Source organism: Gymnoscopelus microlampas (genome assembly GCF_963454915.1).
Source record: "Gymnoscopelus microlampas genome assembly, chromosome: 1".
Taxonomy (NCBI): domain Eukaryota; kingdom Metazoa; phylum Chordata; class Actinopteri; order Myctophiformes; family Myctophidae; genus Gymnoscopelus; species Gymnoscopelus microlampas.
The window spans coordinates 10072387-10144475 of record NC_139962.1 but is presented as its reverse complement, the minus strand read 5'-3'; the positions used below and the strand labels follow the sequence as shown (position 1 = coordinate 10144475).

Genomic DNA, 72089 nt, shown 5'->3' with positions numbered 1-72089 from the left:
AGCCTTAATGCATGTCAAACAGGGGGTCCTTGAAATTAAAATGGTTGAGAATCACTGCTAGAGCCGTAAAAATCTTCTCTTATGGGGGTCCCTGGCATATCTTTTGAAATGGGGTCCGCGGGCTAATAAGTGTCAATTTGGGGGTCCTTGACATGAAAAAGTTTGAGAACCACTGCTATAGAGTACAGAAGTCCTGACGTCACTTTTTCATCCCCTGGTTCGTAAGGTAATTTCTCTATGCGAATGCGAATAACATTGGGTCATCATAGAATCGTCTCATATAAGAATTGTGGTCCAAAAATAAACAAACTCTCTCTACGATATTGTCAGGGAGGAGGTTCTGTATCGTTTATGATAGTCAACATAAACATATTTTGAGATAAAAAAAATACATATATTTGGTAGTCCTTGACATGAAAAAGTTTTCTGGACCCCCAGAAGCAAAGAATTTGGTTAAAAATGTAGTTTAAAGAATATATGAATTATATTCAAACATTTTCACAAATTTCCACAATAAATTGTTTAATATTTTTGAATAGCCAAAGTATTAAACAATGGTTATAGGCTATAGCAAAAAATCTAAAATAACACAGATGCGTTCCTGGATTGAATGGGTTAAATCATTTTCTTGTGCTGTGACTGTGCAGTCTCTCTCTCTCTCTCTCTCTCTGTCTCTCTCTCTCTCTCTCTCTCTCTCTCTCTCTCTCTCTCTCTCTCTCTCTCTCTCTCTCTCTCTCTCTCTCTCACTCTCTCTCTCCTCCTGAGAAACCGCAGTACTACTGCTCTATAGCTGGGAATCTCCTGCCCTTTAGTTTTAATAGCGTAACCCTCTGTGGGTCCTCTACGTTCCATACACAAACAGGAAGTTGGGGACTTATTGCTAGGAGGAGAAGGACGTCGTCAAAGTGTTTATTTTCACCCAGTTAGTTCACAGTATAACTTTTGCTTCATTCACATCACATCAACAGCGCCTCTCATGCTCAATAAAACTGATTGTACTTTTATCTTTTATTACGTCGATTCTCTTTTTGACGATTCTCTATCTCTAAATTGGCATTTTTTTTAAATCAACAAAAAATAGCATGTTGACATGAAATACTCTAATAATTAACCAATAACACCCCCCCCCACACACACACACACACACACACACACACACACACTCGCACGGCGCACGCACGCACGCACGCACGCACACGCACACACACACACACACACACACACACACACACACACACACACACACACACACACGTAACCTTTGGGCTCCCGATTCCCATAGGTTAACCGGATTCTATTTTGCCTGAGAAGTTGATTGTTTTGAAGCCGTGACTTGGGATATTTACACAGGTTATATAGAAGAAACAAGTCGCTCACTATAGGTTTGAATTGTGTTGTTGCTGCTCAGACCTTTAGTTCCCATGATGTCTCTCTCAAACATCACTGAGGGATTTGCATTTTTCTGGTATTTGGACTCTCTCTGCGTGAGAACTATTTTCAGCTGATCCCAGTGGAGAAAGAAGCTTGTTCACCATTTCCTCTCTGCTTTATAGGACTCTGCTGTATATCTCAGGGTAGTCTGAGCATTTTTTATTATAACATACAGTTGAAAAGAAGGCTGAAAGCACGCCTTAAAGTTTAACGACAGGTGTGTAGGACAAAAAGGAATAAGGTCCAAATGTACACCAAGGGATCTTTGATATCAATTATAGATAAAAAAAAGTGGTCCCACACTTGCAAAAAACTGGAACTGGACCTGTAACCTTTGCAGTTGATTCAATTGAAGTTGTTTTTGCAAGTTCCAGACACATATCTATCATTGATATCAAAGATTGGCTATTTTTGGCAAAGTGGTTTGGTGCAGAGGGAAAAGGGAGCACACCAAGTACAGAGCCAAAGGTCAAGTTTACAAAGTATTGAGGGTTTAAAGGGATAGTTCACCCCCTAAATGACTTTTTTTCCTAGCGATTAGTCACCCCATGGAGACTTGAATTCATGGATATTTTGTCGCATTCCTAAGACAATAATTTGATGACCGGCAGCGGTTCCGGTAGGAGACACAAAGAGTCTCCTTTGTACCGGAACCGCATGCCTACCGGTTCGCCGGTCATCAAATTATTGGCTTAGGAATGCGACAAAAACAAAACAATATCCATGAATTCAAGTCTCCATGGGGTGACTAGTCCATAGAAAAAAAAGTATTCCTTTTGGGTGAACTATCCCTTTAACATGAATCCAACATGAAGTGAAAAGATAATCAACAAACAATAAAACATTAATGTACACAATACTGATGATAGTGCCGTCAAACAAGAGCATGATAATGAAATGTATGAAAAAAGTTTCATCTGCAACACTATTTTAAACACTATGTAGTGGGGGGGAGGGGGGTCCCTGCTTCATCTCTCTCTCTCTCAGCTCCGGGGTCCTTAATGGCCTGAGAAACATTGAAGACCCCTGCTCTTAAAGGGGAGTTCACACAGGAGGCTAATAAGATCATTTCCTATGGCGTCATTTATACTACGTTGGTACGATGGTGTGTGTCGCATGCTATTTTTCTACTAGCGCAACACCGTTGGACAATGGACTATAATTTAGGCATTCAAAATCCGGGAAACGCATCTGTGTCGTTTTAAAGGACAACTTTGTTTTTTTACAACCAAGGTTTATATTTTAGCTTGTAATTAAAGTAAATAAATGATGAGTGTAATTTTTTTTTCATTTACTGCTTTCTATAGTTTTAGCATTTTTTGCGATATTTTTTACAGTGGGCGGGGGCATTCTGTCCGGTGGCTAAATATGCCTTTTTTACACAATAAAAAAGGTCCGGCTGTCTGAGATGGCCAGATGTGAGTTATTGGGGGCTAGAAGAGCTACTGTAAATAATAATAAAGAAAACGCCGGGTTAATGTGTTAAAAAAATGCATATTTAGCCACCGGACAGAATGCCCCCGCCCACTGTGAAAACACTGTAAAAAAGATTGTGAAAATTGCTAAAACTATAGAAAGCAGTAAATTTAAAATTTTTAACACTCATCTTTTATTTACTTTAATTACAATCTAAAACATAAACATTGGTTGTAAAAAACCAAAGTTGTCCTTTAAGATTTCTTTGGGCTATTCAAAAATAGCAGATATACAAGCTCATAGCGCGGCACCGAGTGCCGCGCTATGAGCTTGTAGATCTGCTATTTTTGAAAAATCGTGAACATGAAGGTGCAAATCTTTGAACATATAGTTTTTTAAAGCAAACATTTTGTTGTCAAATGTCTCAACTTAATGTCTTAATTTTTCAGAAACACTTGCTATATCAGTGGTGCTCAAACTTTCTCTTGTCAAGGACCACCCAAAATTATATGTTTTTGGCCGCCGATCCCCATCAAAATATGTTGTTCCAGGGACCCCCCAGAAGCAAAGATTTGAGTTAAAAAATATATATACATATTCAAAGATTTGCACAAATGTACACGATTTTTCAAAAATAGCAGATAGTGCCGCGCTATGAGATTGTAGATCTGCTATTTTTGAATAGCCCAAAGTATAAACGGATGCGTTTCCCGGAATGAACGGCTCAAAGAAGGATCACATGGGTGGGTTTTGTTACTATAGCCTAAACGTATGATATACGTATGCGTATGTATATGTTTACTGTCACTTATGTATAAACACTGACATGTTTGATATCTGCTGCTAAGTGATGTCTCGTCAAAGGGGTGTGTTTCTATATCTGATGCTATTTAACTATTGCTATTTTTTAAACATGTTGTTATATTTGACATTGCTATTATATTAGGATATTTGACATAATGACCTGTGTATCTTTCTATATTCTTTCTTTCTTTCTTGAATCTGCAAATATGGGGGACTTTCAACCACTTTCTTTTAAAGGGATAGTTCACGCCCAAAATGACTTTTTTTCCTATCGATTAGTCACCCCATGGAGACTTGAATTCATGGATAATTTTCCTAAGCCAATAATTTGACACAAATAGTCTCCGTTGTGTCTCCTACCGGAACCGCTGCCTACCGGTCCGCTGGTCATCAAATTATTGGCTTAAGGAATGCGACTAAAACAAAAAAAAATATCCATGAGTTCAAGTCTCTATGGGGTGACTAATCGATAAAAAAATAAGTATTTTTTGTGGTGAACTATCCCTTTAACACGCGTAAATCTGTGATGTGACAATAACAAAGTTATATCTGAGTAGCAGTGTATTTTTTTTGTTTGCTCATCTGGAATGTTTTTCTTTGACATTCTTTCAGTTCATAGTTTTTTTCTAGTGATAATAAATCAATAAACACACTCCTATGCTGGCACTGACGTTGTTGTCACTGGAAAATAAAGATAATAAATAACTTGTTATGGTCGACAGCCCCGCGTGTGAAAACCCATGCAGTGTCTGTGTCTCACCACTAAACCCTCTGCAATCATCTTCCAGTGGAAAATAAAAGCAAGGGCCATGTGACAATGCATACGCACGTCTGTCTGTCTGTCTGTCTGTCTGTCTGTCTGTCTGTCTGTCTGCCTGCCTGCCTGCCTGCCTGCCTGCCTGCCTGCCTGCCTGCCTGCCTGTCTGTCTGTCTGTAGAAATACTCTGTTACAAGTGAAAGTCCGGTATTCAAAATGTACTTGAGTAAAAGTACAAAAGTATTGGCATCAAAATATACATAGCCTACTTAAAGGACCAAAAGTAAAAGTACTCAATATGCAGAATGTCCAATTTCACAAGTTTTTGTCATGTCTAAAAGGTATACAAAAAATAGCAGATCTACAAGCTCACAATGCGTCGCGATGCGACGCATTGTGAGCTTGTAGATCTGCTATTTTCAAAAGGCCAAAATGTATACAGGGCTGAAGTGGGTAATGTATGTTTTGTAATAATAATCAAAATCGGAGTGGAGTACAGTACAGTACAGTACAGTACTTGAGTAAATGTACAAAGTGATGTGCAAAGTGATGCTATCACAAAGACATACTGTATTGCACTTATTAGTTTCAGCTCTTCCTTTCTGTTAGTGAAACACATATTATGTGTATATAGTACATCTATTCCTTTAATGTAAGGCACTAAGTAGGTATATCTCAAGCCTAAAGTGGCCTGCTGTACATTTCTTTGATTAGCTTTCATGTGTTCGTGAAGAGAGAGCTATTTATTGGGCAAAGTATTCATAAAGCGTCACAAAGGCATTGTGCGCCCTCCCTCTCCCACCCTCTGTGTGTGTGTGTGTGTGTGTGTGTGTGTGTGTGTGTGTGTGTGTGTGTGTGTGTGTGTGTGTGTGTGTGTGTGTGTGTGTGTGTGTGCGTGCGTGCGTGCGTGCGTGCGTGCGTGCGTGCGTGCGTGTGCGTGTGTGTGGGTGAGAGAAGGCTTCAAAGTTTCCTAGGACTTCCAAATGGATGTTTGGCGCTGCCACAGAGGGCACTGGGAACACAGGGCTAAGTGCTCTAGCAAGCGGGTGACGCTAACGCACTGGGACGGGCGCACTGTGGCGTGAAGCAGAAGAGTGCTGTGCGAGGTGACTTATGGGACAATGGGGCCGCTTTTCGCAAATAAAACATGAGGCTTATCCGCCGCAGCCTTCCGAACGATACAGTCTGCTGCTTGTGTGTGTGTGTGTGTGTGTGTGTGTGTGTGTGTGTGTGTGTCAGGTGCTTGTGGAGAGAGGAAGAGGAAACGACGCGGCTCTCTGATCAAATGATCCGCAACTTGTTTGGGTTTGTGTGTTTTTAGAGATAATCAGGGGGGTAATTCGATGGAGGTTTTCTGTAACTTTGAAAGAAGAATGTATTATTTACTGGTGAACTGTCCCTTTAAAAAAAAAAAAAATTATATTGCATGTTGGCTGGCAGGAATCATAATGGCTTCTATACGGTATTATTATATAATACCACTTGACATAGAAACAGTCATGTAGCCGAACCTGGAATTTGGGAGGTCATGGGGTCAGGCAAGTGGCAATGAGACAATGAAAGTCCAACACATAACAACAACAACAGAACACTACATGAAAGCTGTGATAAGCCTGATTTATACTTAGTTGCGGTCCGGTGTCGTGCTCAATAAATAGCAGATCTACAAGCTCGCAACGCAAGCTTGTAGATCGGCAAGCTAAAAAATAGTAGATAAAAGTAGATACAAATAAATCAACATCAGTTCTAAATAGGGGTGTGCCGATATATCGTCCCACGATATATCGCGATACGTTTTCGTGACGATATGTATCGTTTTGGGGAAAAAAAATATCGTTTTGAAAAAAAAAATTTTTTTTTTTTTTTTTTTTTTTTTTTACTTTTTTTTTTTTTTACAATCATTATAATCAGGCATGCAAACAGCCCCGAGGTGAAAAGGGTGACAACAAGTTTTTTTTTTTTGGGGTCAGGTGTCACACTATTGCCCTATTTGGATTGAAAACGGCTATTGTAGCTGAAAAGCTACAAGTTTGCATGTCTGAATAATGCAAAAACAGAATTATTTGTTTGCATTTACTTTTTTACACCCCCATATATTTTCATAATATAAAAAGTGCGTATCGTATCGTATCGAAATCGTATCGAAGTTGTGAGCCAAATATCGTATCGTATCGTTTGGTGAAATTAGTGTATCGGCACACCCCTAGTTCTAAAGTGTCAATTCAGATGAGAATGGAGTTATTAACATAATGAAAGAGCTCTGTTACTGTGATGCTCATTCCTCAAACATCATGGCAGCTTCCTGGACTGAAAAATAAATTTGAAAACCGTTACAGTCTCAAAGTTACAGTCTGGCGTGCTTACAGTCCACCTCTCGTGCGTATAAAGCACTATACCGTAGTTTATCAAGCAGTACCAGCACTTTTGCTGCCACGGAGGGCATGTGAAAACGGTCTCTCTCTTTGCCATTCCAGCACGTTGTGCACATTTCTTTTGCAGGTAAAATAGTGGCACTGTGGTGAAAACACAATCATGTGTTTTCATGTATGACTGTGAGGAGTCATACATGATCGAAGCTCATGTATGACTCTGATAGGAGTCATACATGAAGCTCAAAGCGCGGCACTCGGTGCCGGGCTATGAGCTTGTAAATGGTGCATTTATATAGCGCTTTTATCCAAAGCGCTTTACGTTGATTGTGCCATTAACCCATTCACACACACATTCATACACCGATGGCGGAGGAAACCATGCAAGGCACCAACCTGCTCATCGGGAGCAACTAGGGGTTCAGCGTCTTGCTCAAGGACACTTCAACACTAACTCTAGGGAGGCGCCCCACCCCAGGATCGAACCGGGAACCTTGCGGTTTTCCAGTTCACTCTACCCGGCCACTCTACCCCTGAGCCACTGCCGCCCCTATTCCTTATATAGCTTGTATACCTGCTACTTTTGAATAGCCAAAGAAATCTAAAGTGACACAGATGCGTTCCAGGTCTTAATGGGTTAAGTCAATTTGGGGTCCATTTTGACACTCATGAGTTAAATTAACCACTTAAGCTCAATATAACTTATTGGTAGCTTTTTGGTACCTTATTTATAATAACTGTACCGTACATTACTACCTTTTTACTCCCTCTTATTATTTATTATTAATATCATTATTTTGTTTTGTACAGTATTCTTGATGCTGAATCTGTTCCGTGTTTTCATTGCTGCTATGGCAACTGGATTTCCCTCATATAGGATCAATACGTAAGTAAGTAAAGCAAGTAGGTCGGAGATGCTTGCTGCCGAGAGGATCGATAAGGGTCTATCTATCTATATTCTATCTCGTACAACGGATCACGGAAATAGACGATCTACTGTACAAGCTCGCGCGGGGTTGTGAGCTTGTAGATTGGCTGTTTTTGCCATTGAATCCCTGTCGCTATTTTACCATGACACAAAATGTTTCTGTATTATTAAATCTGGAGAGAGATATACATGGTTCTCAAAGTGGGGTCCGGGGACCCCCAGGGGTCCTTGAAGGGATAAATGATAGATAGTTAGGAACCGAATGGACCCTTATGGGTCTGTAACTCTGAGAGTGTACAAATGGAACCAAATGGACCCTTATGGGTCTGTAACTCTGAGAGTGTACAAATGGAACCAAATGGACCCTTATGGGTCTGTAACTCTGAGAGTGTGCAAATGGAACCAAATGGACCCGCAACTGATTTTACAGAGTAGATCGGGCTCCCAGAGATAAAAATCCCATTCTGTGGTCTGTGGCCCTAAGGCCTTGAAATTAAAACGGTCTTATGGGGGTCCCTTGCATATCTTTACAAATGGGAGTTTGTGGGCTAATGTGTCTCAATTTGGGGGTCCTTGACATGAAAAGGTTTGAGAACCACTACTCTATAGAGACCATTAGATCATCACAGCCATGTCTAAAAAGTTGAGTATTTTGCAGATTTGTCTTGCTAAAGATTCAATGTTCGGTTATGTAAAGCTCTGTGGTTTAGAAAGAGCACATACTTTAATACTTTAAAGTTATGAGCTATAGAGTAGCATCAATAAGATATACATAGTTCTCAGAACATCTACTCTACGCTATCTTTGGACATAAAAATGGATGAAACATCTTTGGGGCAATCTTTCTATTGAATCTTTTATATTCAATTTCTTTTCCCACATTTTATAGTGTCCTTCTAAGCCTTGTGACAAAATAGTTTTTTATTTTTTCAATTTTTCCATTTCTACATTAAATGGATTTACAGAGTTGTTATTTACAGGCCAGTTGTCATTAAGATATTACAAAGTTGACAAAATACGGATTCAGTTTAAAAAAAAGGCATTATTATCATATGAAAACAATTGCTTGGCTTCTTTAACCACATGAACCCTACTGTATATGAGCGCCGAAAATAGCAGATCTACAAGCACATCGCAACACATTGAATTTTCTCTCGCAGGATCAATAAAGGTATCTAGTGGGCTTGTAGATTGGCTATTTTCGCCAAAGAGATTTGGTGTAAAGGGAAAAAAGGAGAGGACCAAGTACAGTATAAGACCCATTGGGGGACGTTGGTCCTAAGCGTAGCATACTGTAGCCCACACATAGAGAGGGAGAGAACTTGGTACTTTTAAACTGCCAAAGTAATGAGGCTGGAGAATGGACTGTGTGGGAGAGACATGCAGTCAGATGGAAGAACCTCACAGGAATGCTAGAAAACAAGGCTAACCCCCCTCTCTCTCTCTCTCTCTCTCTCTCTAGTTCTCTCGTTCTCTCTCTCTCTATCGCTCTTGCTTGCCCTCTCTTCCTCTCACTCTCTCTCCCTGACCCTCTACCTCGTCTTGCTCTCTCGCTTCCTCTCCCACTCTCTCTCCCTCTCTCTGCCACTCTTTCTCCCACCCTCTCTCTCTCTCTTTCTCTCTCTCTCTCCCCACTCTCTCTTGTTCTCTCACACTCTCTCTCTCTCTCTCTCCCTGACCCTCTACCTCTCTCTGTCTTGCTCTCTCTTCCTCTCCCACACTCAATCCCTCTCTCTCCCACCCTCTATTTCTCCCTCGCTCTCTCTCTCTCTCTCTCTCTCTCTCTCTCTCTCTCTCTCTCTCTCTCTCTCTCTCTCTCTCTCTCTCTCTCTCTCTCTCTCTTTCTCTCTCTCTCACTCTCTCTCCCATATCTCTCTCTATCCCTGTCTTTCTCTGTCTCTCTCTGTCTCTCTTTCTCTCTCTCCCCCACCTTCTTCCTCTCTCTCTCTCTCTCTCTCTCTCTCTCTCTCTCTCTCTCTCTCTCTCTCTCTCTGTCTCTCTCTCTCTCACTCCCCCACACCCTCTATCTCTCTCTCTCTCTCTCTCTCTCTCTCTCTCTCTCTCTCCCCCACACCCTTCCTCTCTCTCCCTCTCTCCCTCTCTCTCTCTCTCTCTCTCTCTCTCTCTCTCTCTCTCTCTCTCTCTCCCCCACACCCTCTCCCTCTCTCCTCTCTCTCTCTCTGCACAGCAGACATCAGTTGTTTAAAAGGACCTGCTGCCATTGATTTCTTTTTAGCACTATACTAACGTATGGTATGGGTCACTTGCCAGGTTATTATTATATACACTGACTGGGGTATAGGCTACAGTATGCATGTCCAAACACTGCATGGTATAGCCTGTACGTCATAAAGAAGTTTATTTTTCCATGGTAATTAAAATTCCTGAGCTTGTATTTTTAATGTTAAGTATGTAAGAAATGCCTGGATCGTCTGACCCAAGCATCATGATCCATTAATCAATGACTCATTGCCACTGAAATAAATAAACGTAGCCTGTTATCAATATTATTGTTGTCCATCATTTCTTACTTGAACCCTATAGCGTCCCTATTCTGGGGCAAAAACTATAGGCGAAAATAGCCGATCTACAAGTTCACAATGCGTCGCATTGCCATAGCCTGGCACGGCCAGACTAATCCAATAGTCTATATCACTGCGTAGATATTAGTCTGGAATCTCTGTGTGGAACCTGCATTTCCAAGGGGCGAATTCAAAAAATGCCAAAACCCGCCCCATATTTGCATACTGGGCCCTGATTGGTCCCTCACTACTTCGGAGGGAGTGAAATCCAATCACAACTGAGCGGTGCCAGACCAAATCTGCCGAGAGCACATTTTTTTTGTTTGCAATGGCAGATTCGTCTGGTTTCCAGGCTAGCATTGCGACGCATTGTGAGCTTATAGATCGGCTATTTTTCGGCAAGGGGATTTGGGGTAGAGGGGGGAAAAGGAGGGGAGTTAGTATAGACTCCTGTGGGACAACAAACTATACAGGGTTTAAGTGTTTAATGCTTTATTGTTGTCCAACTCAAACCTTGCAATCTGTTTTGCCCATCGTCCAGCTTGTGCACTCTGACTGTGGATGCCAAACATATAAATATCTCTCACCATGGGACCAATATGACTATATATATATATATATATATATATATATATATATATATATATATATATATATATATATATATATATATATATATATACTGATATATATATATATCACATAGGTCCCCGATGAACAAAAACATATTCAACCCATGATGATAGTTAAGCGACGTCACTATTTTTAGATGTTCTGTCCAAAACAGTACATGGGGGGGCTCCAGTGTAAAAGGGCTTCTTCTGTTATTGTGTTCCTGTACAAAGTCAGGAAACTGACTGAAGCTACTAGACCAGAGGCCTCTGAGATCTGAGTCCTGCTTTAAGCCATTAAGACCGGGAACGCATCTGTGTCATTTTAAGATTTCTTTGGCAATAAAAAAAATAGCAGATATACAAGCTCATAGCGTGGCACTGAGTGCAGCGCTATGAGCTTGTAGATCTGCTATTTTCTTTTTGAAAAATCGTGACAATTTGTGCCAATCTTTGAATGTATGTTTTTTTTAAAGGGGACATTTTTAACGCAAATCTTTGCTTCTGGGGGGTCCCTGGAACAAAACATTTTGAGTTGGGGGTCCGCAGCCTAATACGTATTTTTCTAAATCGTAACAGTATGTTGCTATATCAGTGGTGCTTCAACGTTTCCATGTCCCTTTGTTCCAGGGACCCCCCAAAGATTTGAGTTACAAATGTTCGCTTTAAAAATACTGTATATATTCAAAGATTTGCACAAATTGTCCAAGATTTTTTAAAAGAAAAATGCAGATCTACAAGCTCATAGCTCACAGCTTGTAGATCTGCTATTTTTAATAGCCAAAGAAATCAAAAAAATTAGACAGATGCTTTCCCGGCCTTAATGGATTAAGGAAACACATGCACTGCATTCTGGGAACTCTTCCAAGCCAAAGAAAGAATGAATACAAAAACACTTGGGGATACAGGAGATGTTTTTACTGTCCAACCCCAAGTCAATTTCTGATTTTTATTCATACGTACAGTGATTGATACTAAGTAAGGCTAAACCAGCAAGGACTTTGAAATAATAATGATTACAACTGTATTTATATACAAATTATATAATAATATTAATTATGTATTATTTATTTATTCATATATGTATTTATATTCACTGATAAATTGCAATGAAAACAACATTGAACAATTAAAGATTTTTCTTTAATATTCATATAAGCTTAAATGATCTGATTCAAGCCAATATGATCTATATATTTTTTGAGTGTGTAAATCAACATAAATGATCATTCAAAGTGAGAGTAAAGCATTTTGAAACATTTTGTCAATGTGATTTCCTTTTTCTCTGAATGCATCATATATATAAATTAATTGGCAGCACTATTCCATTTCCTATAAATGTTTAGCAGAACATGGCATAAAAATATAGGTATAGCCTATGATTTCGTTTGTTAAATTGATTATTATTAACTTATTTAGACTATATACTTACTTTATCAGATTGTTGATGTTATTAATTAAATCAACTAGAATATCCGTATTTTATGGTACACAATTAAATATGCTTGCAGGTGGCTGCCTCACATTGGAAAATAATTTTGGTATTGCAATTTATGGCAAGAGAAAATGATCTTATCTTAGAGTGGATTTTCAATATCTGAACATCAAAGGTGGGAAACTGACATTCACATTTGTATCTGGACTATAGGCCTACATATTAATAAAGCTGTTCATAAAAAATACGACCAGCTAAATCTCTGTCTTGCACAATTTAACATTTTTATTTCCCATAAAACAAATGTAAGCCTTATTTATTAATCCCACGGTTGTATGATTTAAATCAACAGTTTTAGTTGTCTGTGGTTATTCAAATTGTGACAAATACATGGGGTCACGATGCAAAGGTCATCTATCATTGAAATACATTTTTTTAAATGCAGGTTTTATGAAATGTGGTCTTTCTTGGGGGAGGAGATTCTAGAAGAAGGTGATGTGGTTCTGAAGTGGGCCGGCTGAGCAGCAGCTGAGGCGGATCTGGCCTTTGATTGCGTGTGTGTGTGTGTGTGTGTGTGTGTGTGTGTGTGTGTGTGTGTGTGTGTGTGTGTGTGTGTGTGTGTGTGTGTGTGTGTGTGTGTGTGTGTGTGTGTGTGTGTGTGTGTGTGTGTGTGTGTGTGTGTGTGTGTGCGTGCGTGCGTGTGTAAAACCATGCATGTGTGTGTGTGTGTGTGTGTGTGTGTGTCCGCGTGCGTCTCTGGACATAATTGATGACCTAATTGGGTAGCAGGGGGAGGGGGGAGGAGGAAGGAGGAGGAGGAGGGAATCACAGTAAAAAAGTTCCATGTCCTGCTCGTTTCTCCTCAGTGCATTTCATAATAACATAGATGTGAGACAGAGAGGTTGACGCACCACTTCTTCTTCTTCTTCCTCCACACACACTCACACACACACACCACTCTTTTTCACCCACTAGCACAGAGCACACACACACACAACACACACATAATATATCCACCCTCTTTTTTCCTCCTCACCTTTATTTAGTTTATACTTTATCATTCTTTCCCCAAAACTTTTATGAATGATTCTCTCTGGCAACAACGGCTTTATCTCGTCGTCCTTATTGCTGGAGTCTGTGGAGTCTAGTGCTGCGGCCGCTGACATAATACGAACTACTGCTCATACCACGACCACCAGTACTCACCTCTCTGGACCCACCGCCCTGCTCAGGTCCAAGAGACACCACGACTTCCTCTGCTCCTACAGCAACATCAAGAGACCTGCTGGGAATTATCCACCGACCAGGAGAAATAGTACTAATAATAATACTACTGGTATTATTATTAACCACCATCCCTGTTTCAGCTCGTCCTCCGCAGCCCTGGCAGAACAGAACAGCAACATGAGCCTCAAGCCCGAGACCGAGCCGAACAACAACAACCAGGTCTCCATTGAAGAGGAGGTAATTAAGGTCATTTAGCTTTTATTTCGCTTCTTAAAAAAAAAAAAAAAGTTGTCATTTTGTGTCTTTCTTTTAAAAGCGAGACACTGACCCACCGTCGTATGTGCATGGTCTCTGAACACACGCACACACACACACACACACACACACACACACACACACACACACACACATTGTTTGAAGTTTGAACAGGATACAAAGTAACCAGATTTCATGTTAAACCAACACGGTTTGAACAGATATAAAGTAACTGGTTCTAAATTTATCCTGTTCAAACTTCAAAGGCACACAAACCGATGTCAGTGTTTTTCATTCACGACCATAAATCATATAGACTTATATTTCATGCTTTTAATAAATAGTTTGTTCCGCGAAAGTGGCCGTAATTCTTCTGTAATGAAGCTTATTGGCGTTTTGTTGTTCGTCATTGACTTCAGAGGGTTTATTATAAGATTATATATATATTATAAGATTAAGCCGCACACATATCGGCTTTTTTTTCCTTGTCAGTTGTCAATTAACACGCTTGTTTGTTTTAATTTGTGTTTGTGAGATAATATCAACCTTTAGCCACTATAAATCTATATTTGGGCCTAAAAAAGGTTAGTTTTTTTACACGGGCTGTTGAGGATTAACAATTAACGCAGCTGTTCGTTGTTAGGCCGTTCCTTCTGGGGAGGAAAGCTCTCTAAACATTATACCTAACCACACAACAAGACTAACCTTTTTTAAATGTTTTTTTTTGTCGAAATTAATTAACTATATTGTTTTTATGTCAAACATTGTCTTTGTCATTAACTAAACCATGGCATGGCTGTATGTGTCGAAAGTTCTGTTAAATAGTCATAAAATGGCTGTCCCTAAAATCTATCATTTCTATCATTTGCTATATAAAGTTCCTAGTCCCAAAAATATAATATATTTTTTTAAATAAAGGCCTTATTTTTTTCTTCATGGGGTCTAGGTCAGCTAGATTTTGTCTTAAAAATGATATGCCATTTATTTCAGTATGAATAATGATCCTGAATGCCTTATCAGGCATTCCACCTTTTTGGAGATGACAGACATTATTTATTATCTGTTGACAAATATCCATAATGACTGAATTACAGGACCATACCAGTCTACATTTGGGGTGCAGTATGTTAGTCCGACAGCGCATTCCTCCGACAGCGCAGCGCTCCGACGTTTCCAATACTAAACCCGAACCAAACCCTCACCCTAACCCTAACCGCACGCGGATGCCACATAGTCGGAGAAAAGGTCTGTCGGATTAACGCATGCCTCCCCTACATTTGTGCCCTTCCTGACATTTATATACATTTGCAGAACTCTGCCTAAATTTTAATACATCATTTTCACAGCCATTCATGTTGAAAAGGCATGGGGGAAAAAACACACTAGCAAAGCTATGTATGGCTAATTCACCCCTTTTTGAAGTAATTATGCTATTTTATCTAAAATTACAGTTGGGCCTATTCTTCTAATGAGCCAGGCTAATTTATTAGACAGAAAAATATATTTCCTTTAAAAGTGCTGTATTTCAATCCCTTATTTTTATCTTTGCCAAAGAAGTGTTTTAGCGATAGTGAGTTTTAGGTTTTTTTCAAGTGCCATCTGTGACATTTATTGAATATGGACAACACGCAAACAAACCATCTAAAAAATGAAGCAATTTGTGGGGGGGGGGGGGTGGACAATGACGTAATGGCCAAGGTTCTATGGTCCTTAAGAGCGGTCTGTCTGTCCTTTTTCTGCGAGACAATTACTATACACACCACAAGCGAGATAAATCTGTGACAATGTAGCGTTATTTGGTAAAATTATTATCACAAATGATTTTAGTTTGCTAACATGGACTTTTTTTTTAAGAGCTGTCGTCTAAATTTAATTTCCCTACTTATTTTTCCTACCTTTTTTACTGTTGTGGCACTTGCAGAAACGCCCTTGGGCCATTCCTTTTTCTTCTATGTAACAATTAGTACCACACACACACAATGGCAAGAGAAGTCAGCGGAGCGATTATAGCAACTCCATTGAGTTTGTGTCAAGCCGTCTAGTCGTGTACATGCTGACTTTTAACCCATTTAGACCGGGAATGCATCTGTGTCATTTTTAGATTTCTTTGGCTATTCAAAAATGGCAGATATACAAGCTCATAGCTGTATGAGCTTGTAGATGTACTATTTTTTTTAAATCGTGAAGATTTGTGCAAATCTTTGAATATATATTTTTAAGGCAAACATTTGTAACTCAAATCTTTGCTTCTGGGGGATTCTAGCTTTTGGAAAAAGCTTATGTTGCTATAATATCGTGGTTCTCAAACTTGTTCATGTCAAGAAACCCCCAAAATGATATGTATTTGTCCACAGACCCCCCCCCCCCCCCCCCCCCATCTCAAAATGTGTTGTTCCAGGGAACAGATCGGAGTTAAAATGTTCGCTTTAAATAGAATAAAAATATATTTATACATGATTTGCACAAATTTTCCAAGATTAAAAAAAAAGGCAGATGTACAAGCTCATAGTGCGGCACTCTGTGCTGCGCTATGAGCTTGTATATCTACCATTTTTTTTGAATAGCCCAAAGTGTAAAATATGGATGGTGGTTACAGATGCATTCCCGGTTTGACTGCGTTGACCCATTAATACCTGGAACGCATCTGTGTAACTTTAGATTTCTTTGGCTATTCAAAAATAGCAGATATACAAGCTCATAGTGCGGCACGGAGTGCCGCACTATGACCATTGTATATCTGCTATTTTTGAAAAATCTTGAAACATTTTTTTTTTTTTTTTTCAAAAAACTGTTAGGATTTAGAAAACCATTTTTAAGAATAGCCTCAGGTCTTACTGGATTAAAGGACAAGAGGCTGGCTGCTGTGCAGCACCTGAAACATGCCGGGAGGAACAGCCAGCCCTGCCGGCGGGGTCGAGGCTGTGGGTCAAAGGAAGGAAATGGTGTCACGCTGTGCCCTGTTGTGTCCCGGCGCTGTTCCTCTGGCAGCCTATTGTGTTGTGGGGCCTGGCCTCCCCGCCGAGTGGGAACTAATGCCTCGTTTGTTTGTTTTACGTTTCCATCGTACCACGGTGTCGGATGCAGGCAGCGCCCGTAAAATGGCGAGATCTACAAGCTCGGGTTGTGAAGGTCTAGCTATTTTTCAGGGCTTAATAAATTAGCACTTTTTTGTTTTATTTCCACAGCACACAACCATCAGACTCTTGATAGGACAACTTAACACTCACTCACTGCTTGTGCTTGTATTTAATGCATGTCTAAAAAATTTGCTTTTATTTCCTCCCCCCATATTAGCATTTTATTTTATGATTATACCTTGTAAATTAATTCATATTCAATGTTCTTGATTGAGTCCTACAGGAAAGCTGACACCTTTTGGAGGGCCTTGTTACAGTAAATCAAAATTGTTCTTGTAATGGATAATACCAATCTTTATGTGTTATGTTGAGGGAAAAAACAGAAGAACTTTACTCATTTATACTCTTGTAATCAAAACTCCTGAATGAAAGGTATTACGAGATGTGGCTTTAGATGGTCCATTTCATGATAAGATTTGGGTTTTGTACTTTGGAATGTTGTCTCAAAGTTGTCTTTTATATATTTTTATTGCAGGTACGCACGCTGTTTGTCAGCGGCCTACCAGTAGACATCAAACCACGAGAACTCTATCTCCTCTTCAGACCATTCAAGGTAAGTGGTAGCAGGCTCCACTATTATAAATGACGCGTTTTCACGAGACGATACCGTAAATCATCGCTGACTTGGTTCCACGTGAAGTATACAAAGTGGTCTACATAATGGTGGTTTGTTTGTATACACAAGTGAAATCCTGTCAACTTTATCAATCTGCAACTCCCGAGAGTGTGCAAATGTAACCAAATGGACCCTTTTAAAGGGTCCATTTGGTTACATTTGCACACTCTCGGGAGTTAAACCAACACTCAGGGTTTGACTGTGTATGGTAATGAGGCCATGCCATTGTTCGTCCATAGCTGAGTGTTTGGGACTGGACTCATCTAATTCCATAAACACTCCCTCCTAACTGAACCAAATTGGAAGTGGTATCATCCTGCATGGATGAGCTTGTGGAATGTGTAAATGAGTAGCCCTTGCGATTGGCCAACAGTACCTCCCTGTGACCTAGCTTGCCTCTCAGGGAAAAAAGCGGTTCATCATGCCTTCCATTTGCTTTCACACGTTTATTATGGAGCTGCTGCTGCACTCGAATGCCTTGTTGTCCAAAGTAATGCCCCAAATCTATACCCCGATGCCGAGAAAAACAAGCTTTATTGACACCGTCATGTGATGGGAGCATAAATTAAGCGTTAGTTCTCAAACCATGTGTAAAGAGCCATTCACACTCTTAAAACGATACAATGGTGAACGATATAGCTATAGGGCTCAGTGTGAATGGCACTTAAAACGTTGAATCTGGTGTTCAGTTAAGTGTGACTTTTTTTAAATCCGTCTTTCAATTAATCTGGTGTCAAGTTAAAAGTCGTGGTGGTTCGCCTCTGTTAGAACTGTCAGAGAAGGCTTAGCAGTTTTCACCAGAAGGCTCTCGTTCGTCGTTTGTCCATACTTGGCAAAGCCACATTAAAGCGTTTTGTTGTGACTGTTTAAAAGAGTCTACCTCCATGTTGAAGTCTCGGAAGCAGAGTCTGGTTTGGATTGTGTTTCTGAAAGACACAGCCGGTGAAAGTTGTTTAATTTTCCATGGTTGTAAATCAGGATTAGGAGCGATCCCATCTATCATTGAAGTCTGTTGACTTGAGGCACAACTCCCCTTCTCTTTCCCAGCAAGCTGCTCGCGTTGTAACCAGTCTTTATTCTGTCTACACTTTGGTGTAAAGCAATGGCTTTATTTGGAAATGATGCATATGATTCATTGTAAACTAAATGTACACTCACACAGCGGTCTTATAAATGTTCTGTGGCATGTTTTTTAAGCAAATCAGTGAAAGCTACATTCATACACATACTAGTAGTTGTAAATTATTCTCCTCCTTTACCATACATGGTTAAGCATAAAGTCTGCTGCTCGTGCGTATATGACGAGCTAGCAGAGCGGCTCAACGTGCGCACACCATGCAGGTGCACGGCTAGCTTCATGTGACTCCATGTTGGATAATTGGCTATCTTTCCTCTCCACAGGGTTATGAAGGGTCACTGATTAAGTTAACATCAAAACAGGTGAGGCTTTACTCTTGTCAGTGCTGGGAATGACTTTAATACTATATTCAGTCCATAAATTATGCATTTAATGGAGTTAATCTAATCTTTATTATGGCTGGGCTGCGAGTTATCTGCAAGTTATTTGATTTTGTTGGTCCCTCCCCCCCTCCCCAAATAAAACTGTAAAAAATATCGTGATGCATCTGCTTGTGGATGGTGGTATTTTCAGAAGATGGAAATACAAGCTCATCATGATGCATTGTGAGCTTGTAGATTAGCTGTCTTCATTAGTTTTGAATTTCCTGAAACATTTTAAAGAAAATTGATTGTGGTCACAAAACTATTTGGTTGTCAAAATATCTATCGAGGTATTGCGTAAAGAAATGTCCTGTTTGCTCGCCCAGCCCTATAAGGAGTGTAAGCTGTTAACTTGAAGAGGGGTGCTGTCATGTCAGTGATGTGTAACCTCTTCTCTTCTTCCAGCCTGTTGGGTTTGTAACCTTTGACAGTCGATCCGGAGCCGAAGCAGCGAAAAATGCGTTAAATGTAAGCACCCATCCATCCACAACACTCTGTCAACTGTTTGATTGATTGAATACTTTATTTAGAAAAGACATGGAAACAGTACATGGAAGTACGATTCACAATACAAGGTCCTCTAAACTGGATCGCTCATAAAAGCACAATGGCTTATTTAAAATGAGATCCCCACGCACTCAAATTATGATGGCATTTAAGAAAACGGACAGATATACACTACTATGCAGAACGTCATACAATCATTTTACAGGTTACTGGTATGAAAAACAAGAAATATGTACAATTGCTGTTTTACTGTTCTTTTTTTAAAATGTTTTGTGTGTTGTAACATAGTTTGTTTTTGACATTTCTTCTTGTCCTTTTCTCAAAACTGAAAGAAACGCTGCAAAATGATTAGTGTTATTACATTTTTTAGATAACATGTTAACTCAGGATTTTGCAGTGACTATGGGAAATAAACGAAAAATATATATCACTGCATAAACCAATCCCTTACAATTTCTCAAAGCCAACCCATTTTGTCTTTTACAATTCAAGGGCAGGGCCTTTTTGGACACAGACCAGAGTCCTGTAGGCTTACGGTAGTTTAACTTTGACCTTTGACCTTGGTTCACGTCCCATCCTGAAGTCTGGTATAGCCTTCCTCATTTGCATACCACTGCTTTAACTGTAACACATGTTAACGTAATAGCCACGTTGGTAGAATTTACACCCGTCTTCTGTAGTAACCCCGTTTTTTAATTCTGTTCACCAAGTAGCCCACATTGGCAGTTATCTAACACTTCTCTCTCTGTCATAGTATCTAGCGCATCACCTCTTAGATACACCAGCAGTCTCACACCACACAAACACACAAAACACACACCAAAGTACTAGGCTACTCACCTGCATGTGGGCACAATGCTTAGGGCACAGAACACACAAAGCAGGGCCAAACCACCAGAAAAGTAAATGACACCAAAGTATTGTATGCACAGCAAAATTCTGAGCGTTCATTTAAAGTAGGGTAAGTGATATTCTTTGGTTAAATTCAAGTGTTTTGTTAAAAGGTTAAAGCTCTATATTCTGGTAGTACTCATTGCTATAGAGTGTTTGTTCAGTAACAGGAGTCGCCCGTCTCTTCAGCTCTTTAATAAACAGAAAATACATTTTCAGGTAGGGGTGGGTTGCCAATCATCAGCCAATCAGGAAATTGTACCCATTTATCAGCTTCAATTGTATAGTGTTCCAATTTTGTCTTGTCACTTCTTTGTGTCATCACTTCCAATTTCACTTGTTCAATATGTAGCCTGTGCGAGTTCTCTCTCCTGATTGAATTAGACCCCTTAACGGACAACGTCACAATGATAAGAACCAGTAATGCGCGCAGGCCGGCACCAAATGAAACCCATTCTGTCATGTCTCGCTAGGGCGCGCCTCACTAGCCAACTGAACACACAAGAGGAAGTTGAATGAACTGAAACGAGCGCACCCCGAAACAATATGTTGGGAATTGATTGCATGAAACAATCGCCTGTGCGTCCAGTCTCAATGTTGGTAAGCAAATAATTGGTCTATGCCGACCTGAAAAATGCATTTTCTCCTTACTAAAGAGCTGGACCTGTTAACTAAACAAACATTATATATCTAGCAATGAGTACTGTCAGAATTTGGAGCTATTTAACACTTGTCTTAACAGAAATATCACTTACCGTACCCTACCCTTAACTCTTGACAGTGGAAAAAAATGGCCCCTCACTCACAGGTCCATTTTTTCTTTTCACTCAAGAGTTAAAGGAGCGCTCTGGATGTTGCTGTGGCGTGAGCCCTGCTCCTCATCTCCTTTTCCTTCCTGACCGGGTGGATCATAGGGTGGATGCTTTGTACCTCCCAGTGGTGTGGAACCGCTTATCTGTTCTGGTCATGAAGCCAAAAGAGATACAAGCATGTTCAAACGCTCCTACAACGTATCCTTCAGTCCCTCTCTCTTTCCCCCTCTCTAATTTACGATCATGACTGGCCTAAACATAATTTGTTTGAAGGGCATACGGTTTGACAGAACTCACCCATAACTCGAGGGAGTGTGAAGGATGCATTGTGAGTGTTTAAACGTGGCTAAAGGAACAAGGCCATGTTAGACCTGAGTTTTTTTTTTTTTTTTTTAGATGTCACGCCCCCTGTAAACTCAGTCCACCTCCCTTTAAAAAATACTCTGTACCTCCACCCCCCCTCCGTCTCTTCCCCCCCCTCGCAGGGCGTCCGTTTTGATCCCGAAAGCCCTCAGACCCTGCGCTTAGAGTTTGCTAAAGCCAACACGAAGATGGCAAAGAGTAAGCTGATGGCTACACCGAACCCCACAAATATCCACCCTGCTCTAGGAGCTCACTTCATTGCACGGGACCCATGTAAGTTGTACGGCTGCACGGCTCCTAGTCTCTTCATCCACTCTTTCACCCAGGCAGCGCCGTTCTCCTTTCGTGGTTAAAAGGGAACTTTTGTTTTTTTTTATGCGATCTTAGTCATTCTGTTCTGAGGAAAATGGACACTTTCCAAAGCACCCTGCTCGTCAAGATACTGTAGATCTCACACCTGTAAAACCAGCCTACTGTACCACTCAGTGCCTACTATTGTTTGTTAAAGCTGAGTCCGGTTAGAGTTTGGCGAGAGCCAGACAGTATAGTTGGCCAAATGGATAATATAGTGAGAGCGGAGATAAATGTCCAGAAACCAGACAGCAGCCTACTGTACGTTTTTAAAAAAAATAACACGGTTGAGGTTTTCCTGCGCCACGCAAGGGAGCGCTCGAGATTCAGGGCGCTTTTGGAAAGTGTTGTCACATTCTCACAATGGAATGACCGGATTGGCACGGTTCCTCTTTAACACTCAAACTTGTGGGTAAATGAAAAGTGGGCGCGAAAAAAAACTAACTTCACTCTCCACGTGCATGCATCATCTCTGACTGCGGTTTGTTCCCCAGCAGACCAGTTTCACAGAGGCTAGCGAGCCGCTGTGCCTCAGCTCTTTGCTTTTGCACCTGCTTGTCCCAATAGGCTTCAGTCAGGAGGCGGCAGATGTCTGTTTTTAGGGCTATGTTTTGGGTGCAATTTCAAATTCCTCTACCTTGGCCAAATCTGCAATTGCAGGTGCAGTAATGATGTAAACTTTTCAGAGGAGGTTTGTTGTATCGTTATAAAACTGCAAAATTGTTTGTTTTGGTTTGTAAGCCTACAGTATATTATAATACGTATGTACCGAAGACGGGGAAAGCCCCATTATATACACTGAAGGATTACTTTAGTTAAGTCTTAACTGTGTGACATCCGTTTTTATATTTTTGTTGGCACCTCCGGTAGCGCCGTCGTCTGTTAGAACTGCGATTCCCAGGAATCGGTTCAAAACAGAAATGGAAGTAGCGCTCAAATGACTGCTGCAGTGTCCTAGCTACGAGGATATTTTGGAAAGCAACAGTAGCATTGTGAGAAACTATAATTATTAACTTTACATTGAATAAATACATTTCCGGTGCCTGTGTCATTTTGACACAAGTGGGGGGGTCTTCTCTAAGTGGTGTTTAGAGAAGAACACATTTACGTAGACTGGTTGTTATATAAAAAATAACATTTTCTTTACAGTCATTTGTGCCAGTAAGACCACCAGTTAATAATCTGACCAGGACTCTATAAGCTGTGAATTGTTGAAATGGGGAGGATTGAATACTTAATTGGTGAGAAATATAGCCGGCACGTGGTACAGACAGACATTAAGGCTGGAAGTCACAAAAGTCCTGGGGACTTGTGTTTTTTTTTTTTTTTATGCTACAGTATGTTGATTAATTGAATACATAGGACCACAATGGAAACGACACAATGATACATGTCATCAACGATACAAAACACTAATTGATGATCTCATCCTTCCTCTTCCACGTGATGACCCTCAGATGACCTGACGGGGGCAGCACTGATCCCAGCGTCCCCAGACGCCTGGACCCCTTACCCTCTGTACACCACGGAGCTCACCCCTGGCCTGCCCCACGCCGCCTTCAGCTACCCGGCCGCCGCAGCCGCCGCCGCAGCCCTCCACGCCCAGGTGAGGGACCAACCGGTGTGTCTCTTCTTTTCCCTTTCTTTTCTATTTCCTTTTTAACCACCTAAACGCACCCGAGTTGTACTTGGTGCACTCTCTTCTTTTCGATCTGCAACTAAAATCTTTTTGCCGAAAATGGCTGATCTACAAGCCCTGTGAACGTGTTGTGAACTTGCAGATCTGCTATTTTGGGGCCTATGTCCCCCCCTCCATCAAAATATCGTTTCTGTGGTTAAACCCTAGTGTCTGTTTTTAGGCCTTGTTCAGACTAGCAGCCCAAATCTGATTTCCTATCTGGATTGGAGTCGGGTTGGTTTTATGCAGTCTGAACAAGGCATGTGGTTCAAATCTGTTTCCATTAGTTTCTTTTTGGCTGTTGAGACTTGGATCAGACCAATCTGGATTGGTACAAATTCTGTGAATATTTGGCCGATCTACAAGCTCACAGCGTCGTGAGCCGGTCCGACCTAGTGTATATATATTCTAGGTCGGACATTGCCACCCAATTAGACCCTCGACCACACTCTGCACACAAACACCCCCTACCTACCTAAGTCCACTGCTTCCCGTGTGTGTGCACTTGAGAGCAGGTGAATCTAATGCACAACATTATGCTTGGTTCTGTGGTTGTGTCGCACGCCGAAAATGGCAGTTCCATAAGCTCACAACATGTCACAGCGTGATGTTTTGTGAGGTTATAGATAGGGTCTATTTTATGTGCCTGACACTGCCGACGTGCGACCAAATATAACTGGGCTCTAATGGAGGCCCTCCACTTGTCAATATGCAGCTTGTACATGAGGGTGAATGAGAAAATGGACGCTGTCCACCAAGGTGTTTTTTTTTTTTTTATGAGAGCGGTGGCCGTTTTTTTTTCCAAATGGAATGCCTGCTTATTTACACCATGCTGGAAACACCAGCAGAGTGACAAGGTGCTAAGTGTCTATTCTGTGCACGTCAGCCATTTTTATCTGGTTGCTGAGAGTTGAAAAATGTTCAACTTTGGGCGTATTGATGGACGTTTTTTTTTGTTTTCAGCTGGGAAAACATGGCCTAAGGGCACGGTCACACCGCACTTTCATTCTCCCTTTGAGGGCGGATTCTTCCAATGCACTTCAATGGGATTGGCGCGGTTTGCTGCCATTTGCGGATTTCTGCAAAAAAAAAGCGCCCTTGAAATGCATTGGCAGAATCCGCCCTCATAGGTAGAATCAAAGTGCGGTGTGACCGTGCCCTAAGGCATGTGTCTTTACTGGATACAAAAATAGGAGTTATGTGTTCCAAAAGATAAGTTTGAAACTTGGCTCGACTTGAAGAAGCAATAGCATCCTATCCACACCCTTTGTTATGAAATGAAGGGAGGAAAAAAAAACGATTTGACACAATGTTCTAGAAATAAAAATGTTCTAGAAATGTAACAACAGACATTCTTTTCAACCCCCAAAGTAGAATGTGTCCCTTTTCTTTTTAATTGAATGAGCACATAGAATCCTCAGCAGATGGAAAGGAAGTGGCAGGAAGTGCTTCCATTGTCAGGCTAATTGTTGTCTAGATGTAGTAATGCTAGCCAAAGCTCTCTGCAAACCCCTTTTTTCAATAAACAATAGCAATGGAAAATATTTCTCCCTGTTGGGTCAGTGGAAGTTCATTGCTGAGCTAACTTCCTCCTGCAACATATGAAACACAGCGACGGGGTGGGAGTGCCGCACTGCAGAGCAGGCGGCTATTATGTAGCCTATTTTTCCCGCGGACGGAGGGTGAAGGAATGTAAGGTATTTATTCGCTGGGAGAGTTGTGATGGCCATCTCTAGAGGTGCCAACTTACTGTCCACGACACGTCCCCCCTCTACTGGAATATAAGCTCTGTGTAGCCGTACAAAGGGCGGGGAAGGTCCGCTAATTGCAATCTGATGATGGATCCCTAAAATACCGCAAGTTTTCTTCCCACTGATACCGTCTGTTATGGATGCATGCGAAGGCTCTTGTGTCCCGCGTTGTCAGACTGTATATCGCCGCTGTCAGCCAGTAACCTTGTATCTCCATATTTCCTTTTCCTTTTCTCTGTAAATTCTTATTGGCTTATTTTATACTTCGTATGACAGTGTTGGCCAAAAGTATGACAGCGTTTGCTAAAAGTAGTGAATTCAGATGATCTGCAAGCTCACGTGTTGTGATGCGTTGAGCTTGTAGATCTGCTATTTTTGAAACCTTTAGAAAATTGTTGCCTATTAAAAGGCCCAAAATACGGATTCCATGCAGATTGAAAGTGGTTGAATCGGCCCCTGGGTTTAATGAAGAACAAGAGCTTGTGACCAAATAACTGCATTGTATTCATTGAAACATAGGTTTTTTTTTTTTTCTTCTGAAAAGTAACTGTTTTGGACATACAAGGTTTCCACCCAACAGACTTATCATACTAATATTTCTCTAACCTTTGAATCTCTACATTAGTCATTTGTCCTTGCAATTACTTTGACCTCTTTGCTTTTTTTTTTTTTGTGCTCAAGAATGTGTGGGGAAATGGCCCCCAGGTGGTAATGCAAGGTACCTCATGGTTTAGTCATGTTGTGGATGTATATAGTGGGATATGGGGACTGTCATTTTGTCACTCTGTCACCCTGTGCAAATGTTTAACACAGAGAGGTCGTTAAGACCACTCACCATTTCCATGCCTGTTAATTACTCTGGGACTAATTGTCCTCACGGAGGAACTGTGACCTACATTCTCATGGCTTAAAAAGGGACAATTTCTGCAGAGGCATTCCTGCATCTCTTTAACCTCTGAAGCCCTGTGTACTTGATCGTATGACCAGTAGCGAAAATGAACAATCTACAAGCTCACGATGTATCACAACGTTTAAGCTTGTAGATCTGCTATGTCTATATATTTTTAAATCCACCTAGAATGACATGCTCAAAGTAGCTAATCAGGATTAAAGGGGTATACTATATTCTGATGGTAATCGATAGTAAACAAACACTGTTGGTAAACAAACCCTAAAGACGCCCCCCCCCCCCCCCCACCATCTTTCCAGCACTTTCAGAAACTACATTTTAATGTCAGGATATCAACCTTTATCCAATCAGGAGAGAACTCCTACAGGATAAACAAGTGAAATGGGAATTAATGAAACAAAAAGAAATTAGCAGATTTGGAACTGGATCACCCGACCTGAATCAAAATAATTAAGGGATCAAAGTGTTCCCTACATTTCTTTGAGCAGTATATTTTCTGTATAAAGAGCTGGCGAGACGCCTGTTAACAGTGATGATTACTATCATAATATAGAGCTTTAACTTTTCACGAACACACTTTTTTAATGTGGTTAAACCTAAAGTCAATCACTATTATGTGATGTACTCACACCCTCTTATTACATGTTTAAATCATAGCACTGAAGATAAATGTTGTTCTGGTGTTCAGTACTGTACATCAGTGGTTCTCAACTTTTTCATGTCAAGGACCCCCAAAATGATATGCATTTGGCCGCGGACCCCCATCTCAAAATATTTTGTTCCAGGGACCCCCAGAAGCAAAGATTTGAGTTACAAATGTTCGCTATAAAAATATATATTCAAAGGTTTGCACACATTTTCAATATTTTTCAAAGTAGCCAGTAAGTATAAAAGGTTTAAAGTGGTTAAAATTATTGTGACTCTATATAACACATTTTAATGGGAACCCCCTCAAAGACCCCTGGGGTTCCCCGATCGCCACTTTGAGAACCAATAACTGATTGTTTTTGGGTCTGTTGTACACTATGTGACTTTGTCTCTGGATGTGTTTGTCTCTGTAGATGCGCTGGTACCCCACACCCTCTGAGACGTCCCAGCCTGGATGGAAATCCCGGCAGTTTTGTTAGAATGTGAGTAACCGTTTTATTTCTACCAACCTCATGTTACGCAAGCTGAAAACTCCCCGTTTATGAAGTTTATATTAATTATGTTATTCACACAGAAAATGACACACTTTGTTTTCATTGTCAGCATTGATGATGAATCAACAACACCAAATCAACAACACCGATTATTTGGCTATTCAACAATAGCAGATCTACAAGCTCATAGCACAGCACTCGGTGCCGCGCTATGACCTTGTAGATCTACAATTTTTTTTAAATCACTTTTTCTTCCAAATATTGTAATTGTTTGCAAATATTTGGTTTTGTTTTTTTTAAGCTGACATTTGTAACTCAAATCTTTGTTTCTGGGGGTCCCTGGAACTAAATATCTTACAAACGTTCGCTTTAACAAATATATATTCCAATATTTGCACACATTTTCACGATAAAAAACAGCAGATCTACAAGCTCATAGCGCGGCACTCAAAGGGTTAAAATCATCTGAAAATAATCCCCTCCCTTTTTTTTTCCCCCTCTTTCTTCCCAGGACTCCATGGAAATGACGCCTTCCTCCAGCTGAAGTGAGGTTTACCAAGTTCTTTGTTTAATTTAATCAGGTTTATTTAATGGACAATTGTGCATTACAAACATACAGTATTTATATGTCCTCTCTGGGCTATCCCGGAGAGGGAGCCAGCTGAAACTATCTTGGCTGTGTGGAGAGACTGAGCTTAGGATTCCTCTTTTGGCAACTATTTGCGGTACCGTCTTATATAGCACTTCAAAACAAAAACCTCGGGCAAAGGTAAACGATGGATGATAGATAATTGCTGGGGAAAGCCTGTCCTGTTGATGAAGTTGTCCATTCTTAAGCTAGTCCCTTCCATGGGCTATTGTTGTGGCTCTGTGCAGGCTTTAGGAGAGTCGAGTCATTGCATGTTGAAGTCGTTTTTTGGCATGAATTTAGAACGCAGAGTTCTGTGTGTACCCTAATTTACTTAGTGTTTGTGTTGCTTCTTTACCTTGGCCTAGAATGATGAAGTTTAGTTTTCCTGTAGAACCCGGTCGTTACCTCTGTGAAAGCTAGGCTGTTGTGTAAATGGCTTATCTTGCATGGACCCTTGTGAATGCATCCCTATGTTCAGACGACAGTCCCTTGCCCCTTAACCTGACCATATCAATATGTATTATTTGAGCAAAAGACGAGTGCAAGTACTTTTGTACTTTTTGCGTAATGTATATTTATGCATTATTTTTTTGTGTAACTAAATAATGAACTTGTATTAAGTTGGATGTTTAGTCTCATGTGTTTTTGGTGTTATTTTCGATCCTATAATCCTGTTGAAGTAGTTTAAAAAAGAAAAAAAAGTGCAATTGTATTTGTTTTAAAGGGGAAGGTGTGTCTGTCAATAAAATAAAAAAAGAGGAAGTGTTCTGAACGTGGCTTGTGCCATCCTGACTGCTAAAATGAGATTGCTGTAAAACGCTGATCTTTCAGAATGTGAAACTGGACTACAAACGTTTAAGGCTTGTTTTTTGTGTGGGGCCATTTATATGAAATGGGAAGCAGGATTTAGAATGATGGAGGAATTTAAGTTTGTGGTTTAGAAAAATATTTGTCTTTATATCTGCTGTGCATAAGATGTACAAATATTCCCATCTTATGAATAAAAGAAGCAAGTGAATGCATTCCTGTGTCATGTCTGTGTAACCAATGAACTGTGATTTGGACATATTTGTCATACAGGTATAATGTACATTTAATCATTTAGAGCTGCACTATGACCTCTACTACTCTGGATTTTAACCCAGTTTCCTGCGAAAGTTCTGACATTTTTACCATTGAGCTAATGGCCTGCCTGCTTGCTCAGGGGATAAATTGAATCTTGACCATCAGGTCAAAATTCATGTCCGATCCTGTGTCTAGGTGAGACACGACCTTTGACACGATCTAAAGTCTCAATAGAAGAGCAGGGAGACAAAATACAACCACCCCAATGGTATAAGTTATATTGTATTAACATGCAGATTGGACAACATTACTTTTATTAATTTATTTAAAGCAGCGCTATGTAAAAAAAAATTAAACATTTGATACTTAGTTAACCAGGACCCCCCAGTGGTCGAGGATGGCAGATCTACAAGTTTGCAACTTGTAGATCTGCTATTTTTGCTTAATGCTTACCTATTTGTGCCGATATGTAGGTGTACATTCTGACATGCCCAGGACACAAGGCTTTACCTAAAGGCTTTAACTTGAACCCCAGCATCCATATTCTGATGGGAACATTTATAGTATATCAGTGTCGGACAAAAAGCTAAAACATGGAGATTCGACCATGTTTTAGCTTTTTGTGTTTCGTAAGTTCATACCCTACGTGATAACGCACACTACAGCATCCACAAGCTCTAAACAAGCTCTTAGATTTGCAGCTTTTGCCTTAAAAAAAAAAATTGAATCCTGAACACAGTTTTTGACATGCAGTATGTGGTTTCTCCCCGACAGACAATATCTACAAGCTCACAATCACATTGCAAGCTTGTAGATCGTCTATTTGGTGTGTGTGTGTGGGGGGGGGGGGGGACTGTCCTAAGTACAGGGCCAACTCGGATCCAATTTACTTACTAAGTCTAGTGGTTTTAAGAGGTTACAGCCTAATTTGTGCTTTGGTTAAAGTGACATTGCTTTGCAATTATGTATTTTTAACTGAGGAAAAGAGACCGCATCATTTTTGTTGGGGTGACATGTCACACGAAGACTCATTCGCTGAAGCATAAACTAACTAGTCTGTACATTTGTGGATATCGCATGTCAATAATTCATGGCTGCTGTTCATTTGGAATGCAGCATTGCATTAGTGTCTGCTTGCATCATGAGTGGACCTGACCTCCACACTCCAGCCTCATAACGCTGGTAAGCTGTTCCGCTCAGCCAACCATGATGCTCTCTCAAGGGAGTCCTTTAAGTGGCCCTTTAAAGTGGCCCCTCTCAATCGGACCAGCTGCTTAATTACAGTGGGCGGAGAGGTGGCAGCTTTGGGGGCTGTCTATGAACTTCTGGTTCACTGAATATGTTATTGAACTTAATTCTTTGTTATCTATTTAGCTGAAAAGACCAATTACTCTTTCAAGCCCTTTATGTCTTGATGTAGAAGAGCAATCTAATAGTTTCAAGTAAATGTACAAACCTTGTTTGACTCGGCAACAAAAAAAAGAAAAAGACTTAAACATACAATGTATATAAACAGACATAAGTGGGCATGTGTTTTCCCCCCTCTGTTCTGGTTATGAAATTATAATATTAATGGCATATTTTGTACCCTTTTCATGGCTAATCCTATACTGCATGTTTTTCAGTTAAAAAGATTATTTTGCCCGGAGAACTTTAATTACAGTGGTATCTCACAAGTTACATGGCTATTAAACTACATGAATATCAAACATTCAAAACAGTACAAGTTAGCTGTACTTTAAATGGCAATTTACAGTATTATTATACTTATTATATCTGATATGTGATTCTGCATGCCTATGCAGTATTTCATACTACTGGCAGAATGGTTGACTATTCTCCATTCATGTCAGTGTTTGATTACAAAAAGAGAATTCTCCATTATTTGGATCAGACTAAATAATTATAATATACATATTTTCTGTTGCTTTAATACATTCAGTCTGTTTAAAACCCAAATGGGGACAAAAGAGTTGGGTAAAGCAAAGATTATTGGACATAATCGGTATCTCATCTTCACAAAGAAAGGGCCGCTGTACAACATCACTTTCACAAAGAAGAGTTGAATTGACAGGAAATCAATAGGGCGTGCTTGGATGAGGGTGGTATGGATTCAAAGGATGAACACTGAACACACATTTTCTTTATCTACCTCTATTCCTTTTTCAAAGAAAGTAGGCAGGCTACTCATCTTTGCATTTAAATCGATCAGAAAGGCACAAGCGGTGATCAGTCGTAGGCTATGGAATACCTAGCAGAGGTCTTCAACACTCGACCATCATGTGTTCTCTTCAAACACACCTTGTTAGTAGAACCGTTAAAATTAAAGGTGTTGTAAGTGATATTTTTGTTGTTAAAATAAGGGCATAAATAAGGGTTGTTAAAGGGCAAGACCACTTTGGTAGATGTTTGGGTTGTGTAGTTACCTTGCTATGATGTAACTCCAATATAGAACATCACCAACCCAGTACTGTGTTTTTTTTATCATAAAAATGTTAACTTCCTGTTGATTTTGTATTTTTTATTAGGAAGAAAACCCGGACTGGATCCGGATCTTTAAATAGTAAAATGAACTAATTATTTAAAAAAAAAACAGTATTGGTTTTGGTGATGTTCTATATTGTCTGAATCAACTTTGTTTGTGTTGGTTTATGTGCTAAAAGAGAACTTTGAGAGCTGTTTCAGCGTACAATGTAAGTCAATGAGGAGCATGTTTTGAATTATCAATTTCTAATCAATGGAGCAATCATTTTTGATCTATTGTCCACCTTTGGAGTTACATCATGGCAAGGTATTCTACACAACCCAAACCTCTACCAAAGTGGTCTTGCCCTTTAAATAGCTCTATATTCTGAGGTAATCATTGCTATATACTCTAGAGTGCTTGTTCAGTTTATTTGTTTATCCCCAATTAGCTGACACTGTTTATTTGTTTATCCCCATTGGCTGATGACTTAATGTCAGCTAGTCTTCCTGGGGTCCAAGATTTTAACATACCAACACATTTTTACAAAAGTCAAGTATCACATAAAGATAGATATGAACAGGGAAAAAGTAGCACTATCAATCTGGTATGTAAGACAGATGTATGTTTGTATGTTTTGAGTGTACAGTATATGAAGTCTAAGTTTCCTTTTAAAACAGGCCTTTTCTTTGGTGTTATGAATCTCACTTTGAAGACTATTCCATAATACAATTGACCTGTACAATTCAGCTAGAGGTAAAGTCATCTTTATCAGCTGTAAGTTAATTATAAAACATCTGCTTGTTAATTACTATGAAAATGTGTAAGTAAACTAGCAGAAAGTCTTTCTTTGACATTTGGTCAAGTAAGACATTCATGCATGTCTTACACACTTGTTCTATAAGAACAACCCAGAACCAGCAGCCTTATTTTGAACAACTTGTAAATGTTCAGGATCAGGGATCTGATTCTGTAGAGGTTCTCTGCTAGCTCTGAATTAAGACTCCTAATAAATGGTGAATGGTGCATTTATATAGTGCTTTTATCCAAAGCGCTTTACATAGATTGTGCATTCACACACACATTCACGGCGGAGGAAACCATGCAAGGCACCAACCTGCTCATCGGGAGCAATTAGGGGTTCAATGTTTTGCTCAAGGACACTTCAACACTAACTCTGGGGGAGGCCGGGTTCGAACTGGGAACCTTGTGGTTTCCAGTTCAGTTCACTCTACCCCTTAGCCACTGCTAATGGTTCTAAATTATATAGTAGCACCATTTGAACAAGGTGCTATGATGCGATGTGATGCACGATGCAAGAGTGCGGTCTAGCCAACACCAACTCGGGACTCCTGAATTGTTGCCCTCCACACTCTCCACACTGCAATGATGGGCCTGCCCTGCACATTTAAGAATTTCACCCACCTTATTTATGTGATGTGATGTGACAATAAAGATTGATTCTGATTTTGATTCTCCTATCTAGCATCGGGGTCTTGAGCTCTACAGTGTTGTTAGCTAAGCCGTCGCGCCGCAGTGCATCTACGTAGGTGGTGCGCTTCTTGCCTTTCCTGGCTTTGCCCTGGGTTGGTTCCCACAGTGTGAGTTTGCTTGCCACTAGTTCCGGGTGCCTGACGCAGTGCCCTGCCAGCCTATTCCTTCTCTCTCTGACTTAGTCTGTGACCCGTGGTAGGTCCCCGTAGAGGACCATGTTTCTGATGTCATCCAGCCATGTGACACCTAGTGCCATACGTAGCATTCTTGTGTAGACTCCATCCAGGGCCCTTTCCTGTTGTGCTGTGGGCGGAAGCCTCGAAATGGAAACTATGGATCATTACACCCAAAACACAAAAAGGTTCAAGGTTGTACTTTATTGTTACATCTTGTGTACAGGCGGTACAAAAGAGTAAAACGTATTTTTGTTTGGCTTCCTTCAGACTTTGCAGCAGCATAGATAATAACAAATTATTGAAAAGACGAAGACGAAGCAGCCGTATGTGGCGCCATCTTATAAGTGGCACCAAAAGAGGGTTACGAGCCAAAGAACCATTTGTTTTGCTATTTAACATTTTTAGTTTAGTGTATACAAATAGAAATGTTAAATTGCAGATGGGATTTGTGGCATGCTGTGGCTTTATGAATCATTGTCATTTTAAGATACCATCATCTTTCAAGAGCTGTATCTGCCATCTTCCATTATAACACTGGTTCTCAAAGTGGGGCCCGGGGACCCCCAAAAGTTCCTTTAAAGGGTTCCAGGGGGTCCTCAGCTAAATTAGTTAATATAACATCACAATTAGTTTAACCACTTTAACCCTATCGTATACTTCGGCTATACAATAATAATTTAGGGGTGGCATAGCTGAATGGTGAGAGAGCCTGTCCATGTGTACGATTCTAGGCCTGGCCAGCAATGTGTTGGAAGTGACTGCATGTGCAAGTGTCCTTGAGCAAGACACCTAACTGCTCCGCGCCCCTTGGGCAGCGATCAGCTGTGTTGAGCTGATATCACATTCCCCCTGTCAATAGTATTAATAATAGCCGATCTAGAGCTTGTAGATCGGCTATTTTTGAAAAAATATTGAAAAACATTTATACATTTTGGAATCATTAGAATTTGTTTTCTCTTATGGGGGTGCCTGGCAAAAAACCTTTGCAGATGTGTGTTCGTGGCAGTGTTGATTTTGACGACAAATTTTGATTTAGTTTTAGTCATAGTCTTTTGAATAAAGTTCCATTTAGTTTTAGTCGTATTTTAGTGATCTGAAATGTTTTAGTTTTTGTCAAGTTTTTGTCAATATATTTAGTCTTAGTTTTAGTTTCACATTTTTATTTAGTTTTCGTCAGTGAAAATAGCTAGTCGCTGAAAAATTTTCGTCATAATTTTAGTCGACAAAATCAACAGTGGTTCTTGGCCTCTAATACATCAATTTGACACAAGTACAGTAGGTCTGAGAGGCTTATTGTCAGTATCAGCCAGAGAACAGGACTCTATCCCCGTTTCGCACTGCGCTAGACCCCTGGGAGATGGATCGCTGAGGTGGAGCGCCACACCTACCATCAGCTCCCAGCGCTTACCGCATGACTTGCCTCACCCCAAGCCGTGCGACTCATTCGCTGAGTTGGCCGGTGCCCGGGATCGAACCCATGACCTCGTGGTCAAGAGGCGAGTGCTCGCTCTACCGACTCCGCTACCCGGACACCAGTGTTGTGATTGCATTTTGCATTTTGCATTTTGATTTAGTTTTAGTCATAGTCTTTTGAATAAAATTCCATTTAGTTTTAGTCATATTTCAGTCATCTGAAATGTTTCAGTTTTTGTCTAGTTTTAGTTGACTAAATATCATAAGATTATAGTCGACTAAATCTACAGTTAATTTAGTCGACTAAAATGTATTTTGGCTGTGCTTTGGTGGCGTCGTAATGCTGATTTTACATTTTGTTGCATGCTGAAAATAGCCGATTGACAAGCTCACGAACATTTTAGTCTAGTTTTTATTTGTTGAGGAAATTGGCAATAATATTTAGTCTTAGTTCTCGTCATCGTGGCTTAGTTTGCATTTAGTTTTTATTTAGTTTTCGACAGTGAAAAAAAGGTAGTCGACCAACATTTTTCGTAACAGTTTTAGTCGACGAAATCAACATAAACATGTTTGAGAACCACTGCTGCAACTATGATGACAGTGGCATCCAGAGTCCAGACACACCTGGAGATCATTGAAGAAGGTCCAGCTCCAGGGAGCATCCCGATGCCAAACACATCATTTCATGATGAATCGCTCTTTAATGTCTCTACTATTTCATCAGAACTGAACAGAACTGGATGACATTTATGAATTGTTATATCGTCAACGAGAGTATAGGTCTATCATGTTTCATTTCTTCTCTGCGCCATGTAAAGGTTTTATTATTAAAAAATGTAATGCAGTGGTTTTCAACCTTTTTCATATCAAGGTCCATTATTTATTCAGCATTTGAGTCACGGACCACCATTTGATGAGATTTAGACTCTCAGACCCAAAACTCTTTTGTCAGATTTTGTAAGATTTTGTCCACAATTCCATGCTGTATTGATGTTGGTACCATAGGAGAGATAACAGGCAAACGCTGATCAAAATAACAATCCTTTTAACTCTTGAGAGCGTACGGGTCCATTTGGTTTCATTTTACTCTCTCAAGAGTTAAAGATCTATAAGGGTCCATTTCATTACCAACTCTCCATCATTTAGCCGGGGACCACCTGGAACCCCCTCAAGGAGACCACCAGTGGTCCCCGGACCACTGGTTGAGAACCACTGATCTAATGAAATCTAATAAAAATAATAAAACGTTTCTGTTAAGTTGAATGTAGATCTATTTGAGCATCCTTGGTATTAAAAGGTCTTAAAACTTCCATTTCACATTAAAGGTAAACTATTACAATATGAACATACAGTAAGCTAAACTCATTTTTTAAACCACATTATCTTACAACACTAAACATGACAGCATTGGTAACAGAATCTGTTTTGACTCTTGAGAGATGAATACAGTAGGCCTACTACAACACAGTCTCATGAGTGATCTCATTCTAAAGAAAGTCACAATTTGTAAAAGATATATGAATCTAAATGTACAACTGCAAGACCATTGTGTAAACAATACAGTAAATAGTAGAAGTAAAGAAAAGATATTTTAGAGATAACTCTAAAAGCTATTGCTAAAACAAGACAATGTATTGTATTCATCACAATAGGATGAACCATTAGAGCTTTAAAATCAGGTTCAATGTTTGACCTATATTCAGTGGTGGAAGAAGTACTCAAATGTTTTTACTTAAGTATCAATATTACAATGTAGAAATAGTCAGTTACAAGTAAAAGTTTGGTATTTAAAATGTAGGCTACTTGAGTAAAAGTACAAAAGTATTGGTGCCAAAGTATACTTAAAGTCCCCAAAGTTAAAAGTACTCATTACGCAGAATGTCATTTCCCAAAATAGCAGATCTACAAGCTCACAATGCGTCGCAAAGTGGTGCGTTAGTACAGTATTTGAGTAAATGTACTCAGTTACTTTCCACTCATCTGCCCATAACTCAAGAAGGCCACAGTGCTGTAGTTTAGTACAGTAGACTGGTGCAGTGCTGCCATCTACTGGTGACAGACATGTCCACAGCCTGGTTTATACATAGTCGTACGACGGTGTTTTAGGATGAAAGATTTCTCCACAGGATCAAGCCAACACTGTGGTGGATGGAACCGTGGAAGTACTGAGATATTTTACGTAAGTAAAAGTATAGCAATATCATAATATAAGAATACTCTGTTTCAAGTAAAAGGTCTGTGTTCAAAATGTTACTTGAGTAAAAGTACAAAAGTATTGGCATCAAAAAGTACCAAAAGTAAAATGACTAAAATGTTGGAAAATGGCAGATCTACAAGCTCACAATGTGTTGCAATGCGAGGCTTTGTGAGCTTGTACATCTGCCATTATGAGCTTGTAGAGGCTATTTTCAAATAGCCTATGTAGCCTATAAAATAGGGCTAAAGTGGATAATTAACTTAAAATAGTTTTATAAATAATATTACAAAGTAACTAGTAACTAAAGTTTTCAAATAATTGTAGTGGAGTAAAAGCACAATATTTGCCTCTGAGATGTAGTAGAGTAGAAGTAAAAGTATTGAAAATAGGAAATTATCCAGTAAAGTAAAAACACTTTTTTTTTTACTTAAGTAAAAGTATAAGTACAGTACTTGAGTAAATGTTTTTAGTTACTTTACACCATTGCATACGCATGAATATATGTTACTGTAAATAGAACAAGCACGTCCTCTTGTGGACATACAGGTCTACTACACTGTCAAATCTACAGCGTCTTCTAGCAGAATGAATAGGTTACTGGTCGATACACATGATAGCATCTATCTATAGGCTAGATGCAGTGGTGGTGGAAACTAAGTAACTAAGTACACGTACACAGTAGTTACTGTACGAAAGTAGAATTCTGTGGTACTTTTACTTTACTTGAGTTGATTATAGATATCTTCCAGACATCTCAGAGGCAAATGGATTACTTTTTACTCCACTCCAATTGCAAAACTAGTTACTTTGCAGATTTAGAAGAATATTGATACAAAACCTACATTAACTGATAAGCTGTTGCATTTAGTATAGTTAATATACCCAGTAGCATAACATAATTGAACTCAGCCCCTCCTAATCTAATGAAATGAGTCTGCATAATGCCTACTTTTATATTTTTTATGTACTGTAAATATAATTTGATGCCAACACTTTTGGTACTTTTATTCAAGTAGCATTTTGAGTGCAGGACTTTTACTTGTAACAGAGTATTTTCCTACATTGTATTGTCCCGTTCCCTCAGGTCCAGTGATGCCGGCCTCCTGGAGGTCCCCAAGACCAGGCTCCTGGAGGTCCCCAAGACCAGGCTCCTGGAGGCCCCCAAGACCAGGCTCCTGGAGGCCCCTAAGACCAGGCTCCTGGAGGCCCCTAAGACCAGCCTCCTGGGAGGTCCCCAAGACCAGGCTCCTGGAGGCCCCCAAGACCAGGCTCCTGGAGGCCCCTAAGACCAGCCTCCTGGGAGGTCCCCAAGACCAGGCTCCTGGAGGTCCCCAAGAACAGCCTCCTGGAGTTCCCCAAGACCAGCCTCCTGGTGGCCCCCAAGACCAGCCTCCTGGAGGCCCCAAAGACCAAGCTCTGAACCTGGGGCAACAGGTTGCCCCCTCCGTCTGGAATGTTGTCCCCCAAACATATCAGAGACGGCCCCTCCCTCCCTACCTTCAAAACCACCCTGAAAACCCACCTGTTCAGAATTGCCTCTCAGAGTTGACTCTGATCTCAACTCTTGTTTTTATTGTTTTATTGCTTTCTTTCCTAAGGGCGCGGCACTTTTATTTTACCTATGGGGTGGAATCTGCCAATGCTTTGTCAATGCAAATGCGTGGATTCACGCTCTTGCGCATCTTTCCGCTTGTCGCCCGTATCTTGCGTTTATGCGCTCTATGCTGCTTTTCCCCCTCTGTCCAATGGGGTGAGTGGAAGGCGGACCGTCCCCACGCACAACCTGAGTTTAACAGCGGCCGGCCATGTTTTGGTGGGGCCGCGGCCTAATAAAGTTGTTCTCTTTTTTCTCCTCTCCCCATGGCCCCAATATACACATGTAAAGCGACTTTGAGTACTTAGAAAAGCCCTATATAAAGAAAGTTTAAAAAAAGAAAGAAAAGCCCTATATACATTCCAGGTATTATCATGATTATTATTATTAGTAGGCTGCTTTTACTTTAAAAAAAAGAACACTTCTTCCAGCACTGTTTGCAGGCTTCACCAAGGCCTGATGGTGTGGCTGCTAGAGGAAAGGTCATGGGGTCACCAACATCAACGCTGTTGTTCTTCTGGGGTTGCAGGAATGTGTTCAACTCTAACTGGAAGTACTAGTAATATTGTCTCAATCTCACTCATATAACAGAAATATGCCTATACAATATGAATGACGCCATTTGAGCACAAGAGCTTTAGTGTGCAAAACATATTAAAAGGCAAAGACAACTTCAGATATTTACATACTAGTCCACATCTAGACAACGTTGATTATATTGTGTATATATATGGTATTGGTTCGGGTATCTGGAGTATATCCAGTTTTCAGTACTTTTACTCCACTACAATTCTTTGAAAACTTTAGTTTCACCATGAATTGAGTACAAAAGACCACAACGGAAACAAGCCATAGGCTTTCTTGGGATTTAAATCCTCTTGTATGACCTTGTATTGAACTGTACTTTCCTGCGCTAACTGCTGATATAATAATGAAAATAGCAGAGTAGATCTGCTATTTTCAAAAGATGTTTTATGCATTGCAATATTTCTACATTGCAGTATTGATACTTTTACTTAAGTAAAACATGTGAGTACTTTTTCCACCACTTCAAAGAGGAGACCCCCTCTGGCAGAACCAAGGACCAGATGGGGGGGATTATTTCTCCACACTGGCCTTGGAACGCCTCGGGATCCCCCAGGAGGAAGTGGCTAATATAATGTTGCTCTGGAAAGGATAGTCTGGAGCAGTGGTTCTCAAACTTTTTCATGTCAAGGACCCCCAAATTGACACTTATTAGCCCGCGGACCCCCATTTGAAAAGATATGCCACGGACCCCCATAAGAGATGATTTTTACAGCTCTAGCAGTCAATTCTCAACCATTTTAATTGAAGGACCCCCAGTTTTGGCATGTATTAGGCTACGGACACCTATTTTATGGCATTTCTATCTCTGAGACCCCAATTCATATTGTAAAATCAATGTTCATTTAACTCTGAGAGTGTACAAATGGAACCAAATGGACCCGTTAGGGTCCATTTGTACACTCTCAGAGTTACAGACCCATAAGGGTCCATTTGGTCCTCTATGCATCATTTAGCTGGGGACCCCCTGGAACTCCCTCAAGGACCCCTGGGGGTCCCCGGACCCCACTTTGAGAACCAATGGTCTGGAGATCTCTGCTAGAACTGTATATAGATATATATATAGTGGAAATTACTGAAAAGTTGACTGTACAGGTAGAATTGCACATCATGAGCAGAGGAAGTTGCTAGTTGAATACTGCAGGGTTTCTCAAAGTGGGTGCCATCCGTGGCACCCTGGGGTGCCGTGACGCAAGTCCAGAGGTGGGCGCCCCCAGAATACTTTGATAATATTTGGAATTTATCAATATCATTTCAGTTTAACCACTTAGAGTCTATCTAGACTTAATAAAACAGACTTGAGTTGAACTTTACTCGGTGCTTTCTTTTTTAATCTACACCAAATCTCTTTCCCTGAGCTTGTAGATCGGCAATTTTTGGTGAATGTTCACCCCAGAATAGGGATGCTCAAGTTCAAGTGGTTAAACGCCAAGTATAAAGTTATTTAAAACATACATTAACCACTTCAGCCCAATATACATTTCGGCCAATTGAAAATAGCCGATCTACAAGGTCACAATGCATTGCGATTCAACACATTGTGACCTTGTAGATCTGATATTTTTTTAAATATTTGTACACATGCTATACATTTGAAAACTTGTGAAATGGGACATTCATCTGCATAATGAGTATTTTTACTTTTGTACTTTAAAGGTAGGGTAAGTGATATTTTTTGGTTAAAACAAAAAGTATTTTGTTAAAAGGTTAAAGCACTATATTCTGATAGTAATCATTGCTATAGAGTGTTTGTTCAGTAACAGGAGTCTCCCCATCTCTCCAGCTCTTTAATAAACAGAAAATACATTTTCCGGTAGGTGTCAAAATCTCAGCCAATCAGGAGAAAGTACCCATTTTTCAGCTTCATTTTTATAGTGTTCCAGTTCCAATTTTGCATGCTCATTTCTTGGTGTCATCACTTCCAATTTCACTTGTTTAATCTATATCCTGATTGAGTTCTCTATCCTGAATGGATAAAATTGGAAATGAAACTATATATATATATATATATATTTTGATACCAACACTTTTTGAATTTTGGACTTTTACTTGTAACAGAGTATTTCTACATTGCAGTATTGATACTTTTACTTAAAGTAAAAACAAATGTAGTACTTTTTCCACCACTGCCACTTGTCAGTGGTGGAAAAAGTACTATTATGAAAACTGTCCCATTTCACAACTTTTAAAGTGTACACAAATCTTTTGAAAATAGAAGAGAAGATCTGCTATTTTCAAATCGCCGAAATATAGGGCTGAAGTGGTTAATGTATGATTTGTAATAATAATAAAACATTTAAAAAAGTAACTAGTAACTAGATAAAAAAAGTAAAAAAAAAAAAAATAGTTCAAATAATCGTAGTGCAGTAAAAGTACTTTTCCAGTAAAGTAAAAAAAATACCTCAAAATTGTACTTAAGTACAGTACTTGAGTAAATGTACTTAGTTACTTTATTACACACCACTGCAACTTGTTGACGTAATGGGCCCTTTGATGTGACGCCGCCCGGCACACAGACAGGACGTTGCGTGGGGGCTTGGTGGGTGTGGCCCACACACAGTGTGTTCGTCTCGGGTCAGAGCAGCACATGTGTCCCAAATTAGGACTAATTAAGACCTAACAATGATAAATGCGAGCAGCGGTCCGAGGCAAAGCTCGTGTTTGGTACATTTCTAAATCTAGCTCTTAATTCGTATTATCATATCATGGCGTTTTCCTCCTTGGTGAGTTTAAACTCCAACTCTAAAACGAGGATAAGGCCCTCCAGCTCAACTTTTCATTCGTGTTTCATTCATTTAAAACAGTGTTTTTTCAACCCTTTTCATATCAAGGTCCATTATTTATTCGGCCTTTGACCCACGGGACCACCAAATGAGATTTATTTAGACTCTCGGACCCAAGACCTGTTGTAGTTCGACTAAGATTTTTGTCAAAAATAACAATTCTTTATTTCTTCTACATTCTCTAACTGTGTAGACTACTTGTAAATTAAGTAAGGCAGATGCTTAACAATAATTTACGGGTCCATTTGGTTTCATTTTACTCTCTCTAGAGTTAAAGATCTATTAAAGGGGTCCATTTGGTTACCAACTCTTCCATCATTTAGCTGGGGACCACCTGGAAACTTAAGGACCACTGGTTGGGAACTACTGACTTGAAATATAATAAAATGTAGATATAAATTAAACCACTTCGAGATTCTAGTTGTTTGCACGCCATTGACAATTAATCTCAAACCTTGGACCTTCAGAGCTGGTTTTAATTGTTCTTATTGGTTATTTATTTGACATAATAATCCCCCCCCCCCCCCCCCCACCACAGAGAGACGACCTTCGGGCCTCCATGCAGGACCCCCGGGCCTCGGGGACCCCCTGGGACCACCTCCACCAGCAGCACAATCACCACCACCTGCCCGACTCACAGGCCCTGAACACCTGCAGCAACGCGGACATCTTCCGCAGGATGAACACCATGCTGGGCAACGCTCTGGACCTGACGGGGGTCTGCACCACGCCCAAGACCCCCACCCAGGGCAGGAGAGACCACCTGCTGCATGGTAAGTCTAGAGACACTGTCTGCACCACACCGAGCCCTGGTCCACAGCGTTTTAGTGATTTATCTCTAATGCTCTGCTCACAGACCTAACATTACGCTCTCCTACTTTAGTAAAAGAAAATATAAAACCATTTCGCTATTCACCGAAACAAAGGCTGTTTTGTGTTGTTGAAAGTCTATTCTCCAGGGTGGGAAGCCTCTCAGGACCCCACCTTCTCTGTATAATACACTATTTGGGCAGAAAAAAAAATATGTCCGCCAGACATATTTGCTCCACTGCGTCCCCTACAGATATGGTCAATATAAATGACCGTTGACCAGACATGTAGGGGGCGCAGGTGAACAAATACAATTATTTCCATCTGGCCGACATATTTTATTTTCTGCCCAAAAAAGTGTATTATACAGAGAAGGTGGGGTGCTGAGAGGCTTCCCACCCTGGAGAAAAGACTTTCAACAACACGAAACAGCCTTTGTTTCGGTGAATAGCGTTTTTTTTTTGTTTTACTAAAGACTGAGTGCTCGCACGGCAGTGCAATGGTGGGTCTATGATGTAATGTATGATGTAATGTTGAGCAGCGCGCCTGACAGAGAGAAGTCGCTAACGCTCTGGAGTCTGGAGGACCACCTGCTGCATGGTTAAACTATAATTGTTCATTTTAACGTTGACAGGGAAGCTATGTGGTTTCATTTGTAGGCCTGTACTGTGTCAAGAGAGCTACACAATGGATACATGTAACACACTCACTGTCTACTCCAGTGGTTCTCAAATATTTGTATGCCAGGACCCCTAAATTGATATACATTTGGCCACGGACCCCCATCTGAAAATGTTTTGTGCCAGGGATCCCCAGAAGCAAAGATTTGAGTTAAAAATGTTCGCTTTAAAAATATACATATTCAAAGATTTCCACATTTTCAAGATTTTTCAAAAATAGCAGATCTACAAGCTCATGAACTTGTATATCTGCTATTTTTGAATAGCCAAAGCTAAGTGGTTATACATTAAATTAAATTATTGTGACGGCTATGTTAACTAATTTCGCTGGGGACCCCCTGGAACCCCCTCAAGGACCACTGGTTGAGAACCACTGGTCTACGCCATTGGTTCTCAAACATTTTCATGTTTTACTAAGTAAAAGTATCACTTCCACAATGTAGAAATGCTCATTTACAAGTAAAAAGTCTGGTATTTAGAATGTACTTGAGTAAAAGTATTGGCATCAAAACATACTTAAAGTGTAAAAGTACGCATGTACTTAGTTACTTTCCACCACTGGTCAAGCACCCCTCAGGACCCAATTTGAAAAGCTTTTGTGCCAGGGACCCCATTAAGAAATTTGTCAACAGTTGTGGGGAAAATGGCAGATCTACAAGCTCACAACATGGCTTTGCGTGCTTGTAGATGGGCTATTTTCGGTCCTTAGGGGAACGCCCCTAAGGACCCACATGGGGGTCCCCTGGCCCCACTTTTGAGAACCAGTGGTCTACACTCTAAAGAGAACTAGACCCATTTGAGAGAGAAAGAATGTCTTGGCGCCACAGAACAGAAAGGGAGAGGGGTCAAGGGTGTATAAATCTTGTACCAGGAGAGTGCTCTAAACTTAGTTTTTGATGTAAAATTAAGAAGTCCTCCCTGTCACCTTATGATTCAGGTGCCAGCAGCTGATTCATGCTGCATTGCAGCACTTGCATTCCTTTGTAAGTGTAAGGCGTTCGCCATAATTAAAAGTAGCTTTCCTTTGAGTTGATGGTGACACACGGGTCATCTCCAATCCCCCCCCCCCACAATACACACCCTCCCTAAAATGAACCATCACATGAGGATAGTAGTGGGGTCTATTTATAAGATTGGATGAATATGTGAAGTTGGCCAAGATGACTGACACCAGACACTCTGTGTAGAGTAGCCCCATATTATGTCCTATAACTCTCGTTTGACCCCATTAGTTTGATTTGGAAAACAATGCAGAGTCAGTCTGGCAGTGGAATCCAGCTCCAACCAAACTTTTAGTATGGCTGGTATATCACCTCAATACCCCACCCCCCCCACCCCTATCTGGCCTGTGGGGAGTTGCTGAATCAGGGCTGTAGCTAGCATTTGGAGGCTTTCCAGGCCTGAAGAGCGATGGGCGGAGCTGGCAGTGCAACTTGCTCAGTCCTCCGAACATCTGATCGGTCAGCAGCTGCCACCGACGTAGCACAGGCCAGGGCCCTGTGTCTGCGTGGCTATTCTGTGAGTGGTGGTGGTACTGTGGAGAACTCCAGGGAATTTGAATGACCCAATCCGATGATTATGAAAGAACCCATTATTGTTCAGTTTAACCCATTAAGACGGGAAACGCGTCTGTGTCATTTTAGATTTGAGCTGTAACCATTCTTTTACACTTGGGCTATTCAAAAATGGCAGATATACAAGTTCATAGCGTGGCTCTTAGTGCCGAGCTTGTAGATCTGCTATTTTGTGAAAAATAATGAAAAATTGTGCATATATATATATATATATATATATATATATATATATATATATATATATATATATATATATATATATATATATATATATATATATATATATATATTGTTTTTTAAGGCCAACATTTGTAAAATATTTTGTTCCAGGGACCTCCAGAAGCAAAGATTTGAGTTTAAAAAGTATATGTATTCAAAGATTTGCTCAAGATGGCAGATCTACAAGCTCATAGCGTGGCACTCGGGTGCCGCGCCATGAGCTTGTAGATCTGCTATTTTTGAATAGCCCCCCAAAGTATTAAAATGACACGGATGCGTTCCCGGATTGAATGGGTTAACCCCTTTTCAACATCAGGATGTTTTGACCCATGTTCAAAAAAAGAAATCCAACCAACTTTGTAGTTTCTACGTCTCACTGCAGAGTCAGCTGCTCCATGTACCTCCCTCCCTCCCCATGCTGCTGTAAGCTCTGCCTCTCATCTCTGCCCCTCCCCTACCGTGCTGTTTTGCCAGCTCACTCCAAAGAAGCTAGACAGCGAGCAGCACAGCAGCAGCAGAGATCTGTCGACTCCATTCAAACTGCGTTGTGCTCTACTAGAGAGAGAGTGGAGGGGATGTATCGGCTAGCCAACATCTACAGGAATTTTTCATTACACAGTTGTTAAGAGAGAGCGAACGGGGGACAGGGTGTGTGTGTGTGTGTGTGCGCGTGCAGCTGATGTCATTAGCAGGGGTGTGTGAGTGCGTGAGCAGCAGCTGGGTCACATGCTGCTAGGTGGGCCAGTGATGCGGACGGAGATGCATGGCAGTGGCACCAGGAACAGTGGCAGGTTAGCTCGCCCCGGCCGTCAACCAGGGGAGGAGGTGGAGAGAGAGAGACGGGATGATTGATTACCATGACGGGATATTGGTTTCTGTCACTTGGATTTGGTTTATACATGTGTTTTTCCTGTACAGAGGCTGTGTTTCTAGAAAATATCAGCTCTCACTGCCTTTTTCTTCTTCTTAGAACATGAATGCAGAGTGTAGTATAACTGACTGGTATTTCTGGCTGTCCTAACACTTTGTCCTTTTTTTTTTTTTGTATTTTTCATTTGTACTTTTTCCCCCCCCTTTCCCTCTGTGCTGGACGTCAGATCGGAAAGAATCGGAGCTGTCTGCCGTGGTAGGCAGCAGGATGCTCTTTCCCAGCTGCAGTGCTGGTGGCGGCGGTGGTATGTCGCTCTCCCAGGAGATGTCATCGCCCAGGGGCCTTCTGGATGTCACAGACCTCGGCCTGGGCCTCCAGTCTCTCAACCTGACCGGCTGGGAACGCCCCTGGAGCAGCCAGGACACCGGAGACCAACGGTCCACATACTCCAACAACACCGGTGGAGCCCAAGCCACCACCGCCCAAGCTAACTCAGCCTCTAGTGAGTACTGTTCCAAGATCCTCTTTTTTTTGGGGGGGTGAAATTGTACAATAACTGCTATTGTAGGACGGGGACACGCTATGTGACCATGGGACTCGGACTGGTTTGCTGTGGTTGCATGAGCTGAAAGTAAATAAAGGAACGATTGTTTGTGTAGTAAAGGGGGGGGGGGGGGGTCTGTCTGGTACGTGCTAATAGTTCTTCAGATGTCGGGGCTGTGTTGTGACTGGTGCTATTTTTTTTTTTACTGTACAGCTTTAGTTGTTGGTTTGTGAGCTGTTCCCTTCATCCCCTGGGTGTGTGTGTGTGTGTGGGTATTTTTGTGTAGCATCAGTAGCGGGGATGATGTGGCAGTTTCGCTCTGCTGCACCTTTGGCAATCAGTCAGGGTAAACACATTTCAGTGAGACCGCAAAACATTTAGTTGGCATCGTGTCTTTTTTTTTGGGGGGGGGGGGTATTTGTATGTACACATCATACCTGTATACTTGACGTGTGGAAGCGAACTTGTAGGCTGTCAAAGCGTCGTTCAGCGTACGGGTCATTTATTTTATTGTTTAAGCTTGTCAGTGTACCTGTTGCTATGCGTTGATTTGGCTAAACTAGTAAAATGTCCAGTGTCTCACTGGACATTTTACTAGTTTAGCATCATGAATTGACTGATTTTTACATTGAAAAGCTAACCTCTTTATACTGTGCTATGAGTAATGGTCAATCTCTTAAATGACTAGACTTACCCTAGACAAGCATCATTAGCATGTGGGCTTCAGTATAGTTTTTGTGTTTTGTGTTGCATTATCAGTGTACTGTGTTTACACCGTTACACTATGCTGTTTAACGTGGGTGGTACTTTGCTAGGATTGTGTCTGTTGACAGACTTCTGACCAAGGATTTATATTTTCTTTAGATGGCTAGTTGAAGGAAATGCCAATGACTGGTGATTTCACCACCCTGCCCCAGTTCTTGATCTGACCCATTTGTGGCGCTGTGGTCAGGCTGGCACACGGCCATGCCAATGAACCAGACAAAAGTTTTCATTAAGAGAGCATTCTAAACTGGGCCTGCAAAGTGGGCCAAAGCTCTGATTGCTGCCTAAAGCAGAATATTCCATAACTTCACATTCTGCGTTTTCTGCTACAAGACCACAGTATCATTTGCCATGTTTTTTTTTTTTCTTCTGCTGACCCACTCTTAACCAAAAATAGCAAGTGCCTAAACCAGCCACTGTTCAGCAATACCAGTCCCATCACTGTGGATCTCTTTTCAAACCCAATACCAGTCCCATCACTGTGGATCTCTTTTCAAACCCAACTCATTAAATCTTTTGAGATCCACAGATGCCTAACCACTTAAACCCTTGCGTCCTTATTCTGGGGCAGACACATTTGGGGAAAATGGCAGCTCAACAAGCTCTCAACGTGTCACGTTGTTTTGAGCTTGTAGATGGGCGATTGTCGGCAAACATTTGGTGTAGAGGGAAAGGCTAGCTGACCTAGTATAGAGCCCTGGGGTCAGCTAGCCTCGACTAAACCACTGACATTGGTTTAGTCGAGGCATTGTACTTGGAACAAAGTGGGAATTGCATTTGTAGATGCTTGGGAGTGTTTCAGATCGCAGTGTGTTGGCAGTGATCTTGCATACCCATTCCACTTCCACATACGCATTTATAGAACCTTACAGTTGCAGTGTGGCAGCTGAGCAGCCTGCAGTGATCAGACCAGGTCGCTTACTCGGCTCTCATAAATGGCTATGACGCCAACACAAATGTTGTCACCGGTTTAATCCATTCAGAATCCGGGAACGCATCTGTGTCATTTTAGATTTCTTTGGCTATTCAAAAACCGAGTGCCATGCTATTGGCTTGTAGAATTTTTGAAAATATGTGCAAATCTTTGAATATATATTTTTAAAGCGAACATTTGTAACTCAAATCTTTGCTTCTGGGGGGTCCCTGGAACAACATTTTGAGATGGGCTTCCGCGGCCAAATGTTTTCTAAAATCCTAACAGTATGTTGCTATATCAGTGGTGCTCCAACCTTTCCATGTCAAGGAAAAAAGTACCCCAAAAAAGTATTTGGCCACGGACCCCCATCTCAAAATATGTTGTTCCAGGGACCCCCAGAGGCACAGATCGGAGTTAAAAATGTTGGCTTTAAAACATAGCCTATATATATTCAAAGATTTGCACACATTTTCAAGGTAAAAAAAGGCAGATCTACAGGCTCGTACCACTATGAGCTTGTAGATCTGCTATTGTTTGGATGGCCAAAGAAATGGTTTGATCGGTTACCCTCATTTTGAGGAATCCATCTTGTGCTTCAGAGGTAGCGTTGCCCGTAATCGATTCCCTAATGTAGGTCCTTCTATGTAACTGTTGAGTCATATAGGAAAAAGGTCACGCTTATCCAATTCAGCCTGTAAATGCTGTGTCACCGTTTGTCCCACACCCCCCCTCTTCCAGTGCTAGGCATGCTGAACAGTCCCCTGCATAACATCCTGGGCAAACCTCCGGGCTACCCAGGGGCCAACGAGCCTGTGGGAACGCCTGCAGACTTCCTGGACAAGTTCCCTGGCATGGCTCGCATGACCAGCCGCCTGGACTCGCGTTCCTTCATGGATTCCCGCTCCAGCAGCCCAGGGGACTCCGAGACCAGCGGCTTCAGCTCTGGCTCAGACCATCTGTGTGACCTGCTGGTATGTGCCTGGATAGGCTCTCTGCACAGCAGCCATATTATCACTTCCTTCACAGGTGTTACCAGTGATACTAATGAAGGCTCTGTTCAATTTAGTGTAGCACAGTAGTTCAAAGATTTTTGAATTTCAGATTTCCACTACCCCATAACTCTGAGAGTGTACAAATGGAACCAAATGGACCCGTCAGGGTCCATTTGGTTCCATTTGTACACTCTCAGAGTTACACACCTGTAAAGGGCCATTTGGGAGTGTTTCCAGTGAGCCAACATGCACAATATCAGCACCCTGACTCCGTCTGACCAGAATGGAACAGAGCCTTCATTAGTATCATTGATAACACCTGTGAATGTCTTACAATATGGCTGCTGTGCATAGGGCCTATTACTGAGATGATGTCACATGTAATAATTACCAAGAAAATAATTTAAATTAGAGCACGACCTAATTTACCCATGTTTTTGACCAATATTTAGTCAAAAATAAAACTAGTCAAAAATTAAGTTTCTGTCTAACTTTCCACTTCTACCCCGGATTTGAACCCGGTTTCCTGCGCAAGTGCTGGAATTTTTAACATTGAGCTAATGGAGCCTGCCTGCTTGCTCAGGGGATAAATTGAATCTTGACCATCAGGTCAAAGATCTTGTCCGATCCTGTGTCTAGGTGAGACATGACCTTTGACACGATCTAAATGTCTCAATAGAAGAGCATGGAGACCAAATACAACCACCCCAATTGTATTAGTTATATTGTATCAACATACTCTACCATACAGATTGGACAAAATAACATTGTATTCATTAAAAAAAGTTACATTACATTACATTGTTCCGCTTTAAGGAAACGAGACCAAAATGTTTAAACACAACTACAAGCTCACAGCGCGTGACGCTGTGAGCTTGTAGATCTGTCGACTTGAAAAAATGTATCAACTCTTGTAAATGTTAACCTATTTAAGACGGCAGGTTGAAAGTGGTTAAAATTGACTGCATAATATCAGATACCGATGTCGTCAAGGGTCTGGCTCTAGTTTTTTTGTGTTTTTATGCATTTGACATGGACGAACCAGATGAATTGCTTAAAGTGTAGCACAAGTGCTAGTTTTCAACACCTGTCCTAATGACGGTCTGGCTCTAGTAATGACGGCAAGATTTGCCATAAAATGTACATGCATTTCACACAAAGGAGTTTCCATGCCCCCCCCAGTTTAACGCGGTACGATTATGTCTCGCCCCCCCCCCCCCCCAGTCGACCTTGAGGATCTCCCCTCCCCTGCCTTATCTGATGTCCAGCATGCAGCAGAAGGACCCGCTGCGCCTGGGCTCTCGTGTCCTGGAGCCCCAGGACTGCAGCTCGCCCCTGACCCCACCGCCCAGTGCCAGCCCCGCTTCCATGGCCATGTCCCGCCGCTGGCCCACCGGCTCCCTGTGGCCCGCTCTGGACCTGCTGGACCAGCACGACGACACCTTCAGCATCGAGAGGGAGGCTCGCCTGCACAGACAGGCTGCAGGTGAGTCACACATGGAAGACGTAGACCAGGGGTGATGCAACTTTGATGATGGGAGAGGGCCACTACATTTCCACACTCACTCCAGAGGGCCACATTGCATTCATCTTATCTCCGTATTTTAACTTTTTTCCTAAATTAATGCCGTACCATTTACCGTTCTAATTCACACAAAAGTAGCAAAAATTGCCGATCTACGAGCGCAAAACGCGTCGCGACGCGTTTTGAGCTTGTAGATCTGCTATTTTTTAATTGGAATCCTGAATTTCTTTTTGCCATTTTTGAATTGGAATCCTGAAAAGTATCATTTTTATTTAAAGGTAGGGTAAGTGATATGTTTTGGTTAAAACAAAAGTATTTTGTTAAAAGGTTAAAGCACTATATTCTGATAGTAATCATTGCCATAGAGTGTTTGTTCAGTAACAGGAGTCTCCCCGTCTCTCCAGCTCTTTGATGAACAGAAAATACATTTTTCGGTAGGTGTCAAAATCTCAGCCAATCAGGAGAAAGTACCCATTTTTAAGCTTAATTTTTATAGTGTTCCAGTTCCAATTTTGCATGCTCATTTCTTAGTGTCATCACTTCCAATTTCACTTGTTTAATCTATATCTTGATTGGATAAAATTGGAAATGAAACTGAAACAAAAATGCATTTTCTGTTTAATAAAGAGCTGGAGAGACAAGGAGACTCCTTTTACTGAACAAACACTATAGCAATGAGTACTATCAGAGTATAGAGCTATTTAACACTTATTTTAACCAAAGAAAATCACTTGCCCTACCTTTAATTTCAAATGCATTTGAACTTAAATGCAACTACATTGGACATAAAACAGACAATAGAATTGTTATACTATGTGTACTAACATAGACTGAAGTAATTAAAGCGGGTCATGTTTGGAATTGCTGAAATCAATAATATGTCAGTATTAACCTGTGGGCCGCATTAAGTGAAGGTGGGGGCCGCCAGTTGCCCATGTATGACGTAGACGTTTAAGGAATTCACTCATTCATTTTTCATAATTGAGTTGTCAGTTTATTTATTATTGATCTCAACTTGTCTAAATTGATCAAAGTGGTGTCTTAAAGGAGTAGTTCACCCAAAAAAGGGGAATTCATTTCTATCAATTGCACACCCCATGAAGCCTTGAAATCATGGCAACTTTTTTAGTTTTTGTTGCATTCCTAAGCCAATAATTTGATGACCGGCAGAGATTACGTCGGTCGTCAAATTATTGTCTTAGGAACGCGACAAAAAATCTCCATGAACTCTAGGCTGCTTCATGGGGTGTGCAATTGATAGAAATAAGTCATTTTTTTGGGGGTGAACTACTCCTTCAAATGCTTATCACAACTGCATCATTCAATGAATTTAGATTTAGCGCTGTATCAGTAGGCAGAGATCTCTTATCGGCTGTCTACACAAGATGTACGTTCCAAGTGGTTGAAAGTGACCCTATGACTATTTATAGAGCTCATTTCACATTTGTGTCATAACACTGAGCAGTCTATCGGGTCCCCATGTGCAGCAGAAATTGTGCTGAAATGTTTGCCCCAGTGTCACTGGTGCAAAATCAATCAATATCAAAAAACCCGTACTGTTTTTTAAACCGCTAACCTCCACGTTAAGTGTTTACGTCAAAATGGTGACCTCCAGAAAATATGAATTTGGTTGATGTGCTGTAATGAATTATGACTTAAATTCTCTGCTCATGTTTGATTGAATACTTTATTAGTCAGAAATGTGAACAGCACAGGCATTGAGGCTAAAGGGCCTGGGGACTTGTTTCCATTGGGGTCCTATGTATTCAATTCATCAACATGGCATAAAGAATTGGCACAATACATGTCGTCAACAAATACTCTGTACAAAGGAGAAAAGGATTAACGGCTGCAGTGGGTGGCACCTCCTTTCGATGGGAATTTACATTTACCTCCCCTTCATGTCAGTTTTAAAAGAAACCAATGATTCCCAGCCTTTGGATGGTGGCTGAGTAGTAGAATAAGAATCTTCCCACTTATAGTGTTGTGGATGTCACTCATTTTGGAGAAGATGTTTGACGGTATGAGGGTATATTGAAGGCACTGTCCCTTGACTATCTTAAATACCAATCTCATTGATATTTGCTTAACCCATTAAGACCCGAGGCCGATTCTACAAAATGTCTTATATATCCTAACAGTTTTTTTTTTTTTTTAAACTATGTTACTATGTCGGTGGTTCTCAAACTTTTTCATGTCAAGGACCCCCAAAATTATTTGTATTTTGCCGCGGACCCCCATCTCAAATTATTTCGTTCCAGGGACCCCCAGAGACAAAGATTTGAGTTACAAATGTTCGCTTTTAAAACGTATATTCAAAGATTTGCACACATTTTCACGATTTCTCAAAAATAGCAGATCTACAAGCTCATAGCGCGGCACTCGGTGCCGCGCTATGAGCTTGTATATCTGTTATTTTTGAATAGCCAAAGTGTAAAATAATGCTTTTTAGCTCAAATCAAAAAATGACACTTGCAAGTGTGTCGGAAGTAGGTGGTTCATGGGCTTAAGGCCGGGAAGTATATCATATCGCTTTGTTTTGGCTTTATTTTTCAGCTGTGAACGAGGCCACGTTCACCTGGAGCGGCCAGCTGCCTCCCAGAAACGACAAGAATCCTCTGTACTCCTGTAAAGTGTTCCTTGGAGGCGTTCCCTGGGACATCACTGAAGGTACTGGCACCGTGTTTTACACCGGACGTATTCTCACTAGAGGTTTGAAAAATATTGTTGGAATTCGTAAATAAATTGGCTTTAAAATGAATTGCCTTGAATACCAATTTTATTCCCCCGTGTTCCCCGTGTTATCTTTTTTATCGGCGCGGTGACTCAGTGGTTAGCACTGTTGCCTCAGAGCAAGGACGTCGGCCGGGTTTGCGCGTTCTCTTCACGTTTACGCTGGGTTTCCTCCCACGTCAATGAGACCTGCTAGGTACTCAGTCAGTGCCCATGACCAAGGTACTTTACAACTGGAGTCGTTGGCTGCTCTCTGATCCTTAGGATTGGTTCAATGCCGAGGACACTGTTCCTTAGGATGGATTAAATGCAGAGGACACTGCTCCTTAGGATGGGTTAAATGCAGAGGACACTGCTCCTTAGGATGGGTTAAATGCAGAGGACACATTGAATCGAGGGGACAAAGTAAAATGAACTTTTAGGCTTGTTTATTTTAATCATTGCCTGCTTTTTTTTTCTGTGAAAGGCAACGCATGTGCTGAAATGGCATAGTTTTATTTGGCTACATTTTATATCGTCTTGTCAGGTGGAAACCTCATATGTGCAAAACTATTACTTTAAAGGATTCAAAATTAAAACGATGGCAAAAGTAGCAGATCTACAAGCTCGAAACTCGGCGCTTGAAACTTGACGCTTTCGTGTGACACTAGTATGATCTGAAAAATCATGAAAAAAGTTAAAATATGGACATAAAAGGTTTCTGCCCCGACAGCAACGATATATTGGTTTAATTGAAGTGGTGAAATGTTTATTAATCAAAATTGTGTTTGCTTTTTTTTTTAGCTGGTCTGATCAACACGTTCAGCGGTTATGGCCCTCTGAGTGTGGAGTGGCCGGGTAAGGATGGCAAACACCCCCGGTGCCCTCCCAAAGGTAATATGCCCAAAGGTAACGACAGGCTGGTAGGCTATGCATTTTACATTACTACTTCTGGCTCCAAGGTTGCACTTAGGTGAGCGCACGGTATGATGCTGGTGATCTGAAGGGGAAAGGTCAACTCTGCACCAACCACACCCATTCACTGCTGCTACAATATTTAACTCATCACCAGCACAACACTTTTTTTTGGTTCTCCTTTGTCCTTTTTCAGTTGTACGTTCCAAGCAATTGGTTTTCTTTGGCTTTAATATTTGAAATTCACTCGGCCAGGTAAAAATAAAATGATGCAGCGAAGCTACGGTAGCAGGCAACTTCTCTTTTATTGGTGGGTGGCTGACGTATAATTGTTTTGAAAATGTGTGGCATATAACATTTTTCGCGTATGATTTCCAGATTTCATGGACCATAGAATAAATCATTCATAACAATATCAGACCTTCATATTTTGTGTTTTAGAACCCCATTTGAGAAACGCTGGCCTACATGGAACCCAGCCAGATTCACTACGTTCGGCTGATTTATTTTTTCTCACTTTGGTTAACAGTCTGGCCAGCCTCCCATTTGAGTCGTATTGTAATGACTAGGCAAGTCAGGAAGTGACTCTAGTTTTACATCACTGGTCCCTCCCCCCCCTACAGACAATCAGAAGCCACAAGTCGTTTTCACAAGTTGGGAGGCTTTCCAGACTGTATAGCGAGTGAGAAACAAAATTGCCGAACGTAGAGAAGCATTCTGGATCCCAGCCTAGCCTACCTTATACTTCTAGTTGGTTGTGTAGTCATGAGTTTTGCACTGCACATAAAATGATTGTAAAAGGGAATTTTGGTCGCTGTTGCTATAGTAACCAATCATACTTTGTTTTGCGCCTCAATATTATGGGCTTGTCATAATTCTGTTGAAACACTTGAAAGCATCCCTGGTCGTATGTTTGCAGGCTATGTTTACCTGGTGTTTGAGAACGAGAAGTCTGTGCGTGGACTGCTGCAGGCCTGCACCCAGGACCTGCTGCACCCTGAAGACAGTGGAGAGTACTACTTCAAGATGTCCAGCCGCAGGATGCGATGCAAGGACGTGAGTGTGCTGCAACGACCCTACATTCATGTGAATCAACCTTTAACCCATTAACCCATTGAGACCTGAAGCCGATTATCTCTCTCCTAAATCTGAACAGTTTTCTGAAAAACGTATGTTTCTATATCAGTGGTGATCAAACTTTTTCATGTCAAGGACCCCCAAAATTATATGTATTTGGCTGCGGACCCCCATCAAAATATGTTGTTCCAGAGACCCCCCAGAAGCAAAGATTTGAGTTAAAAATGTTCGCTTTAAAAATATATATATTCAAAGATTTGCACACATTTTCACGATTTTTCAAAAATAGCAGATCTACAAGCTCGTAGCCGCGCTATGAGCTTGTATATCTGCTATTTTTGAATAGCCCAAAGTGTAAAATATTGCTTTAGCTCAAATCAAAAAATGACAAAGTTCCAGGTCTTAATGGGTCAAGACCGGGAAAGCATCTGGCTTTTTGGATTTTAACCTTTATATTCAAATATTTGCGCACATTTTCATGATTTTTCAAATAATTGAAGATCTACAAGCTCATAGCGTGGCACTGAGTGCCACGCTATGAGCTTGTATATCTGCATTTATTTTTTTTATTTTTTTCAAAGCTAACATTTGTACATTAACTCAAATCTTTTGCTTCTAAATAGAACAGTTGTTTTGAAAACTTAAGTTGCTATAATCAGTGGTTCTCAAAGAACAAGGGCCCCCAAAATATGTATTTGGCCGGGGACCCGGGACCCCATCTCAAAATATGTTCCAGGGACCTCTAGATTTACACAAATGTTCACGATTTAAAAAAAATTGCAAGCTCATAGCGCGGCACTCTGGCTATTAGGGGTGTGCCGATACACTAATTTCACGAAACGATACGATATTTGGCTCACAACTTCGATACGATTTCGATACGATACGATACGCACTTTTTTTATTATGAAAATATATGGAGGAGGAAAAAAAGAAAATGCAAACAAATAATTCTGTTTTTGCATTATTCAGACATGCAAACTTGTAGCTTTTCAGCTACAATAGCCGTTTTGAATCCAAATAGTATGACACCTGACCCAAAAAAAAAACATGTTGTCACTCTTTTCACTTCGGGGCCGTTTGCATGCCTGATTATTATGATTGTAAAAAAAAAAAAAAAAATTCAAAAACGATATTTTTTTTTTCCAAAACGATACATATCGTCGGGAAAACGTATCGCGATATATCGCGGGACGATATATCGGCACACCCCTACTGGCTATTCAAGAATAGCAGATATATAAGCAAAGTATACAATAATGGTTAAAGTGGTTACACAGATGTGTTCCCGGTTTTAATGGGTTAATTTCAAGGAACCCCCAGTCTTGATATGCAATAAGCCACAGACTCCCGTTTTGATACAATATTTTATCTCTGGGGCCCTAAAATAAAATACCTCCAGTTTGAATTTTAGTCTTGAGTGTTGGAACTAAATGGGTTCCATTTGTACACTAGAGTTAAGTCTGATTCATACTTGGTTTGAACGACGGTATCACATGTCGAAAATAGCTGATGACAAGCTCGCAACACGTCATGTGATGCGGTGTTAGCTTTGAGGTTGGCTTTGAGCTGATCTGTGACTATCCAGCTTTTAAAACTAAAGGCTTCTAGATTCTGCAAGATGTACTGCTGCCCTCTACAGTCAGGAGTATGAACTGCATGCCATTTTCTCCTCGGGTTGTGCGTGTTGGAAAAAAATACTTTAACAGAGTTTCAATCTTTTCTAAACAAACGGAGGAAAAAAGACTGGCACCAACAGAGTTTCAGTGTTTCAAAAAGTTGAATCGATATATCGATTCATTTATGTATTGGCTCGGTACAAATCGCCTCTTAATTAGTTGATTCCTGCCATGTTTTTCACCACTCGAACCCTATATACTTAGTGTAGTGGAGTCCCCCTGGGGTCTATACTAGGCCCCCTCTATTTCACCCCATCTACACCACGGCCAAATAATTCATTTTGGGGTTTCTTGACATGAAAAAGTTTGAGAACCACTGCGCTAGGCAGAGTTTTAATTTCTCTGCTAATCCCCCTCCTCCTCTGCTCCTGTGTTGCAGGTGCAGGTCATTCCCTGGGTGATCTCTGACAGTAACTACGTGCGCTGCCCGTCCCAGCGCCTGGACCCCAGCAAGACCGTGTTTGTGGGCGCCTTGCATGGCATGCTGAATGCAGAGGCCCTCGCCAGCATCATGAACGACCTCTTCGGAGGGGTGATGTACGCTGGCATCGACACGGACAAGCATAAATACCCCATAGGTGAGATATTGAGTAGAAGTTGTTCCGATACCAGTATCGGAAAAGCTGCCGATGCTGGTATCGGTGAGTATGCCATTCCGATAGCACGTCATTTATGATTTTACATTTACAGTCATATTTTTATTGCTTCAGTTGATGTTGCACGACTGTTTTATACTCTTACTGCACTATTTACATTATTTTACTAACTTGTAGCTGGACTTTAACAATTATGACTGGAATCAGTCTAAACATTACATTAAAATATAAATAAATATGTACATTGAAACTATACAAACTATAGGATGCCAGGTCAACAAATGAACCTGGCATCTGTCTAAATAGCATGCCATCTAAATTACAATTTAACCTTTGCATTAACCGAGTTGCAGTTTATAATGTAAGGCGCTTGGATGATTCCCTCACTTTCGACCTTCCTCTTCTGTATCTATCTGCAGGCTCTGGGCGCGTCACCTTCAACAATCAGCGCAGTTACCTGAAGGCTGTTTGTGCCGCGTTTGTGGAGATCAAAACCCCCAAGTTTACAAAGAAGGTAAAGGGTTTTACTGTTCACTCTAATCGGCCTTTATGCTTGGGCTTAGCCCTGTGGTTGTTTTGTTTTTTGACCGAGAACTGAGCAGTATGGTTCCTCCCTCCTCAGGTCCAAATTGACCCCTACCTGGAAGATTCCATGTGCCAAGTTTGCAGTCGCCAGGCTGGGCCGTTCTTCTGCAGAGACCAGGTGAGTCCATAGACAGGGGTGCACATAACTTTTTAGGTCTGGTACGCAGAAGAGCACCTGGACATGTGACTTGGTGCGCATGGCGCCCGTCCCGTTTTGTCAACGGGGGGGGGGTTCAGCACGGACAGTTTTGTCAACGGGGGGGGGGGGGGGGGGGGGTTCAGCACGCGGTGCCCACCGGACAGTTTTGTCAACGGGGGGGGGCGAGAAAAAAAGGACGCTCTGCTTCTAAATTCCGCCGATTTTCGCCGTTTTTTTTTCTCACGCTGTTAGATAAAGCCCCCAAGGTTGGTGCCCTGTGCTGCTGCGCTGATTTTATCCGCCAGATTGGGACGTTCACGGCATATTTTGCACCATTACGGTGCGTTCATCATCGGTGACGAGTGCCTCTAACAGCCGCTGCTGGCTGCGTGCACGCAGCGAGGCAATGCGAGGCGACGCGAGGCGATGCGAGTCATATCTCTACCCCTGTGCCTAATGGCTGTACATGGGGCCGACGGGTGCTTTAGAGTGATTGTGTGAGTGTGGCTTCAGGAAGTAAATTCCTAGCCTCGATCTCCAGGCTTTTATTTTTTATTTTTGCTAAAAAATAAAAGCTTGGAAATTCCTGTCCCAGCTGTTGGTGCGCAAAAGCGCCTCGCGTCGCCTGATGTGGTGCGCATTTTTTATTTTGGGTGCGCATGCGCACCTGCGCACCAGTTATGTGCACCCCTGTCCATAGACCTTGGTTTCACTGGACTTGTCTAAATCTGGTCCATCAAGCTCGTCTCCTAGAAGCTCTGCATTTTGATAATGGTTTCATTACTTCATTTGGCAATATTTAACCCATCTAGACCTGTGGCTGATTCTAAAAACATTTTCTGAAAAACTTCAAATATGTATTAAAATATATATATATATTATGTACTGTACTTGGCAACAACTACCCCAAAAGGGGTTCCCGGATTGATTTAGTCTTGCGTGGCCAGACTGTTGCCTCCCACAATTTTCAAATGTTTCCGTTCATACAGTCTGGGACTCGGAAGCTCTGATCATGATTAGAATATAAACCGGATGTGAATATAAATACAAATCATCTAAGTATATTTAGCTTGCTGCTTAGCAGAAATATATATTTTCGTGAACGGAAGTGCCAGCTTCCCCTCTCGGATTTCGGGAGTTGTAGTTCCAGACTATATAGCATTCAGAGATTGTGGAATAGTTGTCTGGCTACGCAAGACTAGGATTGATTGGTATAGGGGTTCCCGATCTAAATGGGTTAAGTGCATCCGTTTCCATAATGGACGACTTCAAAAGCACACAAGGTGCCAGTGACTTGTTCATGCAGCTCATGTGTACACAAATATTGGGCTTTATTTTTATTTGCACACTGAACTAAGCTTTTTGTTCTGTTGAGCTTCTTTTATTTTACTTAGTGCCTTGGCTTTTTACTGATGCTCACATGTACATTTAATTTAGACTCATAACATATATCATTTTAACACATTCCAGACACAGGCACCCAACACGTGTGTGTGTGTGTGTGTGTGTGTGTGTGTGTGTGTGTGTGTGTGTGTGTGTGTGTGTGTGTGTGTGTGTGTGTGTGTGTGTGTGTGTGTGTGTGTGTGTGTGTGTGTTTAGGACCCATGCAAACCTAAAAGAAAGCACCTTACCTTGTGCAGTTACTACATTTCCCCCCCTATTTTATTGCTAATTTTCTTGTTGAGGAGCCAAAACCCAATAATTTGCTCATATTTGTACTATAGTATGTTGTAAGAATAGACATGTAAAGGTAGACGCCTCCTCCCACTCTGGGGCGTCTGTATCGCGGCCGCCATATTAGAGGCATGCTTCCAGGCTACTGGCGAATCACAGCGCGTCTTTCCGGACTTGGCAGAATCTAGACTTGCTGTGATTGGCCAGTAGTCGGGAAGCGTGCCTTCTCAAATATGGCGGCCGTGATACAGGTCGCTCCAACGAACTGCAGCGGCCAATGCCAATGTAATCTAGGTTTCTATATCTATGGTTGTAAGGATAGCGCACCTAGACTGTACCCATAATGCATCTGTCCTTGTCTCGGCGCACAGGCCTGTTTCAAGTACTACTGCCGCTCCTGCTGGCACTGGCAGCACTCCATGGACATCCTGAGCAACCATCGGCCCCTGATGCGTAACCAGAAGAACAGGGACTCCAACTAGAAGCCTTCACAAGAAGGAGTGTTCAGTTGGGAGCGCCACACCGCTGGATGGATCGACGACGGATGGGGGTATGAACGCTACCCGCCAAGCAGAGCACGGGTGCCAAGCTGTCCTTCACAAGCCCTGTGAGGGGCACCGCGGCACTCTTCACCAGGCACTGGGGAAAAAAACACTGTAGAAGATTTGATGTTCACGATTGCACTTGCTACATTTTTGCTGTTTACTTGTTCACTATGGCACTATGCACAGTGACCTTGTTTGGGATAGACAAGGGCCTCCCCCCCCACCCCCCTCCCCCACACACTTTTCTTATGCAGTCTCCCAGACCTGTGGCCAGACAGAAAGATGGGTGTCAGCTTCAGGGTTCGGAAGTGAATGAAAATGCCTTTTTTCAGTTTTTTTTTCGTTTTTGATTTTTTGTTTTACATGTGTTGCATTGTGAAGAGCGATCACGCGAGTCTCATAGCCGGTCATTGGCAAATGCCATACAGTGCCTTTAAATTTACTTTTTTCTTTTTCCCAGTCCCAAGTTGGCAATTGTTTTTTCCTGTGCAAGCCAGCTGGTGTTTCTTACTTTGGAAGATGAGAGATGGGCTTCATTTAACCAGTCGCATTTCAAACATTTTTACGCAGTTTTTTACTAATTTGTACACAAACAGTTTTAAGTCATGACATGGAAACTTTTTGACCAAAATTCTATCCGGCGGCTTTTTAATTTTCTCCCCTCCCTTATTTTTCCTCTCCACCGCCCCCTGAAACACATTCCTTGGGGTTGTTTTTTGTTTCTTTCCGTTTAACCTTCCCCCGAGTTATAACTGAACGGGCACAAAAATGTTTAAAGTACTACTTTAGCCTGCCTTTGCTTGTCCAGTTCTCATGTGAATTCAATGCAAAACATGATCACTGGACTCTGCATCAACTGGGTCGCCCATCATTTTACGATCAAATTTGATGGATCTTACTGAGACTAGAATATTGACATTTACGATTGTATAGTTTTATTGTTGCACTTTTTAATTTGCACTTCAGGAGGGGTGGCAGTAGAGTTTTTAATTTTTTTGTACATCAGCAGAACGGGGCAGGTATTGAACAGCTGCTTGTCTCCTGTTGACTGTAAGAGAACTTCCACTCTGCTTTGAGTAGACCTACTGTACCAACCCCTGCTTTCTTATAGCATTGACTTCATGTTCCAGTTGACCAGAAATGCATATTGAGCTGTGCCAAAGACAAAGCCGTCTGATTTTGTTTTTCTCTTTTCTTTTTACTTTTCCTTTACCTTCATCATTGTCATACTGAGCTCTCTGTCTTTAGCCCAGCTGCTTTTTAGAGTTGAAAGTCTACCTCATTGTGGTCTGCCAAGTTTGCTGCTACTTAACAGATGTGGAGGATGTTCAGATTGGGCACAATAAAGGTGTTGAAGCATTACTTGACTGCATCTGGATTCTTATTTGTTTGAATGGAATTGGTTTAATTATGGTTTCGTTCAAAAGTGAAGGTTGCACGCAGCCAGTTGGTCGCTGGTGCTGGCCACTAGTGTTTATTTCTTCGACTAACAATGACGAAAAATGTTGGTCAACTACCTTTTTTCACTGCCGAAAACTAAATAAAAACTAGGCTACAATGACTAAGACTAAATATATTGACAATTGTTAGCAAAAGAACTAGAGAGTAAAATGTTAGTGAGGGACTAGTGGAGAAGAGATCCAGTAGAACTAAAAGACAAACATTTTATGTTTGGTTGCGCATGGGTGTTGCGCTCTGAAAATAGCCGAGCCACAAGCTCACGCGTTGTGAGCTTGTAGATCTGCTATTTGGCACTGGTGAGGGCACTGACACTTCTGTCAAGTAATGTGTTGTCGCAAAGCTGCAGATTCTTCATTTTAAACAGTTTTTAATTTGAACAACAGTTTTCTACTGTCAATTGTTGCAAGGGGCTGGAGTCCAATATTAGTGGGAGTTTATCACATCCCTGTGATATGGTCTTTTTCATCTACTTGTCCAACAGTTGCTTTGTGATTGTGTACTCTTTGGGCTTCCCAGTGTTTCTACTATTTCAGAACAGCTTTGACAAACACGTTAGCAAGAGTCTCAATGCACGTTGACTATGAGCTAGCAAGAACCTCAATGCACGTTGACTATGAGCTAGCAAGAACCTCAATGCACTTTGACTATGGGCTAGCAAGAACCTCAATGCACGTTGACTATGAGCTAGCAAGAACCTCAATGCACTTTGACTATGAGCTAGCAAGAACCTCAATGCACTTTGACTATGAGCTAGCAAGAACCTCAATGCACGTTGACTATGAGCTAGCAAGAACCTCAATGCACGTTGACTATGAGCTAGCAAGAACCTCAATGCACTTTGACTATGAGCTAGCAAGAACCTCAATGCACTTTGACTATGAGCTAGCAAGAACCTCAATGCACTTTGACTATGAGCTAGCAAGAACCTCAATGCACTTTGACTATGAGCTAGCAAGAACCTCAATGCACTTTGACTATGAGCTAGCAAGTGCTGTCAAGTACTAGATTTGGGGTGTAGAACATTAAAATCAAACTCCTGACCTGAGCATGGAATAGAGGGGAAATTGAACATTTTCTTTCAATAGATAAAAAGTGTATATGTTAATACCTGATGGAACTTGCGGCTGCCCCCACTGCTGGCTGCCCACGACGGAACAATGGCTTTGATGGACACTACACCCCCCTCCCCCCCGAGACTGCTCCTAAACATCTCTCAGTGGATAAACACCTATCTATTGAAAAAATGATCAAATCGTTTGGCGTTGGCTTGCACATGATACATCTTAATGTGAATTCTCTAGCAGGAGACAAGCTAACACAAATCAAGCAGATGTTTTATGATGGTAAGGTTGACATTTTAACTTTCTCTGAAACAAAACTTGATCAAGCGATAACTGATTCTGTGATTGAGATTGAAAACTACAAACTCTTCAGGAAAGATAGGAACAGAAACGGGGGTGGTGTTTGCATGTATGTTCATACTGACAATGTCTGCATCCTTCGGGAAGACCTGATGGATGAAAACATTGAAGCTGTGTGGGTCGAGATCATTTTTAAACATGCCAAACCTGTGCTAGTCGGTACCATATACAGACCTCCTAACCAGACTGATTTCTATGATAGACTTGATGAATGCTTAGCTAAAGTGGACCATGCGGAGACGATTCTTCTTGGTGATTTTAACACTGACATACTCCGCAAGGAAGCGTCAGTGTATAAGTCATTCAAGGCGTGTTGTGATCGGCATTCACTCCACCAGCTGATCACTCAGCCCACAAGGCTGTGTGTTTCCTCTCAAACTACCATAGATCTCATTCTAACAACGGACAAGGAAAAAAATCCTAAATAGTGGTGTTTCCACCTGTGGCATATCTGATCACAACATGATCTTCTGCACCAGAAAGAAACGTAAACCTAAGACCGGTTACCACAAAACAGTCACAATCAGAGACCTCAAAAATTATAAGAGTGAGGACTTAGATCACAGACTGGAGGAACAGGATTGGTCCGACGTTCTAAACAGCACACAGGTAGACGAATCCTGGCTTAGTTTCAAAACCAAATTCATTCAAATTTTGGACAGTGTGGCTCCCATGAAAACCATCAGGGTCAAAACCCGCTCGGTACCATGGATGAATTCGGACATCCTTACTGCCATGAAAGTCAGAGACAAAAAGTGTTCTGAGCTTCATAAAAGTAGGATCAAACTAGCCAAATGTTTTAACAAAGGTCTCGAATCCCACGTAGCTAAACTTGAAAAGGAAAAAAACAAGCTAAGAAACAAGGTAAATAGCATGCTCCTGTTAGCAGAAAAAAGCTACCTCGATGACAAGATTGAGGAAAATCAAAAAAAAACACGAGAGCTTTGGAAGCTACTCAAGAACCTCCTAGGCTGCAGCAAAAAATTGAAAACCAGGCTTTCAAACTTAAGCCTCAAGGTGAATGACACTCTCATTTCATCCAAACACGAAGTGAGTAAAATCCTCAACATATTCTTCACGACCGTAGCCTCAGATTTGGTTGAAAAACTTCCTCCACACTCTGGGAGATATGGTGAGGAGTATGTTGTCTCATTTTACGAAAAACAGGGTGTTTGCAAAGATGACTTTAAACTCTCCCCTGTGAAAACAGAAGAGGTGTTTAAAAAATTGAGTGCTCTAAATCAACACAGAGCCACAGGCCTCGACAATATCCCCCCCAAATTTCTAAAAGACTCAGCCGCCTCCATTGCTCCAATCATTACCCACATATTAAACCTCTCCACCACACAGGGACAGGTCCCCAACGACTTCAAAAAAGCAAGGGTGACCCCTCTGTTCAAAAAAGGAAACCAATTAGACCCTGGCAACTACCGCCCTATTTCTATTCTAAGCTCCATCTCGAAAGTCATGGAAAAAATAGTCTATGAACAGGTCGACAAGTATCTTGCCGAGAAAAATCTAATCTACAAATTCCAATCTGGCTTCAGAACAAACCACTCCACTGACACATGCCTTCTCTATTTGAACGACTCTATCAAACAAGAGATTGAAAAGGGCAAATATTGCGGCATGGTCATGCTGGACCTCCAGAAGGCTTTTGACACCGTTAATCACCCGATTATGATCAATAAGCTCAAAGCAATAGGTTTCGATGACACGTCAGTGAACTGGATGAGATCCTACCTGGAAGGGAGGGAGCAAGTGGTGGAAGTAAACGGCACCCAGTCCCCCCCCTCCCAGTGACTTGTGGTGTTCCCCAAGGAAGTATACTAGGACCCTTACTGTTCCTGATATATGTGAATGACATGTCGTCAGCCTGCGACTGCAACCTGTTCCTGTTCGCAGATGACTCGGCCCTGCTAGTCTCGGACAGGGACAGGCTGCAGGTTGAGAAAACTCTCAGCTCTGAACTCAACAAGATCTGCATCTGGCTCTCCGACAACAAGCTCTCATTACACCTGGGCAAAACGGAATGCATCCTCTTTGGGTCCACTCCTAACCTCAGAAAGGCAGAGAGCTTCACGATCAAAGCGGGTGATGATATCATCAAAAGAAAAAACGAAATTACCTACCTGGGCTCTATCTTGGAGGCTGACCTCTCTGGTGACAAAAATGCTGAAAAAACGATCAAAATGGTCCACAAAAAAACACGCTATTTGCGGAGTATTGATCGTAAAGTCAGTAAGAAGACTCTGAAGACTCTTGCAGTGGCCCTCATACAAGGTCATTACGATTATGCATGTACTTCATGGTATCACAACACCTCCAAGGCCTTAAAAACAAGGCTCCAAACATCCCAAAACAAACTTGTAAGGCTACTTCTTGGCCTCAACTACAAAACCCATCTAACCCCTGATCATTTTGATAGGATTGGATGGCTTAGGGTTGCGGACAGAGTACAGCAACTTGCTATGGGCCTGGTCTTCAAGATATATCACAACATTGGGATCCCCCTGTATTTGTCAAAATACTTCCAAAATGTTAATGATGTCCATGATCACAATACCAGAGGCAGCTCCACAAACCTTGTCCAACCCTTTTTTGGCTCAACAAAGGGAAGTAACTCGTTCTCATGCTATTCATCAAAAATGTGGAACGCCCTACCAAAAGGAGTAAAGGAGTGTAAAACCCTACTCTCTTTCAAAACAGCCCTAAAGATACACCTTCAGGAGGCTGCAATTGGAAAATGGCCCCTGTATAAGTCCTAACCTAACCTACCCCCCTACCCCCCCCCCTCTCTCCTTCTCCTTTTGTACATATTTCTCACTCTTCATACCAGTAACCTGTAAACTGATTGTATGACATTCTATTGTAGTTGTGTATATCTGTCTGTCTCTTATATGTCATCATGATTTGTGTGCATGGGGAACTCATTTGAAACAAGCTCAGTGCTTTTATGAGTCTTCCAGTTTAGTAGACCTTGTATTGTGAATTTGTACTTCCATGTACTGTTGTTCTCATGTCTTACTAAATAAAGTACATCAATCAATCAATCAATGGGGGAATTTTAGATACGAAAATAATTTGGAACAAACTAAAGAGCAAAACTAAAATGTAACAATAGGAGTTTTCTTTTTAATCTTGAGGCTTAAGTACTGTAGAAATAGATGAAGGCATATAATTCCCTTGACGAATGTGTATGACCTCTTATAATAGAACAACAATTTAACTGTCATACATTTGACCAGTAGGTGGCAGTGTGCAACAATGTTTCATAAGACCTTGTACTAAGATCCTAAATGTGCTGAAAGACCAAAGAATTGTAGTCAACCCCTCGTGGCAAGCCCTGGATAATCAGTCATGTATGCCTTAATGCATTATAAATTAAAAAAATATTATGCATTATAAATTAAATTAAAACATATTATGCATTATAAATTAAAAACACCTTAAATGTTATTTTAGAAATAGTTCATCTTTTACTCAAGGGGGTCAACGGCCATCACAAGTTGATGTCATATGGACTGCATGTGCTAATAAAAACATAAAAATATTTATATTGTTTTGAATATTGCTCATACTATTATGTTTTGTATTGGCACATATAGGGCTAGACCACACATGGTCCTGGTTGAATCAAAGATGAGGCCCATGAGGTTGAGAGGTTTCAGTCTCAGAGGTTGTCACGTCAGCCTTTTATCAGTTGACTTAAAGTCAACAGGAAAAAAACACTAAAGACTGACTGCTGAGTTGCAGTGGTGTAATGTAACTTTACTCAAGTACTGTACTTACTGGAGTATTTCCAAATTTCAATACTTTTACTTCTACTCCACTACATCTCAGAGGCAAATATTGTACTTTTACTCCTCTACAATTATTTGAAAAATGTGGTTATACTAGTTACTTTGCAGATATAAATTATTATATTATAAAACGTACATTAACCACTTTAGCCCTATTTTATACATAGGCTATTTGAAACTAGCCGATCTACAAGCTCACAACGCGTCGCGTTGTGAGCTTGTAGATCGGCTATTTTCAAACATTTTAGTACTTTTACTTTTGGTACTTTAGTGTGTGTGTGTGTGTGTGTGTCGGAGGCGTTGTTTCCTTTTTCCATGATTTATGTCTGCTGTGTCTGACAAGTATGTCAACTGTATTGTAACAATGTTCTGCCTTATAGGCACTTTGTAACTGGCTGTTTTCCTATTGTCTGACTGCACAGTGTTTATGTCCTTTGTACAAGGTATTCTTGTACTTCTGTTTATGTGGACATGAATAAATAATTTGTGTGTGTGTGTTCATTCATGGTGAATCCTAAGCTGATGAGGTAGAGGTAGTTCTGTCTCACCAACGGATGTACATCTCAACAGAAGCCTCTATTTGTCTTCTGGGTGTTGTCCACAGTAGGTACAAGAGCACAGTTTGATTGTCCCTCTGTAAGTTATCTAGTGTGATAAAAGCATGTGTAGCACATTTTAAAAAGTCAATTCAAAGTGCTTTACATAAAACACTAGAAAAAGTGCTCCTCGGAGCACAGGTCTCCGCCAGGTCAGGTAGGTTGTTGTGGGCCAGCAATGTTGGGAATTGGCCAATCAGGCTGGAATGTGAAAAATCGGACGGATCCGCCTTGATCACTTGACTGAAGTGATAATATGTACCGATTTGCGTGATGTTTGGACAACATTTGTAGGAGTAATTGTCACGATCCGTGCTCTTTCATGAATTTGTTGTTTCCCAGTTATAGTTAGTGTTTTACTTTTCAGTGGTGTTCCTGTTATTTTGAAGTAATGTTGCATCCCCTGTTTCCTTGTTAGTTTTGCTTTACACTCCTGGACCTTATTTTGTAGTATTGTTCCTTTGTTTCCTGTTCTCATTGTAGCTGTTGCCTGTCTCGTCTCACCTACCCTTTGATCATGTTCTCCTCCTGTGTCCTCTTAGTCCCCCAGCCTATCCCAGTGTTGATTGTCTGTTGAGTTCACCTGTGTCCTGTTATTTCCCTGTCTATTTAATCCCTGTGTTTGCAATACTAGACCATACCCGGTCGACGCATCCGTGGGGGGATATGCGCACATGATCTGGCAACCCGGGAGGCGACATTCTTTCACACATAAACGCTAATAAGAAGCTGAGATTTGATGAAAATGAAAAACGGGCTTCACAGTTAAGTTCAGATGGTAATGGTCAATGGCTGTGTGCAAAATCAGAGCAATTGCTCCAGCCACTGAGGAGAACCGGCTGACAGCTTCACCACTACAGAGGTTACTAGAATTATAGTAGGATAGTAGGATAGTAGGATAGTAGGATAGTAGGATGTACTTGCTAGTTCATTGTCTGTTACGTGTCATATGTCTTGAGTTCAGTTGGTATCGTTTGTATTCCTTGTGTATGAGTTATTAAACACTTTGAAAGTACCTGTTCAGCCTCTGCCTCCATTTGGGTCCTACATTCTGCCCTGACTCATACCGTGACAGAAATATGAAATAAATTGTTTTGCAAAAATCACCCTTCTGTAGTGCGAATGTGCGTGTAAAGTTGATCATGATTTGCGTCATTTTGTTCAAAACGGGCCACCCCTGCAAACTTTAGATGTCAATCTTAGCCAATCAGCATGGAATTTGAAAAATCAAACCGATCCGTCTTGATCACATGACTATAGAGATCATGTGTACCGATTTGCGTGAAATTTGGATAAAATCTGAAGGAGTAATATCCAAAAATGTGTTTTACATAAGTCGGTGGCGCTATAAAAGGCAGATGTGAAAAATGCTGGGCAAACGTTTTTCCTTGGCCTCTAGGGAGTGCACATACAAAGTTTTACACAGATCTGTGCAGTTACTGTATAAGTAAAAACACGAATCGGCCTGTTATAGCGGCACCATGAGGCTGATTTGAAATTTGTCAAGTGGCATTTCTTCCTCAGCCTAGTGAGAATGTGCTTTCAAAAATTCACGGAAATTGCACACTGTGTTCATGAGGCATTTTGTTCAAAACGGAGCACTCCTGCAAACTTTGGAAGCGATTCTTAGCCAATCAGGGTGGAATCAGAGACTGTGTTGGTGGAATATGAAAAATCGGAAAGACTGGTTTTGTGTAATGACTATAGAGATACTGTGTACCGATTTGCGTGATGTTTGGATAAAATCTGTAGGAATACTGTCAATTTTTTGTTGTTAAAAAAGCGGCCTCCTGGTGGCGTTATAACAGGCCCATGTGAAACATTTGGGGCAGAGGTTCTGAATTGGCATCCATCCAGGGAGTGTGCGCAGAGTTTGGCTGCGATCAAGCAAACAGTGCCGGAGATTAGCTGATCACAGACGGAGGGGGCGACGGACACACACACACGCGCACGCACGGACGGACGCACACACGCACGAACGAACGAACACACGGACGGACGGACGGACGGACGGACGGACTGACGGAAAAAAGGTTTAAAAAATATATCTGGAGACAGACAGTAATACTCCTTTTCAAGCAGAGATAAACAGGCTCTTTCATAGAACAGGAGCACAAGGTCTCTTAGACATGGAGAGAAACAGTGTATTGCTGCCTGCCATTCATTATCAACATGGATAAGAGCATTCTTCAGGTGATCGTAGATTCTCTGTTTGGACTTTACAGCCTATATGCGGTACAGTCAAATATTGTAAATCATTTACAAAATAATTTGCCTGGACCCAAGCGGCCACCTGCCGCCTACCACTGCTCTAGAGACATGAAGCCAGTACCACATCCATACCAGCATGCAGTCAGTGATTTAATCAGTTCAGTTTGTGGCAGAAAGTGTGGATTACAGATTTTACTCCACAGCCATATGAAGACTCACAAGTAAAAGAGGTAGGATTGTCAATGTCATCATCAGACAGGACAGACAACCTTAAGCTATAAGTGCTTGTGCACCTGTACACATGTGCACGTTGAACCCTGACCTGAATAAATGCTGACTATCATTGTCCCTTGATTATTATTGTGGTAGTCAGCATTTATTTATCATTTTATCTATTAAGTTAATAGATAACATGTGCACGTTGAACCTAGACCTGAATAAATGCTGACTATCATTGTCCCTTGATTATTAAGGAACAATGATAGTGAGCATTTATTTGTCATTTTATCTATTAAGTTAATAGATAAAATGGTAAATACGCTCATAAATTGCACAGCCCCATGCTATTTAAGATGGATCTTTTATCTGTGGCAGAGATCATTATTTCCTCCTCTCGCTGCGTTGACTACAAGACCGGAAAAATGAAGACGTTGCTCTATCTGGTGTCTTTGTTCATGTGTGGGACTGCCATACAGCAAGGTAAATAATGACATAGCATGAAAAATGAGCTTGTGGTAATGATGACAACTCAGAATATAATAACTGTAATTGTGATATTTCTTTGTGATTGTTTTGTCTTGACAGATCTGAGTGGGAGAATGTTTACGTTCCCTCGTCAGAGTGTTGACTCCTACATCAGACTTTACCCTCAGCAGGAAAAAATATTCTTCGCTGTCTCTGTCTGTTCTCGGTTCTTTATAGATCAACCTCTATGTATATTCTCTCTGTCCTGTCCCAGTTATGCCAATGGCTTCCTAATGTGTCCAAATGTAGATAAAATAGATTTCTGGGTTGGAAATAGCCAAGTGCTTTTTAATGGGGTAAAAGTAGAATTAAACGAGTGGAACTCCATGTGTGCCACATGGGACTCTGGTACAGGACTGGTTCAGGTGTGGCTGAATGGCAAAGCAAGTGTTAGGAAGTCTCTGCATGCAGGTGGCTCTCTCCCTACTCCCATCATCATCCTAGGACAGGAGCAAGACACCCATGGTGGAGGATTTGTTTTAGCTGAATCATATGTTGGGATGACAACAGATGTGCACATGTGGGACTATGTCCTCTCTCCTGATGAGATCCACTCCTACATGCAGGTTTGATAGCTTTTCTTATACTGTGTATGTTTTCACACAAAATAAATGACAAGTTTGAATTGACTGCACTTCAATGAATACGTTTGGTGATTAATGTATTTTTTTCGTTCCTTCAGTCAGGTAATTTCAGACCAGGCAATGCACTGAACTGGGTCAGGATGGACTACAACAGACATGGTTATGTGGTCCTGGAGAACCTGCTAACACACACCACCAGAATGGCTTCACACAACAACCACCTTGTTCCAGAACCAACAGAGAATTCCCACCAGAATTCTACCAGGCATATGGCTGTGCCATAAGGTAGTGACTGTAACTGAAACAAAGTTGTCTTTGTATGCTTATTTATATGATTATTTCGAAGTGCTTTCAGCAAACATTTTAATTTCATTATTTGATGACCGACAGAGTCTCTGGTAGGAGACTCAATGGAGAGTAATCAAAATATTGGCTTGGGAATGTGACAAAAACAAAAAGAAATGGTGGTGAACTATCCCTTTAAACCCTAACCCTGTGTGAATGGGTGAATGTGAAATACATTGCGAAGCGCTTTTGGAGAAAGGTGCTATGTATATAAATGCAGTCCATAAAGAAAATAATATTGAACAATTTTACAAATTCTATAACATTTTAATTATTTTTTATATTATCTCC

At 41.2% G+C, this 72089-nt stretch overlaps 2 protein-coding genes across 4 annotated transcripts; both read left to right on the top strand.

Moving 5' to 3' along the window:
• The first annotated feature begins 13161 nt into the window (after positions 1 to 13161).
• On the top strand, positions 13162 to 29066 carry LOC311050729 (RNA-binding protein, mRNA-processing factor 2a). Of its 2 annotated transcripts, none has more exons than XM_084064856.1 (8): positions 13162 to 13737; positions 17368 to 17445; positions 18910 to 18948; positions 19414 to 19476; positions 21704 to 21854; positions 23390 to 23538; positions 27333 to 27401; positions 27925 to 29066. In XM_084064856.1, exons 1-7 carry the CDS (start codon positions 13357 to 13359, stop codon positions 27396 to 27398), a joined length of 927 nt encoding a protein of 308 aa, XP_083920982.1. In that variant the 5' UTR covers positions 13162 to 13356; the 3' UTR covers positions 27399 to 27401; positions 27925 to 29066. The 2 variants fall into 2 exon arrangements, with proteins under 2 accessions (XP_083920982.1, XP_083920981.1); XM_084064855.1 differs by having other exon boundaries at positions 13162 to 13746.
• A 16526-nt stretch (positions 29067 to 45592) lies between these two features.
• cpeb1b (cytoplasmic polyadenylation element binding protein 1b) lies at positions 45593 to 61995 on the top strand. 2 transcript variants are annotated; one of them, XM_084059031.1, is made up of 11 exons: positions 45593 to 45889; positions 46196 to 46471; positions 48933 to 49165; positions 50411 to 50672; positions 53268 to 53381; positions 54228 to 54317; positions 55258 to 55394; positions 57474 to 57672; positions 58110 to 58204; positions 58313 to 58393; positions 60460 to 61995. In XM_084059031.1, the coding sequence occupies exons 1-11, from the start codon at positions 45862 to 45864 to the stop codon at positions 60568 to 60570; spliced, it is 1626 nt and encodes a 541-aa protein (XP_083915157.1). In that variant the 5' UTR covers positions 45593 to 45861; the 3' UTR covers positions 60571 to 61995. The 2 variants fall into 2 exon arrangements, with proteins under 2 accessions (XP_083915157.1, XP_083915156.1); XM_084059030.1 differs by having other exon boundaries at positions 54228 to 54332.
• The last annotated feature ends 10094 nt before the right edge of the window (positions 61996 to 72089 follow it).

Bases quoted from the DNA above. Each gene is read 5' to 3' on its own strand.
- LOC311050729 (XM_084064855.1), top strand. From the start codon at position 13,357: ATGATTCTCTCTGGCAACAACGGCTTTATCTCGTCGTCCTTATTGCTG. The intron at 13,747-17,367 runs GTCATTTAGCTT...TTTTTATTGCAG, and splicing joins TTGAAGAGGAGGTAATTAAG to GTACGCACGCTGTTTGTCAG. The intron at 19,477-21,703 runs GTAAGCACCCAT...CCCCCCTCGCAG, and splicing joins CAGCGAAAAATGCGTTAAAT to GGCGTCCGTTTTGATCCCGA.
- cpeb1b (XM_084059030.1), top strand. From the start codon at position 45,862: ATGGCAGTGGCACCAGGAACAGTGGCAG. The intron at 46,472-48,932 runs GTGAGTACTGTT...CCCCTCTTCCAG, and splicing joins CCAAGCTAACTCAGCCTCTA to TGCTAGGCATGCTGAACAGT. The intron at 55,395-57,473 runs GTGAGTGTGCTG...CCTGTGTTGCAG, and splicing joins GCAGGATGCGATGCAAGGAC to GTGCAGGTCATTCCCTGGGT.